Raw genomic sequence first — 72,089 nt, 5'->3', positions numbered from 1 at the left:
GATTTCTCAAATATGTAAAAAGTGATGTCTTTAGAATTGAGTGTAGTTAGTCCACACCAGATTTTATTAATTTTTATGGTGTTTTCATACCTGATTTTGGTTAAAAACTACAACCTATTATACTGTGTCACTTTTAGGGCCTAATTTTTATCCCATTTTGTAAGAGTCATATCTCCCTAATGGGAGATCATTTTTGAGATATGTAAAAAATATCTTCTTTATCTAAATTTCTAGTTCATATCAGTGAAATTTCATTCATTTCTATGGAGTATTTCTATTTCTTTTGCATTTTCAGTCGAAACTTTGTTTGTTTGCAATTTCAGGCATTGCTCAGACTCAAGACCAACTTGTTGCATTCATATTTCCCTAATGAGAGATCATTTTTCAAATCTGTAAAAATGAGTTTTCTACTTAAAATGTATAGTTTATTCATGCCAATTTTCATAAACTTTTATCAAATTTTCATCTCTCATTCAGATAAAAAAATAGAGCATTATTGTTTTCTTTGTTAAATTGTTTATAGGCTTTTCTCATCTTTTTGGCTAACTTGATCAGATTGGATCTCTCCAATGGGAGATCATTTTCTAGATCTATAAATTATAGATTTCTTCTCTAGATGTATAGTTTATTTTTTATAATTTTCAGCAATTTCTATAAAGTTTTCATATCTGATTCTGATAAAAACTCAGAACACTGACATTTTGCCTCATTAAGCATTTCTTAAGTTTTATTTCAACTTGTTTGGATGTGTCCTCTCTAATGAAAACTCATTTTCAAAATCTGTAAAAATGGTTTTCTTCCATTTGAAGTCTAGTTCATCCACATAAAATTTTATAAAATTCTATTGTTATTTGATCCTTCATTCATTTTATTTTCCAAAACTGATTTTACAAATATCATCTTCTTCGTTAAAATGAAGTTAAATTGGGCATTTTATCACTTTTAAATTCAAATTTCAAACACAATTCATGTATTTCATGAATTAAAAATTATTTTATCAATTTAAAATGCCTTAACTTCATTTTAAACAAATTTTGAAGTTTATTTACTTTTTACTTCAATTATTTTCAATGTATTTTTATTAAAACTTCATTTTCAAGGTTAAATTTATTTTGAATTCAAGTTTTAAAATGGATTTATATATTTTAAACCCCAATTTTGAAAATATAAAACTTCAAAAATATATTTTGAAATACTTTTGCAAAGCCCATGAATCATTTGCTTTTTTTTTTTTTCCTTATTTTTGGGGCATAAATAGGCTAATCTTGGATTTTCCTTCAATTTTTCAATAATTGAAGAAAATCCATAAATGACTACATTTCTTTCTAACATGTTTGCTCATTTTTCAGGATTTTCTCTTTATTTTATTTTTTAATTATTGTAATTCATTCAAAAGTTGTAATAATTACATTAATAATCATTTTTATTTTATGCTTAGTTTAGAATGAATGAGCATATAGATTAAATTCTCATAATTAATTGTTGCATTTTATCATTTATTTTTCAATACACTATGAAAAACACAAATGACACATACACCATTTAATAAAGGATATATAAAACTAAGTAAAATTTATATTTTCGGCCCTAGTCGGAATATGAATAATACTTAGAGTTATTATTCTTTATTAAATAAAAATTTAATCTACACTTTGTTTGAATTAAAATAAAAATTAATTCAAAATGTATTTATAGCCCTAGTCATGAATATGTTAAAAATTAATTTTGTTTTAATTCTATAAAGACACAAAATCCTTTTTTTATTATAATTTTAAATAAAGATTAATTTAAAATATATTTGTAGCCCTAGTCATTAATATATGAAAATTAATCTTGTTTTTAATTCTATAAAGCATGAAATTCTCTTTAAAATTCAAATGATTTTTAAAGAAATAGCATATTCATCATTTGAGGTAGAATTGTATTATTATTTTTAATTATTATTCAAGTTATTTTCAATTTTTCAAGTGATTTTTGAAAGGTTTTGAAAAAAATAATTTTCATTTAAAAATTCAAAGTCATTTTTTACTCCTATTATTAAATTCAAAGTTATTTTTCAAATTTCATTTTCAATTTCATCCAATTTCAAATCCAATTTCAAATATCTATTTTCAATTTCCAATTTCCAATTTTTTATTCTTATTTTCAATTCTAACTTTCCATTTTCAAATTTCTAAATTCATCTTTGGATTTCATTTTCAATTCCAAGTTTCAATTTCAATTTCCAAATTTCAAATGTTGATTTATTTCAATTTTAGATATTAATTTTATTTTCCATTTTTGAATTTCAAATTTTGACTTTGAATTTCATTTCAATTTTAAATATTAAATTCAATTCTTTGTTTCTTTTAAAATTCTAAATTTCAAATTCTATTTTCATTTCAAAATTTCCAATTCTAAAATTTCAATTTTCAATTCTGAATTTCATTTCCAATTCTCAAGTTTTATTTCAAATTAAACTTCGAATCTCAATTTTGAATTTCCAATTCTAAATTCTAATTTCATTTCCAAAACTTCAATTTCAATTTCTTTAGTTTAAATTTCAAATTCAGTTACATTTTGAGACTTCAAATTCTTTAATTTCAAATCAAAGTTCAATTTCCAATTTCAAATCTAATTCTGATTTTTAAATTTCAATTTTAAATTCCAAATACAAATTCAAAATTTCAAATATGCTTTCTGAATTCAATTCCGAATTCGATTTTTCAATTTCAAAGCTTAAACTTAAGATTCAATTTCAAAATCTTCTATTTCAAACTTTAAATTCAAATTCATTTTGAATTCCAATTTCTCAATGCAAAATCGATTTTTGAACTTCAAAATCATTTCTTAAATGATATTTTTAAAGCCATTTCAAAATCACTTAGAAAATCTAATTTTCTGGAACATTTTCAAAAACATGCATGTTCCTTTCAAAGTTCAAAATCATAGCACAAGCATGATTCAATGTACATTTAGGACTTAGAATAATTTCTTAGATAAATTTAAGCAAAGCAAAGGCATAAATTCAATCCTTGGTTCGATTACCCTTGGTAAAGGCGTAAGAAATGGTTGAACCTTGTACCCACGAGTAAGCCACATCTCTGTAAACACCCCAAATTTTCCTCATCCATTTTCAAACACATGCCTCGTGCAACGCCAACCCTGTTAGGTCAGTGTAGGAGTCAAACCCCAAGTTTGTGTTAAAAATTATCATTTTACCCACTTTCATTAGGAAAATTACCATTTTACCACTAGGACATCCCAGACCCCAGTCAGTCGGAGTCAACCAAGCTCATTGGTCAATTCAGAACAGTTAAGAATGTCAGTCATTTCTAGCTCACCTAAGTTCATAGTGAGAAAGTCATTTACATTTCTGACCATTCCTGCCAAAATGGGATCATTTCTTCAATAATGAGCTCATTTCTCACTCAAATTCAAGCCAATTGTCTCTGAGTCATTCATTCCCACTCAGTCCTATTCTCCAGAGTTTAGTTTGAGCTCACCAGGAGTTCAAGTGCTCCAGTTTTAGTTCAAAACCATTTCCAAGTGTCCAGGAGCCCATTTTAGCCCATGTTAGCCCGTTTCAGCTCTTTCAGCTGAAATTGAGTTGAGTTCGGTCGATTGAGCTAGTGTTTGAGCTTCGATTTTAGTTCATGTCAGTATTACTGATCAAAAATAGGTGAAAAGGGTAGTAAAAATAGAGTTTTGATCCGACTAGGACTAAAAAAAAGAGCCCTGATCCAACTAGGATTCTGGAAAAAGAGTCCTGATTGGACTGGGATTCTGAAATTTTGGCCAAGAATGGACAAGGATATGACCACATTTGGTTTAAAATAAGAATGGAGTTTTGAAATAGTTCAAAAAGATGAAAATACAGAGTTCTGATCCAACTAGGACTCTGAAATTTTTGAGTTTTTTTATAAATAAAGGAATCCAGAAGCGACACCACCTAAATGGGTCTCATCTAAGAATTGAAATTGATTGAAATTGAGTTTAAAACGAATCCAGATTATTTTCTGAGAAAAACATTTCAAAATATAAGATCCTGGGGGTTGGAAAATGGCAAAATCATCGAATTAAAACCCAGGTTTTAAAATTAATTTCGAAAGAAGAGTTTTAAAAACTTGAATTTGGATTAATATTTTGAAAAACAAGAGTTCTGGATCTTGATAATGAGATGTAATGACATGCAATGCAATGAAATAACATATCAAATGTATGCAATGATATTGCAATGATATATGAAGTGTAAACACTGGATGAGGGTGAAAATTTAGGGTGTTTACAGATGCCCCTCTTTGCTACTAAGCCGGTTGGAAGCTGAGCTTAGTGGCAAAGAAAGACACACCAAATTTAGACTAAAAAAATGCCCCAGTTAGGAGAATCTGACCGAGTATAAAAGAATTGACTTTAACGGTAATGACAGATATGGAATAGAGAAGAAGATTCATTTTGTAAAAATGAAGTTCAGGTTTTTTCCCTTAACCTGGATGGGACGAGAAATACCTCATAGAGGAATGAGGCTCAGGCTTAACCCTTAACCTGAAAGGGGGAAATACCTTGTAGAAAAATGAGGTTCAGGCTTAACCCTTAACCTGAAAGGGGACAATAAACGGAATCCTTGAATGAAGAAACCATGATGAGACCTTCGAATTTTGCACAATAAATCTGAGAGGGATTTGCAAAAGGAAGAAAGGAGGTTCCCTAAAGCTTGAAAAGGGATTGATCTTGGACGTCTCATTACTAAGACTGAACAGCTTTTAAAACATATGACGTTTTGCAGAAAATTCAGGTTTAACCCTTAACCTGAACGGAAAGATAGAAAATGGTAAGTTGGATGGCGAATAAGACAACTTTTTTGATAAAAAATAAGGCAACTCTTTCGACAATGCGAAAGATGAATTCTTTCGACAACGCGAAAGATGACAAAGGCGATCCAAAGGAGTAAGGCGATTCTTTTGACAACGCAAAAGATGAATTCCTTCGACAACGCAAAAGATGACAAAGGCGATCCAAAGGAACAAGGTGATTCTTTCGACAACGCGAAAGATGAATAAGGCGATCCAAAGGAGCAAGGCGATTCTTTTGACAACGCAAAAGATAAACAAGGTGATCCAAAGGAGCAAGACGATTCTTTCAACAATGCGAAAGATGAATTCTTTCGACAACGCGAAAGATGACAAAGGATATCCAAAGGAGCAGGGCGATTCTTTCGACAACGCGAAAGATGAATTCTTTCAGCAACGCGAAAGATGACAAAGGCAATCCAAAGGCGCAAGGCGATTCTTTCGACAACACGAAAGATGAATTCTTTAACAATGCGAAAGATGACAAAGGCGATCCAAAGGAGCAGAGCGATTCTTTCGACAACGCGAAAGATAAATCCTTTCGACAATGCGAAAGATGACAAAGGCGATCCAAAGGAGCAGGGTGATTCTTTCGACCACACGAAAGATGAATTCTTTCAACAACGCGAAAGATAAATAAGGCGATCTAAAGGAGCAAGGCGATTCTTTCGACAACGCGAAAGATGAATCCTTTCGACAACGCAAAAGATAACAAAGGCGATCCAAAGGAACAGGGCAATTCTTTCGACAACGCGAAAGATGAATTCTTTCGGCAACGCGAAAGATGACAAAGGCGATCCAAAGGAGCAAGGCGATTCTTTCGACAACGCGAAAGATGACAAGGCAATCCAAAGAAACAAGGCAATTCTTTCGATAACGCGAAAGATGACAAGGCGATCTAAAGGAGCAAGGCGATTATTTCGACAATGCGAAAGATGAATAAGGCGATCTAAAGGAGCAAGGTGATTCTTTTGACAATGCGAAAGATGAATCCTTTCGACAACGCGAAAGATAACAAAGGAGATCCAAAGAAACAAGGCGATTCTTTCGACAACGCGAAAGATGATTAAGGCTATCCTTTCGAAGATGAGGCTAATCTTTCAACAATGCGAAATACGATAAAGGTTACTCTCTCAAGGAGGCAAAAGGTGATATCAGGATGTGTCAAGATGGACATCGAGCTCTTCGTTTCATATCAAGATAGTAAGAAAATATTGCCAAAATGTTAAAAATTGTTTGTTGATTCAAAATACTTGGAAGTGATGCACATTGGTGCGAAAATAGTCCCTATTTTTTACTTGAAGTATTACTTCTGATTGGGCTTAACTCTGTAGAATCAAGATTCAAATTCAAATTCAAATTGCTTGCCATTGGCTTTCTTCAAGGAAGCTATCAATTTCCTTGATATGAACAAAAAGAAGATATTCTTGATATTGTGAAAGCGGTTGGTGAAAGGACATTGATAAAAGAATTTCATAAAATTAAAGAAGATTCTTGGCAGATTTGGCAGTTTGATATCCTGGGATTCTTTTCTCAGAATGGTTTTTCTGCACACTTTTTTTTCGGCAGAATTGAAGCTCTCTTGGGTTTCTTTGGGGGAATTCATCACATTATCCTTCATTTTGGAGATGTTCTGGCTTTTCTCTCTCTTTTTTTTGGAAAGGTACATCACAAACTCCTTAATCTTGGAGATGTTCTGATCCTTCTTTGCCTCAGAGATTGTATTGACGATATTGGCTCATTAGCTGGTTGTCTCTTGATGGTAGCTGGAATTAGATATCGTTTAGGTTTTGTCGGGAGGCTCATCACAGTCGCCTTTATCTTGACGGTGCTCTGAACTTTCTCTGGAAGGATCTGTCACAAACTCCTTCATCTTGGAGATGATCCAAATCTTCTTTGGCCTCGGGGGTCTAACTCACATAATTCGTTTTCATCTTGACGACAATTGAGAGATCCCTTTTGCAGATATTTAATTACAGCTTAAATGAAAGAGGAGATATGGATCGAGTGGTTTTTTTTTCCTATCCAGGATATTTCGACTGTCTTGTCTTTACAAGAATGATCTTTAAAAATATGCCATTGACTGTGATCAATATCGATCACTTATGGCTTTGCAACAACATTGACTTTTCTTTGCTGGACATATCGAGGATCTATTCTTCATCTCTTTGGTTGGTCAATAGAAAGAATTTAGATTTTGAATCCTTCTTCGCAAAAGCTTTATCCTTTTGGAAGTAATACTAAAGGTAATTTTGAGGTAATTCTTTGTGCAATAAAGGTTTTGAAATCAACAAATATTTAATGACATTAACAAAATGTTCTTGAAATTCCTGTTGAAAGAGATTGCTTGATATCCGAGTTAACACATTAATGGGATTCTGGATGAAAGTCCAACACGAACCTGAACTCTAAAGGTAAATCCAATATGAAATTGAAATTCTGAAGGTAAGTCCTAGCACAATGCTGAATTTTGAAGGTAGGTCCAACTCAAAGGTTGGTTTTAAAAGAACAACCGAGTCGAAACTCAGATCCTGTAAGGAAAAGTGAAAAATTTGAGTCAGAACTCGAGTCTTCAAAGGAAAACTAGAAAGTTTGGTTTTGAAGGAAAGAAAATTTGAGTCGAAACTCAAATCCTCGAAGGAAAACTAGACCCATTCAGATTTGAAGGAAAAGAAGTTCGAGTCGGAACTCGAATTCTGAAGGAAAACTGGATCAATTTAGAAGGAAAAGAAATTCGAGTCGAAACTTGAATCCTGAAGGAAAACTAGAACCGTGCGAACTGGGTTTGGAGAAAGGCTTAACCTGAAGGTTGATTTTGACAAGATTTGCAAAAATGGTTTTGATAAAAGGACTTGACTTGAAGGTCGAATTTGAAAAAGATTGGTGTTTTGAAAAGTGTTTGTTGGTCACTATGGGAGATTTTCAATCTTCGCCCTTGTGACGACTTGGATGACTGTCGGGGTCTCAGGATTTATCTGTTATCCTGAATGGACAACTCAGGTTTATCCCTTAACCTGAAGGGGAAAATGAATTTGATGAAAACGGATGCAAATGAATGTATGCAAATGCAAATGTATGCAAATGAATGCAAAATGGGTGCACATGCGTGCAAAATGAGAGATTTGTTTGATCCTGCCTGCATACAGAATGTTTTGACGACAATTTTCAAAATAATGCCCCAGTGTAATAGGGGAAGAAAATTTTGGATAAAAGGAAGATGATATTCGAAGAGTGCTCTCCAAAGGTAACAAAACAACTGACTTTTTATTGATTCAGGAGAGACTCTGGAAAAGGGTCATTCCTCATGAAAGGACATTTTGTAGAGAAGAAAAATAAAAGGTGACATCAAGATCGTGAGAAAAATTGACAATTTTATTGATGCATTGAAGGGAAAATGATAAATTAAGGAAAGACAAATGGGATTACATCATTCCTTTAAAATGATAAAACAAGATGAGAAATGGGAAAATGTTGGTGTGGTCAGCTTCTTGAGGAAAAAGCTCAGTCAGGATGATTGGTCCTTTGTTTCATCTTCAATGAGGAGATTCTTATCAATGCAAACCTGAACGATGTTCTTGAAGACGAAACAGTGGTCAGTATCGTGTCCTGCAACCAATCTGCAGGTGGCAATATGGGTACAACTTTATTTTTGTCCATGGATCGAGTGCTCTCTAACTCGATTCAGGGGTTGTTCACCAAAGAAGAAATCTTATCTGCCTGCGGGATTCGTCTGGGTGGAAAGCTCCAGGATTTGATGGGTATCAAGTGGATTTCTTTCGCATATTCTGGCAATACGTTAAGAGTGACATTCTTAGTGTCTTTGCTGAGTTTCATCACAATGGACGATTGTCGGTTCATTCTCACCTTGCAATTGTGTCGCTTATTCCTAAGGAGAAAGCCACATCAGATATCTCGTGGTTTCACCCTATATCAGTGTTAGGGAGTTTATATCGCATTATCCCCAAGGTCTTGGCTAATAGGATGCGGTTAGTCACTCTTAGGATTTTTTCGAAGGCTCAGTTCACCTTCATTCCTAACAGAAGGCTTCAACATTTCTTCATTTTGGCCACATAAGTGTTGCACTCTCTCAAGATCAGCGGGGGGAGGGGGGCTTCTTCACTCTTAAGCTTGAAGCCTACGACTCAGTTCATTGGTCGTTCTTCTTAAACATGTTGGCAAACTTGGGCTTCGGTAGGCGTTTATCTAGCTGGGTGCATGAGCTGGTAACCAATGCCCAGTCATAGATTCAGATCAATGGGGTCAAGGAAAAACAGTTCAAACTTGGTCATGGTCTTCGGCAAGGATGTCCTCTGTCTTCGTTACTCTTCAACGTCGTCTTTGAAGGCCATGTGGTTTTGGTTAAGAGGGCAGTGGAGGATGGTCTAATTGAGTCTCTCGGTATACAGGAGTGCCGTAGTCAGATCCTTACCTACGCTAATGACAATTATCTTCGGAAGGGCTTCCATCCAACAAATGTTAAGATTCAAGCTTCTCCTTTTTTTCTTATCGATGTCAGGTCTATCCATGAACTACGATAAGTGTTGTCTATCCATGGTCAATGTCCCTCCGTCAATGCTGGACATGGGTCAACAGATATTTGGGTGCTCGGTATCAGAAAACTCCTTTTCTTATCTAGGTTTGCTGCTTCAAATCAGTCATATAACAACGGCAGCCTGGAGCGCTACTATTCAAAGGGTTCAGAATAAAATATCGGGTTGACAAGCTTCCTACCTTTCTATCGTGGGTAGACTGACTCTCATCAAGCACGTTCTTTTTGCTATGCCAGAATTTTTTATGTCTATGTTCCTCATGCCTATGGGGGTTAGTAAGAAGATAGCTCGGGTAGTGGAGGACTTCCTGTGGTCTGGGCGAGGACCCAACAACAAGCGCCACCTAATAGGGTGGGACACACTTCGACTTTCAATATATAGGGGGGGGTTGGAAATCAATGATCCCCGACTGAGGAGTATGATTCTCATCGTGAAGCAGAGCTGGCTTGCGCACCAACCTGGGTCCCCATGTGCAAGCGTGCTTCTAGCTAAATACGGAGGTGTGGAATCGTTGGTGGGGGCCACAAGCATGCATCAGCGAACAATGTCAAAGCTTCATCGATCATGGATCCAAGCATGGTCTGCGGTTCTATCACATAATGAAAATGTTGACTCGCAGTCTCAGTTCTTTGGATGCAACTTTGCTCCGAACGGATCTTTTCGCTCAAAAGAAAGCTACCTCGCTCTCCTTCCATCGAGGGTGGACCGGTTTCCGACGAGCTTGATCTGGGGCAAGGGTCCGACTCCAAGATCATGTTTTCTGGCTTGGCTAATCTTACACGATCGGGTGCAGACTGACAACTTCCTCAAATTCATTGGATTTCATCTGCCGAGTAAATGTGTGTTGTGCGAGGCAGCCGAAGAATTTGCGTTTCACCTTTTTTGGGAGTGCTTTGTTTTTCAAAACATCTTTAAGGTGACTTGGAATAAGCCGGGGGTCAGCGTGCGCCAGGAATCGTTCGCCAGCGATTTGCTATGGGGTCCTCAGCTAGTTCGTCATTGCAACAAATGGCAGATTATTTGGTGAACTTGGCTTCTCTCGTCATGGTGGGTCGTATGGATGACTCGCAACAACGCTATTTTTTGACATATTCCAGCAGTGTTCAACAAAATGGTGAACCTTATTTTGGCGGACGTGTACGCCATTCTACGCATCAGCATCCCTGATTTACAGCACAATCTGCCTCCATGGACCACTCATGATTTAGGGTGATGCTCGTCGACTAACTGTATTTGTTTTTTGTTTCTCTTTTTTCCTTTTTTCCTTTTTCATTTCTCTTTTTTCCTTTTTTCCTTTTTCATTTCTCTTTTTCTCTTTTTTTTTCTTCTTTTTGGGGCTCCTTGACATGTCTTGGGCCTTTTTGATTGTCTGGTAGGTTCAATGTTGGTTGAACCTGTTTCGTAATGTTGATGGTTATAGTTCAGCTCTCTCTCTCTCTCTCTCTCTCTCTCTCTCTCTCTCTCTCTCTATATATATATATATATATATATATATATATATATATATATATATATGTATATATATATATATGTATATATATATATATGTGTGTGTGTGTGTGTGTGTGTGTGTGTGTGTGTTTACAGCGGGCCAACCAATAACCAGGCCGAATTTAAAATAAAGTATGACTGGCGCTATTCCATGCATCAAATTCGCAGGAAACAGATAAGCTGGACCAGGATTGGCGTGACCCTACTGGTTTCCAGACAATCCCATGTTGGATCATTTTTTTTTTTTAGAATCAATCCTATATTGGATCATAGAAGAAAGAGTGGATCAGAGACGATAAGTGTGCGGAAACAAGATTCTCTCTCTCTCTCTCTCTCTCTATATATATATATATATATATATATATATATATATATATATATATATATATATATATATATATATATATATAAAAGGTGGTTGTGAACCATGAAGGTTTATCATATCGTTTTTATTTTTAAAAGGCAAGCTGGGGTTAGGCAGGCTCCCTACCAGGTGTACAACCATACCATTGAGGTTTGAACCTACAACGTCCCAACACAAGGTGACGTTCACTAGCTGCTCCTACTATATAAGTCGAGCCCCGTTGGTAGGTTTTATCATGTCTCCGATGAAATTCAATTTTTGAGTGGGTGAAATCAATGGCTCACCATTCATGAAAATAAGGATGGTTTAAAAATAATATAAAACATCATATGGGGGTCAATTCTAATACATACAAATAATAAATAAAACATGCTAAACATGATCTAATGGTTAGATTTTGCTTTTAGTGCTTAGATCTATGTAAATTATGTTCATAGCACAATAGAAGTGTATATATGTAGGCCCATTTCTGGTTCTGCCCTGTTTTGCCCTATAGGTTTTATGTATTTTATGATAGATCTGAATCGTTAGATGTGTCCAATATGATCGATTTAGTGAGAATCAACTCTTGAATCATGTTTTTTAATGAAAAAACATGATTTTATGAGAAAAAAAACTGCCCTTTATAGCCATTGATTTTTAATCACCGAAAAAACCTGTATATAGTTCATTTTTCGGCTATCTAAAAGTTGGTTTCCACTAAACAAAATCTATAGATCACATCTACAGTGTTAGACATGATAAAAAAACTTGAAACTACAATTTTGAATGGGGCTAACAAAAAAGGATGCCTATGGAACACATTTTTAAATGAGAACTGAACATATTAGACCCCATTTCTGGTTCTGTTTGTTCTGCCTTATAGGTTTTGTGTATTTTGTGATAGATCTGAGTCGTTAGATGTGTTCGGTATGATCGATTTAGTGAGAATCAACTCTTGGATCATATTTTTTCGACAAAAATACATGATTTTATGAGCCAGAAAAAATTGATACCTTCATAGCCATTGATTTTGGATCACCTGAAAAGTTTGTATCTAGTCATATTTTGGCTATCCAAAAGCTGGTTCCCACTAAATAAAACCTATACATCACATCTAGTTAGACATGAAAAAAAATACTTAAAACTACAATTTTTGAAAGGGCCTAAAGAGACCTCACGAAATAAGGGCCGGAGGAATGCATCTCTCTCTCTCTCTCTCTCGCTTTCTCTCTCTCTCTCTCTAATTTCAGCTAAATGAGCTGAAATGGGCTAAAATGAGCTCCTAGACACTTGGAAGTAGTTTTGGACTAAAACTGGAGCACTTGAACTCCTAGTGAACTTAAGCTAGACTCTGGAGAACATGACTTACTGACTTGGGGACAATTGGCTTGGATTTAAGTGAGAAATGAGCTCATTTCTGAAGAAATAATCCCATTATGGCAGGAATGGTCAGAAATGAAAATGATTTGTTCATCACGATCTCAGGTGATCTAGAAATGACTGATATTCTAACTGTTCTAAACTCGCAAATGAGCTTGGTTGACTCTAACTAACTGGGGACCAGGATGACCTAGGGGCAAAATGGTATTTTTTCTAATAAAAGTGGGTAAAATGGTAATTTTTTGACACAAACTTGGGGTTTGACTCCTACACTGACCTAACAGGGTTGGCACTGCACGAGGGGTGTGTCTGAAAATGGACGAGGAAAATTTGGGGTGTTTACACTCACAACTAGGCCATCTATTTGGGTTGACTCCCCCCTGCCACATACCAAGGGCCATAGTCCAAAGTATAACGGCAGGAGCTCAAGGATGTTAGAAAACATAAGCCTAGAACCGAAGAAAACTGATTTATACCACGTACATCGAGCCTTGGCTTGAGTATATCAGCATAGCATGATTGAACACAGATGATCTAAGCCTTAGAGTTTGGATTAGGGTCCTACAACTATTTCAAAATTTGTGCATCTAGAGTCATCCTTTAGGGAATGTTGTATGTGCATACTTGTTTGTACATGATGTGATTGAATGTACTTTGCTTATTTCCCTTTATTTTCTTCATTTTCTCATATTTTCCATAAATTTTCTAAAAATACTAGACGATTCTCAAAATACCCTATTTTCCATTTATTTTCATACATTCCCTTTTATTTTCTTAAACCCTAGATGATTTTCCCAAAACCTCTATTTTCTTCAAAACTCCAGGCAATTTTCTATCCTTCCGTTCCTCTAGATCTCGAATTTTCAGCTTTGTTTTTATCCTGTCTGCAATTTCTACAAAAATCATGTGATTTTTCTCAAGTCTTGTCCTGATTTCCTCTTTATTTTTCAGTCTATCTTGATGGCATCCAGTCAAATCGATTTAGTTTTCCCTGAGGGCTATATCTCTTATGAAGTGTGGCAAGGTCTCCTCAATCATCAAACTCTGAACACCAAATCTTTTATTCTTCAGTGGTACTATTCTTGGCTCAAGAACTTCTCTCGTATATTCCTGGACCATCTGAGTGACTACGGATTAGAACTGGTATTAGCAGTGGGAGAATAGATCGTCAATGGCAATTTGATTCAAGCTTTAGCAGAGCAGTGGAATATGCAAACCTGTACCTTTTGGTTTCCATGGGGAGAGATGACTCTACTACTGGATGAATTCTCAGACATCATGGGTATACCTGACTCAGCTAGCCAGCCAAATGATCCCATGGAGTAACAATTTCTGATCAACGTCAAGGGACTTGACCCCCTAGATGCTTTAGCCCGTATGACTAGACGTAGATCCTGGCTACTGATAGAGGCATATGAGAGCCAATATGTTGACTTGTTTGAGCTATACCAACAATATGGAGCATTTGAAGAAGTTGATTCCTTATCCCGAGCAATGCGAGAAAGGATTCAACATGTAATGATCTTGTGCACCGTAGGGCTAGCCTTCTTCAAGGATGGACAGAACTACGTTGATATCAAAACAGTACAACTTTTGTGAAGATGGGAAAGTCGGCAGACCAACCGTCTCTCAATTGCCATGGCCGCACTTGCCTTCTTATACCGTGGATTGACTTGTTTCGTGCTTAAAGATTCTATCTTAGTAGAAGGGTGCATCTACGCACTACAATGTTGGTTCCTTCGGCACGTACCAACTCGAGCCAGCTCATTCCGATATAATAGCAAGAAGCCATTACCCACCTCTCGGTATAGATTCTTGATCGAGAACCTTCCTAAAGAGGAAATCGTGTGAGACTACTTCGACTGTCAGGAGTCACTCCCTTGATACACCTATGCATATGGCAAAAGATTCAAGTTACTCGGACCTTTATTCTCTATTTATTACCAACCAGAGCGATGTGTAAGGCAATTCTCACAGAGGCAGAAGCGCGTTGAAGCTCGACTATTGTCAGGCATTGTGCCAGAATTCGATATGGAGTCTACTCAGTGGTCCAAAGCATACTATTTTGCCAAGCATAGTTGAGATTCTTTTGTCACTTTTACTGTTTTTCCTGGTCCTCGAGTGTCTTCTAATTATCATGAGTGGTGGCAAATCATTTGTCTGCCCCATCTCTGTCAAGTCTATTATTAATAAAATCAAATTTCTTCAATAATTAATCTTTTTATTATGGTTTGACGACCTTGCCTAGGTAATGTAAACACCCCAAATTTTTACCCTTATTCAGTGTTTGCATTTTATGTGCCATTGCATATCATTGCATGCATTTGGCATATCACCTCACTGCATTGCATCTCATTTTCGAGATCCAACACTCCTGTTTTCAAAATATTGAATCCATATTCGAGTTTTAAAACTTTTCTTTCAAAATCAATTTCAAATACTTGGGTTTTAAATTGACATTCTACCATTTGCCAACTCCCAGTATTTTATATTTTGAAGTGTTTTTCTCAGAAAACAATCTGGGTTAATTTTAAACTCAATTTCAACTGATTTCAGTCCTCAGATGAGACCCATTTAGGTGGTGTCACTTCTAAATTCCTTTATTTATCAAATTTTTCAAAAATTTCGGAGTCCTAATAGGATCAGGACTCTGTCTTTTCATCTTTTTAAGCATTTTCAAAACTCCATTTTGATTTTAGATCAGTTATAGTTATATCCTTTATCCATTTCTGTCATTTTGGCCAAAATCTCAGAATCTCAGTCCAATCAGGACTCTTTTTCCAGAGTCCCAATCGGACCAGAACTCTACCTTTTATTACCATTTTACCTATTTTTGAGTAAAGCTTTCAAAATCCTTTGTTTTGGCCAAAATTCTAGAGTCCCAATCGAATTAGGACACTTTCTCAGAGTCCTAATCAAATCAGGACTCTATCATGATTTCACCTTTTACTCTTGTTCTTTACTTGTTTTCAAAACCTTCTTATATGATTTTCAAAATCTTCCGTTTTAGCCAAAATTCTAGAGTTCTAACCGGATCAGGACTCTTTTTTCAGAGTTTCAGTTAGATTAGAACTCTACCCTTCATTGCTATTCTGTCTGTTTTTAACCAAATCTTTCAAAATCTTTCAATGAGAAGTCAAAAACTCAGATCTTCAGTTGAACCAGGACTTTGTTCAAAGAGTCCCAGTTAGATCAGGACTCTGACCCTGATTTCAATTTTGAGAGAATCTTTCTAAAATCTCTTCATTATCTTTCCAAGTTTCAAAATTGTTACACTTCTATGACATGATTCCAAAATTCTAAGATTTTATTTCAGAGTCCTGATCGAATTAAGACTCTTTCCCAGAATCCTAATCAAATCAGGACTCTATCCTGAGTTCATCTTCTCACTTTATTCTCACTGGTTTTCAAAAGTCCTTTTAAAATCTTATCATTTGCTTTGCAGAAAACCAAAATTCTCAGTGTTCTAATCAAATTAGGACTCTTCTTCAGAGTCCTAATTGAACCAGGACTCTAATCTGACTTCAATATTTACCTTATTTTCACCTGTTTTCCAAAATTCTCTCATCTGTTTTCTCAGAAAATCCAAAATTCTGAGAGTCACAAGCAAATTAGGACTCTGCTCCTAGAGTCCCAGTTGTATTAGGACTCTGTCTTGATTTCACTGTTTGTTGCTACTTTCACTAGTTTTGCAAAATCTTTTATCTATTTTCAGAAAAGACCCAAAATCTAGAGTTTTAGTCCGATCAGGACTCTGTCTCAGTGTCCTATTCTGAATCTTGTTTTACCTCCATCTTCACCTTCTTAACTTGTTTTTTAAAAGAATTAGGTCATTTTGTGGAGTTCCAGTTGATTCAGGACTCTATTTCAGATTTCTGATTGAGTTAGGACTCTAACCCTGACTGTATTTTCTGACTTATTTTACCAATGCTAATAAAATCCTTCAAAAACTTCTTTATTTGGATTTCAAAATTCTAAAATCTCAGAGTCCTAATTGGTTCAGGACTCTGGTCTTGAGTTTTAGTCCGCTTATAACTCTATTTTCAAAATTTTTGAATTTCAACTGTTGATTTTAACCCCCTTTTCAAAGTTATTCTCAATCTTTATTTCAAATTTTTCAAAACTTTGATGTGGGGCCCACCCAGTTGGCGCCACATCTAGAGGAGTTCTGACCCAGTCAGGACTCCGTACCATTTCAAAACTTTCAATTTCAGGTCTACTTTTGAATATCTTTTAAAAAACCTCTCATTTTCAAGTTTTAAAATTCCTTTTGAAAATTCCAATAGGGCCCACTCAAAGTGGCACCACATTTGAAGAGGTCAGAGTTAGACTAGGGTTAGTCAGTGTCCTACTTAGGTTAGATGTCTAGGTGAGCCAAAGATTGTTTTTAAAACTTTCATTTTTACCTTTGTTTTTAACTTTGATCTTAAAGCTTTAAAAATTAGGGTTTTCAAAAACCCAAATGGGGCCCACACTAGGTGGTGTCATATTTGGACCTTTTAGGGTTTCATTAGGAGTCATGTTAGGTAGTTAGGCCTAGGATAGTCATCTCCCATAGAACCCCCCCCCCCCCCCCCCCTTAAGAAGTCAAATTAGTAAAGAGTTTAGAATTTTTCAAACTCTTTAACTAGAACCCAAAAATTGCTATAAATAGAGCCCATAGGGGGGGTCGACCCCTATTCCTCTCTCTTAGATTTTCTTGGAGCTTCTCTCTCCTTTCCAACACCTCTCCTTCCTCCTTAGCAGCTGCAAACCCCAAGGTAAGACTCTTTAATGGTTTTTCATAATTTTATTATTTGATTTTGTGTTTTACCATGGATTCCACCATGGGCGCCTCTTATTTCATAATTTTTAGCCATGGGTTTCATCCAAGAACCCCAAAATCGACCCAAGAAAATGATCTAACCTTATTTGATGATGTTTTTCAGGATTCTAATCCATTAGAATCATTATAAATATGTTTTTGTATATTCTTAACCAATGAAATATGAGATTTACCCATTAAATGGGGTAAATCCATATTTTCAAAGGGTAAATCAATTTCATCCATAGATTCCTTGTATTTTTTTATTTTCTTATTATATTAGTGTTTATTTCATATCTTTCAGTATTAAATTAAGTTTTGTTAGGCGGTTCATGTATTTTTTATTAGTTTCCATGTTTAAATTAGTTGTTTTTTAGTGTTTTATTAGATTTTTGTGTGTTTTGATTCTAGATTTGTAGAAATCATGTTGTTTCACATTTAAATCTTCAGTAACAAATTCTGATTTTTTTATGTTTAGTCCAAGGATTTGTCAGTAAGTCTTTGTAAAAAAATTAGAAGGTTTTGGGTTCAGGAACCCTATCAAAAAAATAAAAAGTCGAATCGTTATTCCTGTTACTTAAAATCGCTATTGATATTTAGGTATAAGTTGTAGATGCAATATTTTTGTCATCCAGGATCCAATTCATGATCTGTAAACTGCAGTAGCTTTGTATTAGAATCTATTATTTACTGTAATTTTATAATAATTTTATGTCACTTTTTGCTATTTTGTCTCTGTTAGAAAGTAGGACCAACTTCTTAGAACTCGTTATGCTTTATTCAAACCCTAAGTCAACTTCCGTTGATCGTATCTCCCTAACCAAAGATCCGATCGATGATATGTAAAAAAGAAAACTCTTTATCTATTTATATTATATTTATTGATAAAATTTTATAATTTTATGATGTGGTTTGTTATTTTTCCTTGTATTTAGAAATAGAAGTACCTATTTTGATAGATTTTATATTTGTTAAATTCAAGTACAGATTGCCGAAATGATATCTCCCTAACCAAAAATGTTTTTTCCAATCTATAAATTAAAAAATATTTGTTGTTTTGTCTATTAGTTATCAGTAAAAGTTTATGAAATTTCATGGTGAATTAACCCCTGATTCGGGTCTGACACTGAGATAGGTACGTGCCCGCAGGCAAAAATAACATATTTTAGGGTTCTTATGCAATTTTTATATTGGAATAATATCAAAAATAGTTTTTTATGTTTCCAATTTAATTTTAGAGTTATTGACAGTGCAGGTGTTGATTTTTATTAATTTTAGAACTCATTTGATGCTTGAATCGATTATATTGCAAAACAGGGTGCCCGCGGGATCCCAAAAACACTGGCAAAATCATGTTTTTCATGAAAATTTTAATTTTATTCATAAAAGTTCATGGTTTTAGGGTTTTTCTATATTTAGAATCATGCTAGGACATTTCATAGTCGATTTGGATTTGATTTGAGTCTTTTTAAACCCTAAACCCAAAGTTTTACCAAAATATTTTTTGAAAACCCTGATTTCAAGGCTATAGTCTTGTTTTCAGGAGTATTTTTATCATTTTTCTTCAAATTTCTAATTTCAAAGTTATTTATTTTTATTATTTTTTCAATTTTATTTCATATTTCATTATGTTTATCTTAGGGAAATCATGGAAAAAGGCTTATATATAAAAAAATCCAGTAATTTCCAGATATTACTGGATAAATCTAGAAAATCCAGCATATCTTCACTAAAAAGTTTTCTAGTTTTGCAGTGACATTCAAGGTTGTATTCTCCTTTATTTAAATTCAATTAGTGATGTAAATTATAAATAAATTTGGAATAAGAATTTTAATTCCTGCTTAGAATTAGGGTTTGCATTGTATATAGTTTAAAATTTGATATATAACTGTTATGTTTGTCATTCATGTATATATTTCAATTCCACCATGGTCCACATGAATGGAACATGCACTAGCTTCTAGGGAGTTGGTAAACTCGATCGAGTTTGTATTTATGGCCATAGTTAGAATACGAACGGAATCCAAATTTACCATCTTCTTTTAAGCCACAATCAGCCTACACTCTTAGGCTATCTTTAAAATCATTGCATATTTCAAAGTTATATAAACATTTTTCCCTTCTAGAATCAAATGAGATACATTTAATCCATATATGTGGTCATAGTCAGGGATATGAGGCAAATTTATTTCATTGAAGTTCTACAAGGCACATAAAATTTCTTTTTCAAACAATTTTCTCAGAAATCTTCAGAAGATCTTTTATCAAAATCACATCATGCATCATCTAGGTTTAGATTGCATCATGAAGATATTTCACATAGCCACACACCCATTTTTTTTATGTATTTTCCAAATTCCATCTCATAAAATCAATTTTCTCAAATATGCCCTGGTTTTCTTCAAAATCATGCCTAAGCTACATGCAATCAATGTCAGTTAGGTCAGAATCTAGGCTCCTAGGTTCGCATGATATTGAAAGTGAAAGATGACACTGTGAGAACAAAATTTTGATAACTAAGTCAAATCAAGAACATAATTGATCAGACAATGACAAGTCCCATCACGGTCGCCAAACCTGTTATCGTCGCAAAATTTTTCCCTTCCCTGCGGGAGAGAGGGGAAACGATCCTGCGAGTCAAACTTGACCAGAATTTGAAAATTGTTTTGAAATACTCACCTCCATTTTGAAATTGCGGGAAATATTCCGTAGAATGGGACTCGACCTGTCAGTACGAGGTTCGACCGTTCTTGGCGCCTTTACCAGGGGTAATCAAACCAAGGACCAAATGTGTGCTTGACTTAGCTGAATTATCAAAATCACGCTCTATCCTAAATGCACAAAGAATTCAGGCATGTGCTATGAAACTTTGTAAAATGTAGGTTGAAAAACATGATGTATGCTTAGAAAATGCTTTGGAGTTGAAAAATATTTCTAAGGCAAAAGATGGAAATCGATCACTCAGAAAAACTCTGATAAAAGGATTTGAAATCTCAAGAAAGTTTATAAAGGTTTGAGAAAATAATAAAGGAATAAGAATCCTGAGAAAATAGAAAGAATTCTTGAGAAAAGATAAACATTGAAAGAGAACATGTTTGTCAGGAAAACTTCAACTGTGAGAATTTTCTTTGAAAAATGATTGAAGATTTGTAGGAAAACGATTTTGAGGAAGGAAGTCAAACCCTAGAAAATTGAAATTTTGAGAATCCTGGCCTTAAGGAATCGGAAATCGATTTTGACTCTGGAAAATAATGGAAAGTTTCATTTGAAAAATTGGAAATGAAGTTTAAGATGATATATTTTCCGAGAAAAACAGGGAAAACTTAGCTTGGGAAAATCAATCTTTGAAAACATTTTCAGAGCATCTTGAGAGATCAATTTTCTTGGAAAAGGATCTTTTTGACTTTATCAAAAGGAAAAGCCTATGAGTTCATGTTGCAAACTATCCTGAATGAATGAATGTCTTTTCATGAAAATATCTTTTCAGGAAAATATGCAGTTTTAGAATTAAACTAAGGTAAGATTACCACATATTCTGACTATGGCCATAAATATGTTTGTAATTTACTTAATTAATTCTAAAATATTTTATAAAAAAATCAAGAATATGCAATGAATTTTGGAAGATAGCCTAAGAGTGTAGGCTCGGTGTGACTAGTAGGAAGATGTTGAATCTGGGTCTCGTCCATATTCCGACTAGGGCCGTAAATATGAACTCCACCAAGTTCATCAATTCCCTAAGAGTTGGTGCACGTGCCATCTATGTATATCCATAGTGATTTTCTAAATACAATGCATGAATCATATAATCAGGATATTGCATAAATTCAAACTATATGATATGCATCCTAATCTAAGCGAAAAAGTAAATCTCTTATTCCAAAGTTACATTATTACATCACTAAATAAAATTAAAGAAGAAAAATTGCAGATTCCAGCTCCTTTCCTTGAATGTCCCTGCCAAACTTGAAATGGGACAGCTACGCATTTCTACTCACGTATCGCCCTAGGTCAAAAAATATATAACATCTTGCTTATTCAAAAATTCAAAATATGTTATATATATAACATCTTGCTTATTGAAGGATAAAAATTTTGATGAATGAACAAAGGATTTTGAAGGAAATGTGATTGTATTTCCTTCAGGGACGTCTGCTACTGCAGTAGTACGGATTGCAATCATTTGCCCCTGTGAAAGGTTTCTCCTAGACGCATGTTGCCCGTAGGTGGTTTTGTCTCGGTCTGTAGCATCCTCGGTTATCACATTAGAAATTGAATAACAGATGTTGGGTGCATGTCTCACAGAATGTGAGGTTTCCTTCGCGTACCCGGAGTAATCAGAAGAACATAAGTACTAACCGAACAGACTGACGTACAGTAGTTGGTTACTGTTACAACAATGAAGCCGTACATGATACTTCAATACAAGGTTTTGATGATGAACAAGTGAATCAACTGCATTTCAGCTAAGGCAATGAAGAAAGATAACAAGAATTGAAGAATTCGATGAAGAATCTTTGAAGACTAGTGTGCAAATGTAAAATTCATTAAAAGTCTTAGATTCTTGTAAGAGCCTTACTTAGAGTGCATATTTCGGTTGCATTTCACCTAAAAAGTCTTTAGAAAACTTTTTTAAAAGAACCCTTCATGAAAATCTTTTTAGAAAACGTTTTATTTAATTTTTCATGTTTATTAGTCGACCAATAGACTCACCAGTCGAATAATCCTTTCGCGTCAAATTTTCTAAGCAAAATGTCATTTTTGTCAAATTAGTCGATCGGAGGTTTTATCAGTCGACCGAACAGAATGTCTGTTTTCTGAAAAATTTAGTAGCAGTCGACTAATGATTTTATCAGTCGACCGGACAGAACATGTATTTTCAAAAAAAAAAAAAAAACAGTCGACTGAAAGATTTTTCAGTCTACTGATGCTATTATCAGTCAGAACTTGCCACCTGACGTGATCCTACTAGACATGATGAAGTTTGATGTCATTCTAGGCATGGATTGATTGTTTGAGTATCACGCTCAAGTTATGTGCAAAGAAAGCAAGGCAGTTTTGTACCCTCCTGATTGTCCGGTCTTGGAGATCAGCCTTGCTCGACCTATTCGAGACAGTTGCTTGATTTCGTCTTTTAAGGTTTAGAAGTATCTGCAGAATGGGGGTACTGCATTCTTGGTCAGTATCGCCCCAGTTAAACCAGTGTTAACCCCTATTGAAGATCTTGATGTAGTTCGGGAGTTCCTCGATGTGTTTCTTGAGGAACTGCCCGAATTACCTCTGAAGTGTGAGATCAAGTTTTGTATTGAGTTGTTACCTAAAACAACTCTGATCTTGAAGGCACCGTATCATATGGCTCCAGCAGAACTCGAGAAACTGAAGTGTCAGTTGGAAGAGTTGATGGAGCAAGGGTTTATCAGAAACAGTACATCGCCGTGGGGTGCACCTGTTTTGTTCGTGAAGAAGAAAGACGGATCCCTGAGGTTGTGCATTGACTACAGAATGCTCAACCAAGCGACGATTAACAACAAGTATCCGTTGCCGAGAATAGAAGATCTCTTTGATCAGTTGCAAAGAGCAAAGATATTCTTGAAGATCGACCTCAGATCGGGTTATCATCAACTTTGGATCAGAGAGGAAGATGTCTCAAAGACAGCTTTTCGAACTAGATGCGGGTTGTATGAGTTCATTGTGATGCCATTTGGGCTCATGAATGCACCAGCAACATTCATGAATTTAATGAATCATATCTTCCATCCGTTCGTGGATACGTTTGTGATCGTATTCATCAACGACATCTTGATCTACTCAGAGACTCCTGAGCAGCACCGAGAGCATCTGCGTATTGTTTTGGGAGTACTTCGAGAGCACAAATTGTTCGCCAAGTTTTCCAAATGCGAGTTTTGTCTCACATGAGTACAACAATGACTCTCATCATTTCACCGGGCAATACCAAATGACCCCCATCATTCCCTCTTAAAAAGAATAGAACTGAACACCACTGCTTCCATTGCTCTTCACTCCCTCCCCATCCATTCTCCCTTTCTAAAGCATCCACGCAAAATATTTCTATAGTTTTTTCCTATCAAAACCTACCAAAAAACGTCCATTACTTTGTTGAATCATCATTTCCTGACACTAAACACCCACCATCTTTGTTGAAACAGGAAGGAAGCACACTGAAACTTCCTCCTTTTGTGCCTTCGGAACCCCCACTCCTTCACTATTTTTCTGTTTACATACTTGATCTATCACCCACTTCGCCAATGGGATTTTGAATTCTCGACTGATGGGGATTCTAATAAGCTATTGAGGAGGCTCGCTGGAGAAATCCCACTTGCCAAGATTATATCCTCACTTTTCATCCTGATTGATTCTTATCTGCTCTTCTTCTCTCCACTTAAAGTGCGCCAACATCATTTTCCTTCAAGTTTTTGCGTATCATTTCCATCGATCAATGGTTCTCCGACCAAACCTTGGCAGGTGAAAACCTGCACCCATTCAGAACTCTTTCTCCAGGAGCTCTATCTGAAACTCGCTCCCGCAAAATGGGTTGATCCATCAAAACATTTATTTCCTTACTAAACTTCATCTTGGTTTCGACCTCCTTTATTTCACTCAGTAACGTTTTTCGAAATAAGAGATACAATGGCCAGATGATAGATAGACTGTAACCGGCTGTTACGGTGAAACTCAACAAACATACTCATAATATCACCCTTAACACATGTCCAAAAGGTGCGATAGAAGTCCACAGGATAACCATCAAAACCAGAGGCTTTCGATCCGGACAAAGTTGTTACTGCCGCAAAGATTTCCTTTTCAGAAAAGGCCACCTGCAAAGACTTTGATAACGCATGGTCGATGCAACTAATGAAGTTCGTACCCATCGACCCACCGACCGAGGGATTTTCGGCATAAAGCTTGATGAAGAAGTCAGTCACCGCTAGTAGGATCTGATCTCCCGAATGGTAGACACCTTCAATGCATATGGAAGGTATGGCATGCCTTTAATGCCTATGAGAGGCAACAGAATGAAAAAAGCGAGTATTTTCGTCACCCATTTTAAAACAAGTAGCACGAGACCGCTGCCTCCAGCGAATCTCCTCTTTCATGCGCCATGACCGTAATAGAAGAGTTAGCTCTGCGGATCTAGCATTCAGGCTGGCAATACAGGAGTTCGACAGGGAGGCCGAGTCTGAGAGAGACTGGTGGATCGACGACAACTCGCACTCTCAATCCTCCATATGTTGAAATTTACTGATATGCCTCAAAATAAGCCATGATTTAATTGCTCGAGACAGGCGGTGACACTTAACCACACAACGATTAGCCGCCCTAGCTGCGGTGCACGAGCCACACCAAGATAGACGGACTACAGACTCAAAGTCTGGCTCCGTGATCCACCATTGCTCAAATCGGAATTTGATGTGGCAAGAAAATCCATGCTCCCATCGGATGACCAACTGACTATGGTCAGAGACAGATGGAGGGAGAAGACAAACAAAGGGGTCATATAGCGAGGCCAACAGATACGGGGAGACAAGCACATGGTCAAGCAAGCGGTAGCACGGTCGAGATCGACGATTGGACCAAGAGAAAGCTTCCCCACGATGCGGAACAGAATACAATTGGTTCGATTGAATGAAGTTTTGGAACTCAAGCATAAAAGCCGAGTAGGAGATAGGATTACTCGAGTCGGAGGAGGACAACAGACAGTTGAAATCGCCCATGATGAGGTGATGGTCCTCGAAAGACAGAAGGATCCTATTCATGTACTCCCAAAAATCCTCCCGATGGCTCAGGCGGTGCGGACCGTACACCATGGTGACCACTGCTGACATCAGCTTATCCGAAAGAGGAATGACGACAGATATGGAAAATGTGCCTTCATCAAGCTAGTAGACTCCAAGAGACGACCTCCCAAGGACAAGGATACTGCCCGCAAAGAGCAACGATGGCTTGAAGAAAGAAATTGCGTCACACCAAATCTCATAAACTACCGAGCGATGAACCTCTGCCATCTTGGTCTCACAAATAGCGACAAGGTCAGGATTTTCCTATCAGATCCACAAACATGCTTAACATAAAATACAATTCCATGAACTATTATGCATAAATTGATAATTCAATATTTTTATATGTAACACCATCACATCTTATTTACACACATCACAAGGATATTTAGAAAGATGAAATTACATTCACAAAGATGATACATTCAATTTAAGCATATTTTCATGATACAATTTTACATGAAATACATAATCAAATAAAAAATAACTTCATGCAAGCATAAATAGTCATGTCAAACATTGCAATACATTCAATCATTCATATCACAATAATGACAAACATGTACGTGCATCAAACACACTCCAATATCTCGCTAACTACTACCATGACTAGCATGGAATCCGAACTACAAAAATACGAGCATTTTTATTCTCATACATTCAAATCATGCTTATCATGATCTTCAAACTCTAGCAAAACAGTCCGAGATATCCACAACTAAGTGAGTGTGTGAGTAAGAAAGTGTTGCATCTAAGAAAGTAAATAACATGTGATGTGCTTGCATCACTTACTCACCACAGGTATTTACTCGATTTGCATGCATTTGCATTTGCATTTTTCTTGTTTCTTTTCGCATGGAATTTTAAGCCGCATGCGATGCTTAGCATTAAGCATCACACATTTTGCTCTACTATGCACCTGCAATATACATTTATATAAGCAATACAATGCAATTTCTAACATTTAGATTTTTTATCATATAACATGAATAACATTCTAAAACATGTACCCAAATCCAAGGGTTGGGGTGAAATCAAACATCTAATTATCCTGTGGACCCTCGTGATATCCTATATCATATTAGTCATCTTATTGCTAAGATATATTAATACCCACAAACAAAATGACATGAGGAATACATAAAAATAATTTTTGCATTAAAAACATTTTATTGGATTTTCAGCATTTAACACAAGCATGAAGCATAAAGCATGAAGCATGAAGCATGAAGCATGAAGCCAATGCTCACAAAATACACGATTGAGTAAAAAGCAACAATTGAAGCACTTAAAAAGCAAATTGAAGTAAATTAAATTTATGCTTCCACTTAAATGTAACTTTTAAACTAATTTTTTTTATAGGAGACATTTAACCTTTTAATTCAAAATATCGACAAGCACTTTTTGAAAAAATACTGTTTTTTAACAATAAGGTGCATTTTTAATATTAAGAAAGTGAAATTTTCATAACCCCAAAAAATAGGCATTTGATTTATGAAGCCAGTTTTTTCTCAAGTTTTGAAAGCGTAAAAGAATGATATGGCTGGCAATGATGGCTTCATGTTGCGAAGCACAAAAAACCCTAGGTGGGGTTCCATGACCACCTTGCCTTATGTGGCCCGCCTCTAAAAGCTACAGACACACCTGGTTGCCGATTTCATTGCCCCCTGATCATTATCTCCTTCCTCATCTCCCCAACACCCACCACCACCATCCCCTTGTCCTTCTCCACCATCCCCTCTCTCCTATTCTTGTTCACCTACCAACTGACCACCATCATCTCCACCTTCACCTGAACCTCCGATCAAAATTGTAGACCATTGATTGCCTTAGCCGCCAGCCGACATCCCAACTAAAACCCCTCCCAGCTCATACACCACTAGCACCAGCCATCCCTTTCTTCCAATTTTCAGTATGGCATGGTGGGAAGTCATTGTCGGCCAAGATCTGGCAGTGGAACATCCATCCACTGGCCAAACGAATTATTCACCCTCTTGGCTCCTACAACACCACCTCCCACCCTCCATAGCCCTTTTCTTCAGCCCTATCCCCTCACCAGATCACCACCAACATCTAGAGACTGGCGGGAGACCTACTATTGTCCAAGTATGTCTGGTGGAACCTCCAACTGATGATGTCGTAACCCTCACCACCAGCCTCAACTATAGAGATGGCGATAGATGATATTCAAAACCCTAGCCATTATTGCGATCTTTTCCAACCCATTAAGGGTAGGAGTGGGGGCAATGAAATTGGCTTCCCTCCTCTACTTCTCCCTATCAGCCCAGTTGTCGAATCCAAGGTGCCAAAGGAGAGGGAAAACGGGGAGGGGGCCGAGCTCCTCCCCTGTCAAACGAGAAGAAGGAGAAAGTGAGGGGGGCTGCAACGGCGCCCTCCCCTTTGCCGCAAACGGTCAGAGAAGGAGAAGAGACACGAGAAGAAAGGAGATGAAGAATAAGACAACGGAGAGGGAGGAAGAGATCACCTGAGAGGGCCAGATGCAGAGTGGGGGTCGCCAGCGTTGGGTGGCCAGAATACAGCAAGCAGGAGAGAGGGCTCACCCAAGGGAAAGGGGCGGCAGAGGGGAAATGAGCAAGGGAGGAGAACGGGAGGTGGTCGACGAGGTCTCCAGAGGGAGCTGTCGGATGGTGGGTCACTAGAGAACGGGGTGGATAAGGGGAGCAGCGTGGGGGCGGTTGGCAGAAGAGGGGAGAGAGAGAGAGAGTAGGAGGAGGAGATAATTTCATGCCCTAGATGGGCCATTTTACATCAAAAATTAGCAATGGAAACATTCTGTCTCAAAAGTCATCACTAATTAGCGACGGAGTAGCAACAAAAAAATTATGTTGCTCATCCGACATGAAGTTGCGATGGAGATTAAGACGAAATGTTTTCGTCGCTAACTAGCGATGGATTTTGAGACAAAAATTTTTCATCGCTAATTTCGTAATTAATTCTAATTTTAGGGACGACTAGTTTTCTCTAGCTAATCTGTCGTAAATTTGTGACAAATTATTTCCGTCACAAATTTTTGTCGCTAATTATTATTTTTCTTGTAGTGTTGCCCAAAAAACTAAATTATGTAAACCCTAATAAATTAACTGATATTTATTGGCCCTTGAAATGATGATTGGTGGGGTATTATGAGGACCAAATCTAATTCAACCTGATGTCTTATAAGTATCGGATCCAAAAAACTAGGTTCAGATTGGCTTAATTGGATCTTGACCAGACCTGATAACATTCCCTTAAATAAGAGATTGATCTACTCTTGTCAGACCTTATCCTAAAATCTTCGGAACCCTTGTCCCTTTGTAAAAGCAGGTTGTTTTTTACCTGGTCTTAGGCCTGACCCAGCAAGAGAGATCTAGATTAGTAGCAATTGGGTCTACAATTTGACCGGTGGCATGCGTGCACGTACACACATGCACAAACACACCTACTTGGTAAGGATCCAAGTACCTGGACCCGGTTGGGACCTGTTTTGTCTGGTCATTCTAGTAATTCACAAGGATTCAACCCATTGCCAGCCCAATTGGGAAAAGCCACTAAGGGCACAAGTATTAATTTTGATGTTAAAGATTGAACCAATGGTGTACAAATTAAACAAGGCGTAATTCACAGCATAATTGCTTTAGATAGCTAGGAATCAGATCCCAAAAATACTATGAAAAAGTAATTTTATGAAATGTTTCCATGCAAGTCCAAGTTCCTTCTAAAAGCTAAATAGTTAAAAATTTTAAATATCAGAACAATTTAACAACAAAAGTGCAAAAACGCCACACAAACATTTAAATCAAGTTACTTTTTACTTCTAATTTCTCTCTAAGAAAAAAAGTAAGTTGATAGTTAGTACGCTTTTTTTTCTATATTAAAGAAAAAACATGAGATGCACATTAAAAAGGGATACTAGGCAAACAAGTTTTCTGAAAAAATAAATATAAAAGGTTGGGTAACCGGCCCAAGATAGGCCGGGTTGCAGACCAAGCCCGACAAGATTCGGGCTCAACCCAGCCCTAGGGTAAACCAAGATCTCAGTGGAGCCCAGCCTATTTATAGTTGGGCTTAAAGGGGCCAAACAGACACACCTAAGCCTCAGCCTGATAAAACTTGGGCTGGGTACGAACCTGAGAAGGGTAGAACCAAGCTTCAGCGGGCCTGCATCTGGGTCAGGCCTGTTGGGCCTTAACCGGCCCTAGGTCGGGCGGGCCAGATGCCAACTCCTAGTAAGCCCTCATCATCATATAGTGAGGCATGTAACTTTGAACTGGTCACTATCAGCACTATGCTGTGAGCTGTTGTGCCAGACACCTCAGTGTGCATGCACTTCACCTCACACTTAAACTTTGCAATCTCTATACTTGGGACATGCCTTGGGTACACCTCATTCCTAAACAGGTACGTCATAAAAAAAATGCCATTAAGGACTCTAGAATCAAACTGACTAGATCACATACAAATACAATAAGGCTATGTTTCGGAGCTTGGAATCAGATGTGTGCATTGTGGTTTTCTCAGTGTTGGAGAAGTGTAGAGCCTGATATAAATTCTTAATTTTACATATCTAAATTTGCGGTAAGTTGGTGGAGGTTGCGCCCCTACCAGTAAGATGGGGTCGGGGGCGTTAGCACTCCAGGAAATTTTTTTGAAGAGTAGTTCTATAATTTTACCATAAAGATTATCCTAAAGAGTTTTACTCTAAATAGGTCTAGAATCCTCCTATTTAAAGGAGGCAATCCACCTTTTGTAATGTGTGGGTTTTCTTAATCTGAATAAAGAATCTCAGTATGGCTGTCGACATAGGCAACTAGCTCTTGCCGAACCACGTAAAATCCCTGTTCTGTGTGCGATTGTTTTTTTTTCTCCTATTTTTCTAGTATGTTTATTCGATCTATCAATATTGTGATATATCGATAGTTTGTATCTTTCCTTAAAGCTCAGTGCTTTCATGCTCTTTGACGGTTCGGGAGCAGTGGTGTTGCTAAAACACTGCATCGGGAATGAAATTGGCAGCCCAACATCACATTTCAATGTCATTCACAAGGAGGTGATTTTGGCAAAATCCATCCTCGACACCATATTGTGGCAACACATTAAAATGGTGTTTCCATCCCAATGCAAGGCTCTCAAACAAGTATGAATATGTACTGTCATTATGATATATGCAAAAGTAAACATATAGATGCGCATAACTATCCATAGCTGAAATATCAATTTTGATTTTTCATGAGCTAGTGATGATTCTTTGAAGATGTAGAAGCTTTTTTGATTCACCTATAGGTTGTAGCTTTTCCCATCAAGCCCAATTTTGTGATGTAATAGAAACATCTAAAAGGGTGATGATCATGACATTTTTAAGGTTATATTTGGGACCCTTGAATTGAGATGGAAATTGACACTTTTTCCATGTGTTCCCAAAATATGGTGTTACCAAAATATAGTGTTGCCAATATATGGTATTAGGATACCAACGGTGGCTTTGCTTTTGTGGCAGGAGCAGTTAGTGCATGTCACATTGTGTTGGGACGTTGCAAGTTCGAATTTCAATTGTATATAATTGTATAACTGGTAGGGATCTGCCAAACCCCAGCTTTCTCTGTCGAAAAAAAAAGATATGGTATTAGGATGGAATTGCCAAAAGCATTGGCTTGTGAATGGCGTTGCAGTATAATGTGGGGAATAAAATTGCCATAAACATCTTCATGTGAATGTAGTTGAAATGTGTTGTTGGGGTTGCCAACTCCATGCATCCCCAAGGAAGTCTTTTGCCAACACCATTTCTTGCAAAATAATAAGAGGTGTCAGAAAAATTGTAACCCATTGTGCCCAAACAACAGTGTTGGAAAAACCGCAGTGCGCCTCCCATTCAAGGTTCCCAAACAAAGCCTAAATATCAGAACATGTTATGGTCAAAGAGGATCATTGCTTTTAAAGCTAGAAAGATCACCCTCAGTATTTCATGCATCCAGAAGCCTATTAACGAACAGAGAAGGGAATCATGGAGAAACAATGCCTTTTCTAGGTGAAATAACTACTCTCTCTCAAGCAGAACGACAACATTGTTACCAACAATCTTATTATTTCCTTTCTACAGGGCACGATGGATCTTATAGATGAATAAAAAGAAAGCATGCCTTTCCAAAAAGACTGCAATTAACAATGGAAAATGAGGAAAAAAAAGAAAAACAATTATTCTTAGGGTCAAGTTAGACAGTACTTATCGGCACTATAGTTATATCCACCTAATCACCCACCATATTTTTAGGTATATATATTCACATCACAAAAAAGAGATCACATACTTTTTTTTTTAAATGAGGTCATCAAGTTGTTCTATGAATCTTGACTTGGGCAATATCCCTAAAAAACTTCCCTCATTCCTTATGTAAAGAAAAGGGCATAACTATATATTCTCCTTAGAAAGGAAGCCCCCCCCTACAGTTTACACCAAATAAACATTACCTCAAGTTGCCAATAGCAAGCACTATCATCAAGTGGTTGTGGAATCTACATGAACTCCAACTTTCCTTATTTGGTTCCAGCAATGATCTTTATTTGTTGGATGACCTAAGTTCTACATTAGCTTTTACTTTTTAGTGGTATTATACTGTTGTATCTAAGGGTGTCAACGGGTCGGGTTTACCCAGACCCGATCCAGTCCAAACCCTATAGGGTCTGGGTATGGTGACAAATAAGAAGACCCGTTTGAGACCCGGGTCCAAACCCAAAAGTATGATTAATACATGGATCCGGGTATAGTTTGTGAAATTTTATACCAAACCGGGGTTCGACTCGAGTTCCGATTAAGACCTGTCATTTTTTAATGTGAAAATGATAAAAAATATTATTTTACTGGGTACAGTCCAGGTCTGGTTCATGTAGTTCTTATTGAGTCTGGGTATGTTCCTCTTATAGTAGACCTGATTAGACCCAGGTCCGGACCTGATACCATACTTGAAAATCTAGTCCAAGTCTGGTTCTACCTGGGTCCGAACCAAACCCGATCCGTTGATACCCTAGTTATATCTTTCTCTTACAAGGATGGCCTAAATTCTATGGCACGTTTGACTACCTTATACTGATGCACACATTCTATGATTTCAGCGAACTTCCTTCTATTTTTTAATATAATAGCCAATAAATATCATAGATATCATAAAAATTAAAAAAAAAATTGATTCAGGCAATCCTTAAGAAAATCGGTGAAGGGCCAATTGGACACCAATCAGCCGATTTAGTTCAATTCTGACAATATTACTTGGAACTTGGAAGTAGTAAGTTCCTCAAAATGGGCAAATCCAACTTGTTCCCACATATTATGGTGGGTATTAAGTAGGGGTGTCAATGGGTCGGGTTTGACCGAGACCCAACCCATACCTGACCTGAGTTCTGACTAAGATCTGCAAATTTTCAATGTAAAAGGAATTAAAAAATAGTATTTTATCGGATATGGTTCAGGTCTGGTTCATGTAATCCTTATAGGATTCGGGTATGGTTTCTTTTATGGTGGGTACGATTGGACCTGGATCCATTAGCAGTGTCTCAAATCAAGTCTGGGTCTGATTCCACCTGGGTCCAAACCCAACCCAACCCAACCCATTGACACCACTAATCTTAAGTATAGAGTTTAGACATTGTCACCGAGTGGATTATATGGCATGACCAATCAAAACTAGCATAACTATGTTCACAGTGAGCCTTAAAATATAGTGTAAGCTTGGAAGGTATGTTCAGCATCATATGAAACATGACCATTTTAAAAAAAGCAAAAAAGAAAGAAAGGATGAAGTTTTTTTGCTTTCCTGTATTGGAAAATGGAAACTTGAGTTGAAAATTCCCTTGATTTGATAATAAGAAAATAAACCCAAAATAGAAGAGTTGAAAATTCCCTTGAATTGATAGTAAGAAAATAAACCCAAATAGAAGAGTTGAAAATTACCTTGATTTGATAATAAGAAAATAAACCCAGAGAGAGAGAGAGAGAGAGAGAGAGAGAGAGAGAGAGAGAGAGAGAGAGAGAGAGAGAGAGAGAGAGAGAGAGAGACGAACTATAACCATCAACATTACGAAACAGGTTCAACCAACATTGAACCTACCAGATAACCCACCAGGCCCAAGACATGCCAAGGAGCCCCAAAACAAAAGAAAAAAGAAGAAAGAGAAATGAAAAATGAAAAAAAGATAACAGAAAAACACGAAACAACTCCAGTTTGTCGGCGAGCATCACCTTGGATCATGAGTGGTCCTTGTGGGCAGATTGTGTTGAAGATCAGGGATGTTGATGCGAAGAATGGCATACACATCCGCCAAAATAAGGTTCACCATTTTGTTGAACACTGCCAAAATATGCCGAAAGATAGCGTTGTTGCGAGTCATCCATACAACCCACCATGACGAGAGAAGCCAGGTTCGCCAAATAATCCGCCAATAGTTGCAATGACGAACTTGCTTAGGACCACACAGCAAATCGCTGGCGAACGATTCCTGGCGCACGCTGACCCCCGACTTATTCCAAGTCACCTTGAAAATGTTTTGAAAGACAGAGCACTCCCAAAAAAGGTGAAACGCAGATTCTTCGGCCGCCTCGCACAACACACATTTACTTGGCTGATGAAATCCGATGGATTTGAGGAAATTGTCAGTCTGCACCCGATCGTGTAAGATTAGCCAAGCCAGGAAACATGATCTCAGAGTTGGACCCTTGCCCCAGAGCAGGCTCGTCGGAAACCGGTCCACCCCAGACGAAAGGAGAGCGAGGTAGCCTTCTTTTGAGCGGAAAGATCCGTTCGGAGCAAAGATGTGTCCAACGAACTGAGACAACGAGTCAACATTACCATTATGTAACATAACCGCAGGCCAAGCTTGGATCCATGATCGACGAAGCTTTGACATTGTTCACTGACGCACGCTAGTGCCCCCCACCAAGGATTCCACACCTCCGTATTTAACCCGAAGCATGCTTGCACACGGGGACCCAGGTTGGTGGGCAAGCCAACTCTGCTTCACGACGAAAATCATACTCGTCAGCCTTGGATCCTTGATTCCCAACCCCCCTACATAGGGGAAGTCGAAGTGTGTCCCACCCTATGAGGTGGCATTTGTTGTTGGTACCTCGCCCCGACCACAGAAAGTTTGCCACTACCTGAGTTAGCTTCTTACTAACCCCCATAGGCATCAGGAACATAGACATAAAAAATTCTGGCATAGCAGAAAGAACGTGCTTGAAGAGAGTCAGTCTACCCGCAATAGAAAGGTAGGAAGCTTGTCAGCCCGATATTTGTTCTGAACCCTTTGAATAGTAGCGCTCCAGGTTGCCGTTCTTACACGACTAATTTAAAGCGGCAGACCCAGGTAAGAAAAGGAGTTTTCCGATACCGAGCACCCGAATATCCGCTGGCCCATGTCCAGGATTGGCGGAGGAGCATTGACCATGGATAGACAACACTTATCGTAGTTGATGGATAACCCTGACATCGATAGAAAAAAAAGAAGGACAAGCTTGAATCTTAACATTTGTTGGATGAACGCCCTTCCGAAAATAATTATGTCATCAGCGAAGGTCAGGATCTGACTATGACACTTCTGTATACTGAGAGACTCAATTAGACCATCCTCCACTGTCCTCTTAACCAAAATCACAATGCCTTCAGAGACAATGTTAAAGAGTAACAGAGACAGAGGACATCCTTGCCGAAGACCACGACCAAGTTTGAACTGATTTCCCTTGACCCCATTGATCTGAATCTGTGACTGGGCATTGGTAACCAGCTCATGCACCCAGCTAGAGAAACGCCTACCGAAGCCCAGGTTCGCCAACATGTTGAAGAGGAACGACCAATGAACCGAGTCGTAGGCTTTATGAAAGTCAAGCTTAAGAGTGAAGAAGCCCCCCCGCTGATCTTCAGAGAGTGCAACACTTCGGTGGCCAAAATAAAGGAATGTTGAAGCCTTCTGTTAGGAATGAAGGCAAACTGAGCCTCCGAAAAAATCCTAAGAGCAACTGACCGCATCCTATTAGCCAATACCTTGGCAATAATGCGATATAAGCTCCCTAACACTGATATAGGTCGAAACCGCAAGATATCCGATGTGGCTTCCTCCTTAGGAATAAGTGACACAATTACTAGGTGAGCATGAACCGGCAATCTGCCATTGCGATGAAACTCAGCAAAGACACTAAGAATGTCACTCTTAACACATTGCCAGAATATGCGAAAGAAATCCACTGGATACCCATCAAAACCTGGAGCTTTCCACCCAGATGAGTCCTGCACCGCCGAGACGATTTCTTCTTCGGTGAATAACTCTTGAATCGAGTTGGAGAGCGCTCGATCCAAGGACAAAAATAAAGTCATACCCATATTGCCACCTGCAGCTTGGTTGGAGGAATACAGGTTAGAGAAATAGTTGGTGACAACATTGATTACCTGATCGCCCGAAAAGGAGACACCGTTGATATACATAGAATGAATCGCATGTCTTCGATGCTTGTGCGACGCTAAAGAATGAAAGAACCATGTATTCCTGTCACCCGCTTTAAGCCAAGTCACCCTTGACCGCTGCTTCCAACGAATCTCATCCTTTAGACGCCAAGATTGCACTAGAAGAATCAGTTCGGCCGATCTAGCATTGAGGCTTTCAATATCTGATGCATTCATATAGGTCATATCCAAAAGAGACTGATTTATAGAAGACAGCTCATGCTCTCAATCCTCCATATTTTGGAATTTGCTTATTTTATTGGAGATAAGCCAAGATTTGATATCGCGGGATAGGCGAAAAAGCTTAACAATGCATCTAGTAGCCGCCCGGACCGCATAGCAAGGTCTACTCCAAGATTGTTGGACTAATGACTCGAAACCCGCCTCCTTAAGCCACCATTGCTCAAATCTAAAGGATTTGTTGCCGGTGAAGCCTTGTCCCCATCGGATAACAATCTGATTATAGTCCGAGACAGATGGTGGAAGTAGGTAACATGAAATGTCATTAATAGAACTCAGCAGATCTGACGAAACAAGCACCCTGTCTAGCAGAAGAAAGCATGGTCTAGATCATTGATTGGTCCACGAGAAAGCTTCGCCTACATGGGGAACGTGGTACAACCAGTTCATCTGAATAAAGTTTTGGAAAATCCTCATTGAAGCCGAGTAGGGCACTGGAATACTTGAGTCGATAGGAGACAGAAGGCAGTTGAAATCTCCCATGATAATATGACGGTCCCCAAATGAAGCAATGACCCTATTCAAATCCAACCAAAACTCCTCCCGCCGGCTTTGACGGTGGGGACCATACACCATAGTGACCACAACTGGATTTGCGTTTGAAGGAAGTGGAAGAGTAATGGATATAGAAAACATACCTTCATCCACCTGTTGTAAGGCTAGAGAATGCTTCCCAAGGATGAGGATGCCTCCCGCATATTGAATCGCAGGCTTGAAGAAGAAATCTGCACCACGCCAGATTTTGGAGACGACGAAGCTCGGGATATCTGCCATATTTGTTTCATAAAGTGCAATCAGATTAGGCTTTTCTTGACAAATCCAACTCGCCAGGAAAAGACGTTTGGAGGGGCAATTCAGTCCCCGAATATTCCAACACAAGATCTTCATAACTGAAAGTCCGGAAATCCCCGAGGAGTGCGGATCCTCATAGACCGCCTAGGAGAGACCCCAGACTCGCCGGATGGAGAAAGCGAGGGCCGACGACGTCTCCTTATTGGGAGACCACCCCGCTCAAATTGAGATAACCCCTCCACCGAAGAAGATAGGGCGCTGAAGTTCGTGAAACACCTCTCATCCACAACCAAGGTCGGTAAACGATCTGCGATCGCAGCCAGAGACTCACGCATAACAGAATCGATGCTGAGTAACTGGGTTTTGGTAAGCACGAGTTCGAGACGCCGAGCTGCATTGTCCACAGACAAACCCATAATGGATGAAAGATGATCACTCATAGATGACGAACCCGCAAGCGACGGATAGACCGAGTTTGGGGAACCCCCCATGCCTTCGAAGTCACCCTCCTAGATAAAAGAGGTGTTGTTCAATGCAGGCGGAGCCCTGCAATACACGACTAACAAAAGGGCACTAACCCAACTGATAGAGACCAGGCGAAGCAGACAAACGATGCAATTGTTTGAGATAGACGAAGCCAATGTTGAAAGACCATCAACTAGCCTGCAGAAAAAACGTTGTCGGATCGAGACTCCAATACTAGGCAACCTGTGGGCCTGAGCAAGAACTGAGTCCTCCAAAAAGTGAGACCTCTTTCGAAAGAAAGGCCCAATACCAGACTCCCCATAGGACATAGCAAACGAATTTGAAGATGTTGCAACTGCATAGGGGCTGAGAGAACCCTTAGTTGCCCAGGCGACCCCTGACAGTCCCCAATCATCATCAACCTCGAAGAATGGATCCAGCAAAAAGTTCCACAACAACATAACCTGAGACTCAGACCGACAAGATTCCCATGATCGCAAGCATCTATCTGATCGAGGCACAGATGCCTCGTCACACCCACCAATCCACCTGATAGCCCGCCCACCTTCGAGCAACGAGCCAAGAAAAGATGATACTACAAATAATGATGATGACAACAGTGTCTCACCCCGAGGTTGCAAAAAGCCCCTAGCCAACACAAGGGCACATACACCACCAAGGAGCCAAGGTAGCCTGTACCCCAACGCCCCCGAGGGAGAGCAAGATGATGACAACGGACAAAGAGAGTCCCCGCTCGCCCTAGAGGACCTCGCGACGTCGGTAAAGGGGCCCACACCAGCCACCGATCGTCAAACGACGTGATAACCAAGTGGCCAGCACGACCACCAAAACAAGGAGAGACGAGATCTCATTATATGGATCGATGAGAGCCTGCTTGCCAACCCTCTGGCCTTACCATCTCCTCTAAAGTCAAAAAAGGTGAAAGAAAAGTAATAGTACCTTTGTCGATAGGAAAAACATGAATAAATCGTTGGCACCCCAGAGCACGCAACCTGCACCCTCGAGCTTCGACGAAGAGATACAGACTGATAAGTCGCAGGCACCCTAGAGCATGCCGCCTGCACCCCCGAGACAGCCGCCTGCACCCCCGAGCTGCCAGAATCACCAGAAGAGGGGCCCTTAGAGACGACGACATCACAGTGGGGCCCGACAAAGCAGAGCAGGAATCGACCCGACCCATGAGAGCTAGCAATCTACTGAGGCGGTCACGACAAAGATGGTTGAGTCTGAAACACTTCCCTGAGAACGACATCGGCGCGGTTGGCGACGACAGCATCAGCACCCAAAAAGAGCCGATCTTGATTCCCAAAAATGGCGTTGAAGGATCTTCCAATATGCCGATCTGGACCCAAGGCACGAATGAAGTTTTGCGAGGGAGGTGCATCCCTCATGAAGAGGCTTGACCTAGGGAGCAAGGAGAAGATACCACCCACGAGCGCCTGAGAACCGGGTGCCACCGAGACCTGAACAACGAGGCACAATGGAGGCATGCACGACGCCTGTGGAAGTTGAGCGAAAGGCAACCCGCGCACCACCAATCACCCGATTATGCCCGGGGAAGATGAGAACAAGAAAGCTTTTTAGAGAAAGACTGTTGCCAAGTTGCTTTCACCTCCTGCCAGCCCCGATCGACGCTTGAACTGGGAGGCCTATGAAAGAAAAACGGAGCCCGGAGAGAGGCGCCAACAGAGCAAGCCTGAAGGAATTCCACTCTGACGGCTCGAAGGAATTGCCCGACATTATGAGCAAGCAGCGATCCGGCGTCGAGACAGGACGCTAAGGCCTCCGATAGGGAGAGAAACACATGAAAAGATAGGTGAAAAGGGAGGGCAACAGAAGCACCCTGACGACGAAGGGCAAAGGCGAGCCCCCAATCGTTCAAAGCCTCTAGGATAGAAGAAAGAGCAAGTTGGTTGACCCGCAGGGGGTTGGAGGCGCCTAAGCCCCAGAAGAAGAGGGATGGGTTAGGCATGAGTCACAGCCAACGACAGAGAGAGATGCGGGTGGAGATGACACTTGAAGCCTGTGGGAGCAAGATGGAGGTGGAAACACGGTGGGTGGGGTCATGAGTGGAGCTTCACAGATTGAGGAACAGGGTAGGTGGGGTCAGGAGAGGATGGCAAAACCAAAGTGGGGTCCGACCATCAATGGCAGATCAACACCGAGAGTGAAATAGGAGTGCCCATGCTTTGGTTGGTGGGGTCAGTGGTGGAGCCTCGAGGGTAGGGGAGCAAGGTGGGGTCATGCGACTCAGGCCGCTAAAGGCAGAAAACAGGAAAGGCTGGCATCAACTGATGCTTGATAGAGGGAAGGGGGGATAGGGTTGCAGAGAAGGGAGAAACGCACCTGATGTAGGTGGAGAGGATCTGCAATTTCGTTGAGGTTGCAGCGCGAGGGAGGGTCCAAGGTTGAGTAGCACGAGCGGGAGCTCCTGAACCAGTGGAAGGGACGGTGGTGAACCTTGGCAAAAGGGGTGGTGTTACCGATCCTCGATGGCTCCTGCAAAACTGGGGTTGTCAGCTGATTGGGGATTCAGAAAATCAAAGAGAGAGAGAGAGAGAGAGAGAGAGAGAGGAAAAGCAATACGAAAAGGAAGAAGAATAATGCTTTTGTTACTTTAAGAACAGGAAAATCTATGGTGTCATAGACTTGTTTCCTGAACTCCCAATTGAACCTTTTCGCCAGGAAAATCTATGGTGGATTGAACTCAAAATTTGAACAGCATGCAGTAGCATATCTTGGTGCAGGATACTGATGCACAGTTTAACTCAAAAGTGATGAATTCATTTCTGACAGAGCTGACCAGGATTCTTATCCAATACAGTGTGTGCCCAATCATGTGCCACGTCCCCTCAAAAGGCCATTACGTACCATAATGGTGCAAGGCAATGCTGTCAGATCCATCGGTGCCCTCAGAGGCGGAGCTTGGGGGGGGGGGGGAGGGGCGAAACAGTTAAAAAAAATTTTAAAAGCCCAGTCCTAGCCCAGCTCTGACTGCAGCAAATAGTTTGATTTGTCCATATGAAATAGATTTTTATTAATAATTGTAGCCATTTTTTATTTTATCTCAAAAAAAAATTTCCTGGGGGCGCTGCCCCCAAACCCCGACTATCACACAAATTTTTTTTTTTTGCTACACCCCTGTTTGCCCCCCCCCCCACATGAATCCTAGCTACGCCACTGGGTGCCCTGTAGAGAGGAACTAACAGATGGTTGGTAACAATGAGATAGAGAGAGAGTTTTCTCACCTTTCATGTGATTCCCAGGCAAATGCCACATTGATGAAAATGTTAAAGGAAAATCTGTTGAACTACCACAAATCATGTTGAATGTGCGTCGTCCATCTAGAGTTGTGGCAGAGTAACCGACGCCCTTGATGCTATTCTGGCATGCTCGATCACCAATACAATTGGGAGCTATCAACAGGTCGTGTTCGAACTCTCCCAATAACAAGTTGTTGGTTTATGTTTTGTCAAGTGGGGGGAAATAAAATCTCAAATCAGGATCCGTATCATTTCAGAAATTTATTTGTATTAAAAATATATATAAAACATTCGGATAAGGTGGAATACCCGACAAAAATCATAAACCCAATCGTGTTCAGATTAACTCAAATGTTATTCGGATCAGCACTTTTTATATTGCTCATACCTTAAAATTCGGGTTGATTTCGAGTCTGTCCAATATTAGGTTCATCGTCGATCGGATGTGGTGATAGAAAGTTAAAAATCATAACTCAAATATTATTCGGGTCGGTAATTTTTATGCTCATACCGAAAAATTCGGGTTCACGTCAAGTCTAAGTACAATATTAGGTTCATCATGGTATCGTGATAGTAAGTAGGAAATCTTAGTTTTAGATCATGATGTAAATGGAGAGGGTGGTGTATGTTCCCCCCCGATGATTCACTGAATCCCACGTCTATGTTCGGGGCTTTGAATGAGCACCACGTATACAAGCACATGGGGCTCGTATTCTCATGTATGTTGGCATAACTTTGCATCGGAATCTGGTGTTGTTGCAAAGACTTAAGTACCCTTTCTTGCGATTCTTCTCATAAAGTGACGGTTTGAGAAAATGACAAAAATGCCCTTCATTCAAAAAAGAAAAAACAAACAGTTCAAAAAAAGGACAAACATGTCTTCCATCCAGAAAGTCGAGGATGATGTTGACTCTTCAAAGTCTTCTTCTTCTTTCTCCGTTCAAAAAAAGGACAAACATGTCCTCCATCTAGAAAGTCGAGGATGATGTTGACTCTTCAAAGTCTTCTTCTTCTTTCTCCATTCAAAAAGAGGACAAACATGTCCTCCATCCAGAAAGTCGAGGATGATGTTGACTCTTCAAAGTCTTCTTCTTCTTTCTCCGTTCAAAAAAAGGACAAACATGTCCTCCATCCAGAAAGTCGAGGATGACGTTGACTCTTCAAAGTCTTCTTCTTCTTTCTCTGTAAAACACTGTAAAACCCTCTCTCTCTCTCTAGAGAAGAAATCAAGGGAGGCAAAAAGTTCTCCCTGGAGAAGGCCATGAACATCAACCCTCTCACTCTCTCTCCCTTCTCTCTCTACTTTTGTGCACATCCAACAGACGATCCTACATTGCTCCATCAAACACCAACTGACCTGCACACTGACTGTAGCATCGTTCAACTTGAAGAGTTGTAGAGTCTGATTCAGAGTTTTTACCCTTACAGAAGGGGGTCTGAGGGCTCCTCCCAGCGTGGGTAACATCATTCAACTTGATGAGTTGTGGAGCCTGATTTAGAGTTTTTGCCCTTACAGGAGGGGGGTCCGGGGGGTCCCGCCCAGCGTGGATCCCAACAGCAATTTGTAGTGTTATCGGGCTTTCTTACAACGATTTGTAGTATTTTTGGGTCTCCAACAAGCCCCACAACGATTTATAGTTATCCGGGTTTTCAACAACGATTTGTAATGTCTTCCGTAAATCGCTATAGCGATTTATAGTGTTTTTGGATCTCACTATAGCGATTCGTAGTGTCTTCCGCAAATCGCTATAGTGATTTATAGTGTTTTTGGATCTCACTAGCGATTTGTAGTGTCTTCCGCAAATCGCTATAGTGATTTATAGTGTTATTTAGTAAGCAAATTGCTGTAAATCGCTACCCGAATTAGGAGCAACTTGTCAGAGCCATATCTCCCAAATCGGAGGTCATATTTCAAATCTGTAAAAAGTGGTGTCTTTGTTATTGAGTCTAGTTTATTCCTGTAAATTTTAAGCAATTTCTATTGTCATTTCATTCCCTATTTTAACTAAAAACCAGACCCTTATTATTTTGTGTTATTTGAGTTGCACAACACCATTCTCGCTTGACATCCACATCTTGATTCTGGCATGCTCCCTGTTGGATTTTTCATTGATTTCTTCCAACCTTGCTTGGAACAAACATATGTCTTTCTCACCACGACACCCTGTGCATTTTTTGACCACGACACCCGGGACCCGTGCCGGGGGGGAGCCCTCAAACCCCCCTCCTATAAGGGCAAAAACTCTAAATCAGGCTCCACAACAAATCAAGTTGAACGATGCTACCCACGCTGGGAGGAGCCCCCCAAAACCCTCCTCCTATAAGGGCAAAAACTCTAAATCAAGCTCCACAACTCATCAAATTGAATGATGCTACCCACGCTGGGAGGAGCCCCCAAACCCCTCTCTTGTAAGGGTAAAAACTCTGAATCAGGATATACAACTCATTTAGTTGAATGATGCTCCCCACGCTGGGATGAGCCCCTAAACCCTCCTCTTGTAAGGGTAAAAACTTTGAATCAGGCCCCATAACAGTCAATGAGCAGGTCAGTCGGTGCTTGATGGAGCAATGTAGGATCTTCTGCTGGATGTGCACAGAAGCAGAAATAGAAGGGGGAGAGAGAGTGAATCAGGCTTAAGTACCCTCTCCTCCATTGGTGCAAAAACTCTGAATCAGGCTCCACAACGAATCAAGTTGAACGATGCTATCCACGTTGGGAGGAACCCCCAAACCCTCCTCCTATAAGGGCAAAAACTCTAAATCAAGCTCCACAACTCATCAAGTTGAATAATGCTACCCACGTTGGGAGGAGCCCTCAGACCCCCCTTCTATTAGGGTAAAAACTCTGAATCACACTCCATAACTCTTCAAGTTGAATGATGCTACTCACGCTGAGAGGAGCCCTCAAACCCCCCTTTTTGTAAGGGTAAAAACTCTCAATCAGACTCCACAACTCTTCAAGTTGAATGATGCTACCCACGCTGAGAGGAGCCCCCAGACCCCTCTCTTGTAAGGGTAAAAACTCTGAATCAGGATCTACAACTCATTTAGTTGAATGATGCTACCCACGCTGGGATGAGACCCCAAACCTTCCTCCTGTAAGGGTAAAAACTCTGAATCAGGCTCCACAACAGTCAATGTGCAGGTCAGTCGGTGCTTGATGGAGCAATGTAGGATCTTCTGCTGGATGTGCACAGAAGCAGAAATAGAAGGGGGAGAGAGAGTGAATCAGGCTTAAGTACCCTCTCCTCCATTGGTGCAAAAACTCTGAATCAGGCTCCACAACGAATCAAGTTGAACGATGCTATCAACGTTGGGAGGAGCCCCCAAACCCTCCTCCTATAAGGGCAAAAACTCTAAATCAAGCTCCACAACTCATCAAGTTGAATAATGCTACCCACGTTGGGAGGAGCCCTCAGACCCCCCTTCTGTAAGGGTAAAAACTCTAAATCACACTCCATAACTCTTCAAGTTGAATGATGCTACTCACGCTGGGAGGAGCCCTCAAACCTCCCTTTCTGTAAGGGTAAAAACTCTAAATCAGACTCCACAACTCTTCAAGTTGAATAATGCTACCCACGCTGGGAGGAGCCCCCAAACCCCTCTCCTGTAAGGGTAAAAACTCTAAATCAGGATCTACAACTCTTCAAGTTGAATGATGCTACCCACGCTGGGATGAGCCCCCAAACCCTCCTTCTGTAAGGGTAAAAACTCTGAATCAGGCTCCACAACAGTCAATGTGCAGGTCAGTCAGTGCTTGATGGAGCAATGTAGGATCTTCTGCTGGATGTGCACAGAAGCAGAAATAGAAGGGAGAGAGAGAGTGAGAGGGTTGATGTTCATGGCCTTCTCCAGGGGAGATTTCTTTCTCGGATAATCCTACAGTGCAGAGACTGAGTCTTAAATAATCATCTTCGAGGCACTTAAGTCTTTACAACCACTCCTTTTCAAGAATCGTCATTTTTTTTTAACCAATGGAGGAGAGGGTACTTAAGTCTTTGCAATCGCATCAAACTCCAACGTTAATTAATGCTGACAAACATGGGGATACAAGACGCACATGCTTACATACGTGGTGCTCTTTAGGACCCCCGAACATGAGATGTAGCTAACTGCCCTGTTCGGGGGGGGGGGGGGGGACATATAACCTGCTTCGATGTAAATGAGCTCCTTGTTGAGGACCGTACACCGGCATGACATGACTGAACATTGTGTATAAGTTTGTCTCCGTCTTTCTGGCTTGCATTGAGGACAAGTACAGATGATAATGGCAGAACGTTCACTCTTTCCCTTCCGTGGGGTCGACCCACCTAGTTTGTTAGAAAGAAGCATATGTGAATAGTATTCACATCATCATGCAGCGCGGACGACAACCACCCATCTTAGCATTTTTAGAGGTGGCCCGTGGTCTCCATCTCCAGAAATTTTCACATGGGTGGCTGTCAGCGCGACAGCATGGTGTTGTTTCATGCAATGCCACTGCATAAAAAATGCCATCATGTTCACAAGTTCCATTTTTCTTGAGTAGCACTATGAAGCTCGTTTATTTTTCGAGTGTTTGCTACTATAGGGCGAGGCCAATTAAGATCAATCATGTAGAATCAATGTTATTAAAGAAAAACATATATATATATATATATATATATATATATATATATATGGTAACTCAGATATGTAAACCAGCAAAATATGTAAATTAGCATGCATTGAGATTTTCATAGGTTTTTTTTTTCTCTAGAGTTTTATCATGCCAATGCGATCTAGATGTTTAGTTTTATAAAAACAGGCTCTTAGATCATTGTATAAGAAAGATCATTTAAGGCTTGAAAAATCAACGGCTCATAGTTTTCGTAAATATTTGTATACAATATCATATTTTTTGATCTGATTATCATGATCCAGTAGTCGGTTCCAAGCAAATGGACCATGCCGAATGCATTTTGTGAAAGTTAAGTTGGGGTTAGGCGGACCTCTATCAAATTTCAAATTAAACTAAAGGAAACATGACAATAATTTATACATTCTTCTGCAAAAGCGACCAATCTGGAGGGGGTTGTGATCCTTCCACGATTTTTGGATGCCCCTTCACTAAATTCGCTAAGTATTTAACCGTATACAGAGTAATGAGTATAGGATTTTGAATGTCAAAACTACACAAAAAGGATTTTATCTCCTGAGGCATATCACGACCCTGATTTCTTCCTTCCATGACTTTTTGAACTTTAACCACCAAATCCATTCTCCCTGAAACTAGCACCACTTTCAATATCGGTTTGACAAGGGACAAAATGTGCACAATGGAAGAAGGAGAAACAGAAGGAAATGGGCATGATGCTAAATGAAACATGCTATTGGATTATTATTATTTTTTTGAAAATCTAACCTAACAGACGTGTTCAGCGTGATTGATTTAATAGAAATCAACACTTGGATCATGCATTTTGGATGAAAAAATGGCATTTAGAGCTTCAAAAATTTATGAAATTTGTAGGCCATTGATTTTTTAAACTTAATAAAAACATATACATGGCATATAGATCACATTTGTATGATAAGAATTAAAAAAAAAACATTGAAAGTCTATTAGCATGTTTCATTTAGCACCATGCCCATTTTGTAGGTTTTCATTTCCATTTTCATATATATATATATATATATATATATATATATATTGTTAGAGGAGCTGGATCCAATCCATATCAAGATGGATTGGGTCCACATGTTGGGAGAGACCTCTCCTACAAGGAAACCAGCTTACATGTTGAGAAAGACTTCTCTCATAATGAAACCAATCGATAAGAAACTGAAAAGAAGAAAGAAGACAATCTTGGAAACAAAAAAAATAGCAAGTCTCTAGAGAATCAAGAATCCTTGATTATCAAGGAATCTTTAGGTAAAAAGGATTTCAACAAGAAAAGTTTTTTAAACCAACATGTACAAGTTTTTAAACCAACATGTACTCAATGCTTATTTAATGTAACCTCCTCTCCCAAAAAATTGGTGAGAGATAGAGGAGAGAAAACTTACCCATGGACGTAGGTCTAACTAGCCAAACCACATTAAATGTGTCTTGTGCTTGTGTATGCTCTTTCATGGTATCAGAGCTATATGTGGGTGGCTTATCTTCCTCACGCTAAGTAATATTCTACACCATTGTTGACGTTGCAACATTTGTTCTTGTGGTGTTTTGCATTTATCGACCAGTCGCTTCTCTCTATTTGAGGACTTATCGCCAACTCAAGCTTGATTTTATATTTGAATTTTACATCTTTTTGGGACATGCCAGCCTATATAGGAGGTTCTATTGCTTAAATCTTGTCACCAAGAAATTTTTTATTAATCAACATGTCTTTGATGAGAGTTGTTTCTAGTTTAAAGACCAACCTTTGGTCAACACCTATATGCGACCATCTACAGTGTCAAACCCTAGTTTTCATTGCTTCTCCCTGACACATTCATTGCAGTTTCTCCTACCTAGGCACATGCCAAACCACTGCTTGCCTCTACATTGGCCGTACTTGAACCACTGAGTCCTATCCCCTCTTAATCACTTGATTTTTCCTTTTCTACGGGGCCCTCTCAGGGCGAGGACCATGTACAATTACTACCATCACCAGATCCACCTTTCCCACATCTTCCTTCCTTACCACTACGTTTTAGGATGATACCTTAAAACAGAAAACCTGGACATGCACAAAATATTCAATACCTCGTTCCTACCTCATTGAACTTTAGTTTGGCAATGAACCTCGATCCTTTTCTTAGGCCAACAAGGACCCCCGATGGTATATTGATATGAATGATGAGTTTCATTCTTTGCTTCATAATCACACTTAGACTCTTGTTCCTGCTAATATTGATTCTCATATGGTTGATTGTAAATGGATTTTCAAAGTGAAGAGAGGAGCATATAGTTCTCTAGAACGATATAAGGCTCGCTTAGTTTTTAAGGGGTTCACTTAAACTGAAGGTGTTGATTTCTTTAAAACCTTCAACTTTGTTATCAAACTGCCTTTGATTCATACAATTTTATCTATTGCTATTAGCCATGGCTAGGAGATCTGACAACTTGATTTTCATAATGCCTTTTTGCATGACCATCTTGATGAAGAAGTATATATGTCCCAATCTCTAGGCATTCAGGATCATGTGTTTCTCAATCATATTTGTCATCTATAATGATCTATTTATGGCCTTAAACAATTCCCCCAAGCTTGGTTTCATTGCCTTAGCACATTTTTGCTCGAGTTTGGGTTTTAAGCTTCTTGCTCTAATCCGTCCCTCTTTATATACCATCACTCATATGTACTTGTGTACTTACTAGTCTATATAGATGGAATTATTTTGATAGGCAGCTCTGCGTCAGTGCTTTAGAATCTCCTTCTCACTCTCGACCACCGCTTTGTTATTAAGGATCTAAAATCTCTACACTATTTTTTGGGTATTCAGGTTTCCCCAAAAAAGGATAGCTTGTTTTTGACTTAGAGAAAATGTCTCTTGGAGCTCCTACAAAAGAATAATATGCTTGGGGCCAAACTTGTCACCATGCATCTTCATATCAATACACAGATATCAGCCCACTCTGACATAGAATTTGGTGATCCTACTCTTTACTACATTATGGTTGGCACTGTGCAATATGCAACTCTTACGCATCTAAATTTGGCATTCTCCATAAATAAAGTATGTTAGTTTATGCATTGTCCCAAGGAAGAGCATTAGATTTTGGTCAAATGAATCCTTTGGTACATCAAGCACACCTTGGACATGGGTCTTCTGATTTCTCGGTCATCCTGCTCAGCTCCTTCTGCCTATTCTGACATCAATTGGGCTGGTTTCCCTAATGACCGCAAGTCTACTAATGGTTTTGCTATTTTTATCATTGCCAACCTAATCTTCTAGAACTCTCCTAAGCAATAAGCAGTTGCTTATTCTAGTTTGGTGGCAAAATATTGAGCCCTTGTCAATGTGGTTGTGAAACTAGCTTGAGTCAAACAACTTTTGGTTGAACTTCATCACCCTCCTAGATCTGTACCAATATTTTAGTGTGACAACATTCGTGCCACCTATATGACTATCAATCTGGTCCTTCATAATTGCAGTAAGCACATTTAAATAAATGTCCACTTTGTTCAGTATCACCTTACCAAACAGGAGCTTTGTGTTCATTAAATCTCAACGGCCGATCAAATAGCCAACATTCTTATAAAGTCGTTATCATTAGTTTGCTTTGCTAAACTGCGTTTCAAGCTTTATGTGTGTCACCGCACATTCAGCTTGTGGGGGGTTGTTAGAGGAGCTAAATTCAATCTATATCAAGATAAATAGTCCACACATTGGGAGAGACATCTCTCATAAGGAAACCAGCTTACATGTTGGGAAAGACTTATGTCATAAAGAAACTAATCAGGAAGAGATAGAAAAGAAGAAAGAAGAAAATCTTGGAAACAAAGAAACTAGCAAGTCTCCAAAGAATAAAGAATCCTTCATTGTGAAGGAATCCTTAGGTAGAAAGGATTTTAATAAGAAAAGTTTCTTAAACCAACATGTACTCAATGCTTATTTAATGAAACCTCCTCTCTTTGAAAATTGGTGAGAGAGAGAGAGGAGAGAAAACTTACTCATGGATGTAGGTCTGACCAGTTAAACAATGTTAAACATGTCCCATTGGGTGTGTCTTCTTGTAATGGTTTGTGCTCTTTCGTATATATAGGAAAGGAGGGACTGTTCAACCAAAGAAAGGTAAAAAATCTATAACCAATGATGATCAGATGACTCCCCTTCTCCAATGATTGAGCATCTCATTTATCAAACCTCATATATTTGTTCTTTATAACTATTTAGTAAGAAATATGATTTACACCAAGACTATATGACATATAGGCATGTTTTTTGAAACATGAAAATGATGACTCACAATGTATTTAAAACTTTACAATACAAAGTATTGTGGGTTGTTGATTTTTAGCTCTTTAAAAACTGCATCTAAACATAAAAAATTCATAATCCAAAACATGTCGCTCATTGATAAAAATCCATTATGTAAAGTCTGATTGATAAAAACTCGATCATTAGAGAAGGAACACTATCGATTATCATGGATTGTAGATTTTGGACTTTCCTTTAGTTGGAACTTGAATGGTCCCCTGTGACATACACTGCCAAAACTAGTATGTACATAGAAGTCACTGAACTTGGTCATATGCAACTGCATCTTATGGTTCACAAATTAATACCCCCACTAATGACAAAATGCAGAGAGAGAGCTGGATTATTTGATCTTTAAATATTGGAGTTCACAATCTTTTAAAATGCACATTTTATTGCTTTCTAAAATGTCGTTTAATTTTTAAAATTTCAAGCATCTTTTTCTTTAGACAAAGGAAATTTACATGGTCTCTCTTTTTACTATGCCCTGAAGATGAAGGATAGTGTTCATTTTTCTTAGTGAATTGACTCATTAATTCGATAATATGATGGATTAAGAAAGAATTTCTTACTTAATAAAGGCATTATGTTTGCAATAATAAGTTAGCTACCTTTATTCTAGGAGTGCAAAGGGATCAGATGTACCAGGTCATGGTAGATCCCAATCCACCTCCAAATATTAGACAACCAGTCCGAATATTCTAGATCCAATGTAGTGGGGTTGAATGTGGTGCATTTTAAATGAAAAAGCACAAAATTCTTGAATTAGAATCCAAATTAAATCTAACATAAAGTACCAATCCTAATTAAAATCTGGATGTGAAAACCCTGAATCATGTAAGTCCAAATTCAATCCAAGTATAAATTATGATCTTACTTTAAGATTCACATCCGAGAATAATGCATTCGGTTAGGATCGTGGGTTTGACTCTATTCGATCCATTTGCACCCTTACTTCCTTGGGTCTTCAAATAAGGTAGTTGGACTTAGCCCCAAGGGGTTTGGCACAGTGAAGGGCGCCTTGAGCACTAGGTAGATGATTAGGGTTCCATTCCCATGAGTGTTAGCCCCTTGCATTAAGCACTTACTCAGCTAAAGCTTGGTGACTCCCTGACGTCCAGAGGTATGCTTCTAATGAATTTGAACATTGGATAGAAGCAAAGAAAGATGAGTTGGATTTCATAGAAATGAATGGAGTTTGGAAACTGATTACTTTGCCTAAGGATTGCAAGGCAATTGGTAGTAATTGGGTTCTGAAAAAGAAACTCAAGGCTGATGAAACTATTGATAAGTTCAAGGCAAGATTAGTTACAAAAAGTTATTCTCAATGTGAAGGTATAGATTATGAAGAAACTTATTCTCCTGTGATAAAATTAGCCTCTATTCACATTATTTTGGCATTGGTGGCTTATTTTGATCTTGACCTATATCAAATGGATGTGAAAACAACTTTCTTGAATGGTGAATTAAAAGAAACAATATTTATGTAACTGAAAGATTTTAAAATTAAAGGTAAAGAAGATAAATTATACAAGTTGAATAAATCCTCATATGATCTTAAGCAGTCACCTAGGAAGTGGTACTTGACAATACATAAAGCCATAACCAAGTTGGGTTATGAGGCAAATACTCTGGACCATTGTGTATATGACAAGAAAAGTATGAGTAAGTTTACTATATTATCCTTCTATGTTGATAACATACTAATTACAGGAAATTATATATACACGATAACCAAGACTAAGTCTTGGTTATGTTTTCAAATTGAAATGAAGGATATGGGTGAAGCCTCATATATCCTTGGAATTAAAATACAAAATAGAAAAATCGATGTTGCTATATCTAAGTCAAGAAAATTATTTTGATCATATTCTAAAAAAAATTAGAATGCAAAGTCCCAAGGCAAAATATACTCTTATAGTTAAAAGCTTAAAACTAAGCAAAAATGATTTTCTAAAAGATGAACAAGAAATGTTAAATGTATTTTATGCTCAAGCAATTGGAAGCTTGATGTATGCTATGCTTTGCACCAGACTCAATCAAAGTTTTGTCGTGAGTCTAATAAGCAGTTATCAAAGCAATCTTGGGCTCCCTCATTGGGAAGTAGTGAAAAGAATCTTTTGATATCCAAAGAGAACTAAGAAACTCAAGTTATGCTATCAAGTGGATCAACTAAAGCTTGTGGGTTATTGAGATGCAAATTTTGCTGGTGATAGAAATAAAACAAAATCTACCTCTGGTTATGTATTTATGTTAGGAGGTGGGGCAGTTGCATGGCCATACAATAAGAAAAGGTGTGTGACACAATATATTCAGGAAGCTAAATATATAGCGTGTAATATGGTTACCACATTTGGTGTCTGGATAAATCATTTCCTAAATCATTTAGGTTTGGATATCCCAAGAGATCTAGTTCAATTATATTGTGATAACAAATCTGATATACAATTGATTCATACAGGGGGAGATAGCTCTAAGAGTAAGCATATTGATGTCAAATATCTACTTATGAAAAATGAAATAACAGTTGATTATGTTCTTTCATGTGACATGGTAGCAGTAACAAATCCACTAACCAAAATAGTTATTGAAAATGTATTCTCTAGACATGTAAGTCAAATGGGACTTAGATATGTCTGAGGGATAAGTGAATAAGTCCACAAAGATTATGTGAATAAAATGTCACTCAAGAAGGTGTGCCAATGCATAGTCTTGATTAAGATTAAGGCTTGGTAATACAAGATATCCCTTACGACCAAGTGGGAGACGTAGGGATGTGGTCATAAGAGAGACATCATGTTGGGAGGCCACCCCAACGGTTACTCTCTTAACTATCTCTCTAAGGACTATAACTATTTAAAACTATAACAAATAATTATTCAAACATAAAAGCACATAAATATTAAGATTAATTAATACAGAGTTTTAACATCAAGAATCATAACTCTTGAGGTTGAAGGGATTTCACCAAGAGGCATGTCTAATCCAACCGCTTTCAGGTTTATAAAATGACTCAATGAAGTCAGACAAAGAGACATGATTCATTCATAGCGAATACAGAGACTTCATTTTTTGGGTTTACAGAAAATACCTAAAAGCACATGAGTTGTGAAGAGGACTGCACTTGGTGATTCATTGCGTAACAGTTCACCCTTCGACCTCGAATTTGCTCTTTCGCAAGCATGCTTAAAGTCTTACAGTAAAATCTTCATGTAAAACATATTTCTTATTAAATACATTATAAACAACAAATATATAATGAATGAGTCATCCTATTTTCATTGGTTATAGATGTCGCACCTCTCTCTCTCTCTCTCTCTCTATATATATATATATATATATATATATATATATATATATGTGTGTGTGTGTGTGTGTGTGTGTGTGTGTATGTGTGTGTATGTGTGTATGTGTGTGTGTGTGTGTGTCTTTTTAACCTCGTTTAATAAAATTAAAATTAAACAAAACCCATATATAGTATTTGCAAACTTTTCTAGTAACTTATCTTTTGTGCCCTTTCTTCAGGCTTTTTTTAATGTGTCCACAAGCATTTTAATCATATATTTATTATTTAACGATTTCTTGCCATTCCACATATTGCCAACTATGATGAGCTGAATGGGATGACAAAGTTCTGCCCTAAAACCTTCTATCTTGTTTATCCTGTACTGGAAAACCAAAATAGTAGAACGGGAGAAGCAACATAAAGAACAAAGCTTATGGGGTTGGTTTGGTAGCTATGAGAAATACTTTTAATTTGTTTTGTTATTTAAAATTTTCATTAGTAACAAACATGACCAGATATAGAAACCATTTCACGGGTGACTTCTCTTGCTGCAAGATTGAAGCTGGACTCCCTAAGGTCGAGGCGTAAGCCCTACGTTGACATTATAGCTACCGCAAGTATGACAGGCTGAGCTAGAACGACTAGGTCTCTAGGGAAGTTTCTTCGAGTAAAAAAATATTTAATCTGAGTATACTTCTTCTTAAATAAGGTGACCTCAAGGGTTTAAACCAATGTTGTCAATATCATTGTGTATCCGCCAGTCAGATTGTATCAGCAAAAAATCGATACAAAACAAGCTTAGTCAAGCTATTTTTCAAAAAGATTGATTTTTTAATATTATTTTAATATTTACAAAACACATGTCTGCTGGTTAAAATTTAGCTTATTCAGCTCGGTTCGGCTAACAATCTGAATTGGTTGATTCTCTCAATCTTTTTGAAAATCGATTCAGGGATAGATACTATTCTTGACAATATTGGATTTACAGGCTAGAGGCCTGCAGATGCAAGGTTGATGATGGAGGAGTTCCCTTGGCCTATATATATATATATATATATATATATAGAGAGAGAGAGAGAGAGAGAGAGAGAAATGAGCTGGTTCTGCCCATTTTCTCATTTTGCTACTTCACATTTAATACCAGGGGCGTAGCTAGGATTCATGTGAGGGGGAGGGGCAAACAGGGGTGGGGGCAAACAGGGGTGTAACAAAAAAAAATGGTGTGATAGTCCCAGGTTCGGGGGGCCCCAAAAACTTTTTTTTGAGATAAAATAAAAAATGGCTACAATTATTAATAAAAATCTATTTCATATGAACAAATCAAACTATTTGCTGCAGTTAGGGCTGGGCTAGGACGGGGCTACAAAAATGGATAAAAATCCATTTCGTATGGAATCAGGGTTGGGCTAGGACTGGGCTTTTAAAAAAAATTAACTGGGTCGGGAGGCAGGACTGGGCTACATCCCAATTCTGCCCCCCCCTGCTCCGCCTATGTCTAATACCATAGATGTGATCTATAGGTTTTGTTTAGTGGGAATCAGCTTTTGGAACATCAAAATCTTACCTATATACAGTTTTTTTTGGTGATCCAAAATTAATGGCTATGAAAGCCTCTATATTTTTTCATCCAAAAAATACGATCCAAGAGTTGATTTCTCCTAAATCGAGCATGCTAAACACATCTAACGGTTCAACAACAACAACTACGCCTTCATCCCAAAACAATTGGGGTCGGCGATATGAACCAAAAAAGAAAATCATTATGGGTCTTACACATGAATCCTTCTCCTCCAATCATTTCTATCCAATGCCATGTCCTCGGTGAGGTTCAAAGCATTCATATCCTTTCCTATCATCTCCATCCAAGTCTTCCTAGGCGTACTCCAACCTCTTTTAACTAATATATTTTCCCATTTCTCCATCCTTCTAAATGGAGCATCATTAGGCCTTCGTCGAATATGTCCAAACCACCGTAAACGATTCTCTCCCGTCTTATTTTCAATGGGTGCAACACCTACCTTCTTATGTATCTTCTCATTCTGAATCTTATCTTTTATTGTATTTCCACGCATCCATCTAAGCATACGCATCTCAGCTACACTCATTTTTTGAATATGATGTCTCTTGGCAGCCCAACATTTTGTACCATATAGTAAAGTGGGCCTAATAGGCGACCTATAAAACTTTCTCTTCAACTGCAATGGCATTTTACGATCGCACAACACTCCGGTTGCACTTTTCCATTTCATCCACCCAACCTTTATCCTATGATTTACATCTCCATCAATTTCTCCATACTTTTGAATGATAGATCCCAAATATTTGAAACAATCATCCACCGGTATTTCTTGCTCACCAAGTTTTACTACACTCCCATCACTACTTCGTTGCTTACTAAACCGACATTTCATATATTTTGTCTTACTCTTACTCAACTTAAAACCTCATGGGGGTTCAAATATATCATAAAACACTTCAAACTATGGGGCCTAATGGGGGTAGAACGAGAAAAGTGAGCCTAATATAATATGTTTAGTTCTCATATATATATATATATATATATATATATATATATATATATATATATATATATATATAGATAGATAGATAGATAGATATATATATATATATAGAATCTCCTGGATTTTGGCATTGCAAAGTAGGCAATTCAAGAATCCACTAAAATCTTTTTGGTGTCATCATACTTACAAATGCAACTTTAGACAAAATAGAGCATAAATGGAATGGATTGATAAAAGAGCAAAGTGTGGTTGGAGTTCATACACGATTGTATCTTCCAATTATGGTTTGGATCTGCCTCTCTGCCTTGCCATTTGAAGCATCAAGCTCTTTTAAGGAAATGCCAGAAAGATTATGGTCAGACGATATCCCACTAAAGAGGGCTCCCCTCAAATGGGTGGCATGTGAATGTCACCAAGCTGACGAGAGTTTACAAGTTCGAAACCCACGGGTGTGCATCCCTCGATGCAAGGCTAAATCTGATTGTACTCCTTGGTAGGTAAGAGAGTCATGTGTCCAACCAATTCACTCATGAATAAAACAAGTTACAAAAGATCTTCCTACTCAAGAAGCCACTAATCCGGGGGTTTATGTTTCCAATACATAGCACAACATTTTCTCTAGGCACCCTAACTAGCTCAAGAATCAAGGCCAAGTGAGGGTCTGATTTCATCACATCAATACAAGGACACAACCAAAGAAAGTTATCAAGTGACTGCTTGTAATGCAGCAGACCAGACTTCTTTTCTAATCTAGATTAGTGAAATCTTCTCATTTTCATGCCAAACCCGATTATCAATCACCCAAAATTTCCAAAATAACCATGTGAAAATTTTGGTCCCAACAATTTTTCAAAACATGGTGTTCAAATTTTATTGAAAACCAACATTTAAGTTCTTGAATAACATTTGTAGTGGGAGACCTCCCCTTACCAAATCTATCAACCACATCCTTCCAAATATTAGAAGCAACCTTGCAATGAAATAATAAATGGTCATGTGTTTCTTCATTTAACATGCAAAGGCAACATCTATTAGGAAAAGTGCATCCCTCACCATTTCCTATCAAGAAATAAAAAAAAGGTATGATTTTTATAGCAATGAGCTCACGAGTGATACAGTCTCGCTAGGACCGAGCCCCACTTGAAGAAAGTTTGTAAAAATTGGAAATTGAATTGAAAATCAGGTTTAAAATGAATTTAGATCATTTTTTTAAGGAAAATGTTTTAAAATAAAAGAATATAAGGCTCTGAGGGTTGGCCAAATGGAAAATGCCAGTTTAAAACCCAGATTTTTGAAATTAATTTCAAAAGAGAGGTTTAAAATCGAGTCTGGATTTGAGATTTTAAAAATGAGAGTGCTAGATCTTGAAAATGATATGCAATGACATGAAATGCGATAAAATGATGTGAAATGACAATAAATTATATGAAATGATATACAAAATGCAAACCCTGGATGATGGATTTGAAGTCCCAAACCCTTGGCAGAGACAAAAAATTAGAAATTCTTGTCCGAGGATAAAAATTGATAATTGAACATCAGATCTGATAATAGATCATTCCAAATGTGAATTGGGTCTCGGATATATCTAAAATTTTAGAAAAGAAATTGTTCCGAGCCTATATTGGCAATTGTACCAGCTTGAGAAAATGATAAAAATGATGTTTAATAAAAATGATATGAGAAATAGCTTTGCCCCTGCAGGATATGAAGTGACACTGAAGAATGAGGTTTGAATTGGTTTCAACTGGTTTAAACAAGCTCCTAGGGTTTCTAAACTCAGAGGTACTAAAAAGACACTGACTCAACTAAACTCCTAGACTAAATGATTGAGAAATAACACAATTCTCAGAGAAATGATCACTGAAATGAAGTGGGTCATGAAAATATAATGAGTTTGAGCTAGAATAAAGGTCAGTAATACTGAGATAAACTAAGTTTAGAGCTCAAACACTAGCTGGACTGATTGGACTTAGCTCAATTTCAGCTGAAATGGTCTAAAATGGACTAAAATAGATTCCAAGACTGTGGAAAATGGATTTGAACTGAAACCGGACTACTTGAACTTCTGGTGAGCTCAAGTTAGACTCAAAGAAACATGATTAACTGGAATTGACGGACTCAAGAATAATTGGCTAGGATTTGAGCTAGAAATGAGCTCATTTTTCGAGAAATGATCTAATTTTAGCTGAAATGATCAGAAATGAATAAGGTTTACTCATCGTAAGCTTAGGGGAGATAGAAATGCCAGACATTCTAATTGTTCTGAATTTAAAATGAGTTTGGTTGGGTCTGAGTGATAGAGATCTAAGGTTATCTAGGGGTAAAATGGTAAATTTTACTAACAAAATGGGTGAAATGATACCTAAACTGGGATTGATCTACGGCTAGACTCCTACACTGACCTACAAGGGTTGTCATCTGTTGAAAGGGGGTGTTTAAAAATGAACAAAAAAAATTTGGGGTGTTTACAGATGCCCCTCTTTGCTACTAAGCCGGTTGAAAGCTGAGCTTAGTGGCAAAGAAAAATGCGTCAAATTTGGGCTATGAAAATGCCCCAGTTAGACAAATCTGACTAGGTATGGAAGAATTGATTCTTGTGATAGAGAATAAAGAAGAAGATTCTGAAAGTGCACTAGGATTGAGGCAACTAGCACTAGAGGGGGGGTGAATAGTGCTTTTAAAAATTTCTGCGAAATATTGAATGATTTTGCAAATCTCAAAGCAAACACACAAAGAACACAAGATTTTATCCTGGTTCGGTCAAACCCGACCTACATCCAGTCCCCAAGCAAAACCCGCTTGAGATTTTCCACTATCAACCTTGTAAACTACAAGATCACACAGACCATAACTGGTCCCACTTTTAGTAACAATCCTACTGAAAGCAAACAACTCCTTTACACCAAGGAGTCCTTCTTTTTACACAAAAGAAATAACAACTTACAATACAACCTATGAGTCTTCCTTTTGAATGCAAATGAGATGCAATTGGCTTTTGAGGTTGTTGAAACACTCTACTCACGAATTCACTATCTCTCAAAGTGATTTGAGTGAAAAACTGAAGTGAAAATATCACGTGAGTGAGAAAACAAATACTTGAATGAATAGGAGTGAAAAGCAAGAAGTAAATGATTCAAATCGATTGAATTCTTGTTGTTTTTTAGTGTAAAATGCACTCATATTTATAGTTAAAAGATTCCATACGTTGAGTATGAAAGGGTGTCAAAACGGTCCATTTCGAACGATCAAAACGTTTGAAAAATGAAAAGACACGCCTTTTTGAAGTTTCAGGAAAACGGCAAAATTAGTCGACTGAAACATCAGTTAGTCGACTAATAGTTAGTTATTAGTAGATTGACAGTTATCGTCGGTCGACTGATCTGTTAATCGAGCCATTTGAAAATCTGAACTTTTGAAACTTAGTCGACTGGAGAAAAGTTAGTCGACTGATAATATCATCAGTAGACTAAAAAACCTTTTAGTCAACTGCTGCTAAAATCTTCTGAAAAACAAACATTTTGTTCGGTCGACTGATAAAAAGCATTAGTCAACTGCTGCTAAATTTTCAAAAAACACATGTTCTGTTCAGTCGACTGATAAAACCATTAGTCGACTGATAAAACCATTAGTCGACTGCTGCTAATTTTCCAAAAAACAGACATTCTGTCCAGTCGACTGATAAAACTTTCGGTCGACTAATTTGACAAAAATGACTTTTTAGAAAATATGGCGAGAAAGGATTAGTCGACTGATAAGTCTATTGGTCGACTAATAAACATGAAAATTTAAGAAAAGAGTTTTCTAAAAAGATTTTCAAAAGAGTTTCTTTTAGAAAAGTTTTTCTAAAGACTTTTAAGGTGAAATGCAACCTAAATATGCACTCTAAGTAAGGCTCTTACAAGAATCTAAGACTTTTAATGAATTAAACATTTGCACACTAGTCTTCAAGGATTCTTCACCGAATTCTTCAATTTCTTCATAGCCTTAGCTGAAATGCAGTTGATTCTACTTGCTCATCATCAAAACCTTGTACTTGAAGTATCATGTATGGCTTCATTGTCGTAACAATCTCCCCCTTTTTGATGATGACAAACTTAATCAAAGATGAAGCATTTAGATGCATAGATGGAGATTTTACTCCCCCTATCAATATGCTGCAAAACATTAAAAGTTACCACATTTTAAGCACATATATCACATATTGATTGGTTTGCATTTCCATTCATCATTTCTTCATGTATTTAGAAATACATTCATTCAAAGCTTTCTTTTTCTCTTAATTTTGCATTTCTCATGCAAGATCTCCTGTAATGTAATTGCTATTATCTTTTTCTCAAGATCTTCTGCAATTTCAATGTAATGCTATCTTTATCTTTTTCTCCCCCTTTGTCAGAATCAAAAAGAGTAAGGGCAAAAATAGCATAAGCAAAATAGATATACAAGTTTAAAAATATTACAACCCATAAAGTAAGTTTTTCAAAGATCAAAGATCAGAAAAGAGAGTTTAGCAAATCCTTAATGGCAGTTACATCCTTCTGAATTGAAGCAAGTTGTTGAGTCACATCTTCACGAAAGGTGTGTTGATGGAGCTCCAAAGCTTCCAGTCTCTGCATAACTTCATCATGGTCTTGATTTGTCGAAAATTTCTTTCTTTTTGCATGAGATGAAGGTGTCGCAGAAGGTGAAGGTTCAGAAATAGATGGTTCAGTTTGATCAACATTTAAGGGAGGCAGTTATTTAATTTTCATTCTTTTAAAAATTGTTTGATCAAAGAACTCTTTTTGCTCAATGTATTTTTCATTTGTTAAAGGAACTTTGAAATGTCTAAAAATATGGGTTAAAAGACAACCATAAGGAAGAAATGGTTTTTGTTTCCACATGTTTGTAAAATACACATTGGCCCAGTTGACAGAAATATTTCCAAATAAAACATAAAGAGCCGTAGATAGATCTGTGGAATAATAATCAAAAGAACCAGTTTTGGGTAGAACATTGTGGGTAAGGATTCGTCCAGCAATGCGTGCACGAGTTTGAAGATAAGTATTTTTTAAAGGAGGGCAGTGAGGTGCTTCTGAAAGAAGAATTTGTTCAAAAACTCTTTCATCATTCAATTCAATAGTGTTGAAAAGAGTGTCTGAAGGTAGAATTTCAAGAATTTCTCCAAGTAATTTCAAATCAAACTCGATTTCAACATCATGAACAAGAGAAGACAAAACTCCAGTTTCATGATTCATTTGTAAATTCGTGTAAAACAAGTGAATAAGAAAAGGATAGTGAAGGGTGTCTGCACAAGCATCAAAAAGATGTGAAATACCAGGAAATAATTCTCTTATTTTGTAACGAGAAAACAAGTGAAATAGAACATTTCGGCCTGGTAAAATAGGTATTGCAGAAATTGATCCAAAAGTGTCATAGAGAAGAGGATGGCAAAGTAATCTTAGTGAAAAAACATGTCTTGAAGTAGGTGTAGGAGGAGGAGAACCTAAACCTTTTGCAGATGCAGACTTCGTGCGAGGCATGGTTACCAAAATGTCGGCTTCCAAATGACGTCCAGTAAGGGGAAAAAGCTTTCCGGCGATCAAAAATGAAGGACAATGTGGTGGCTAACGATGAGGAGAAGTCGGCCAAAAGGGGATTCCGACAAAGCACTGCCACGGCAAGAGAGTTCCGGCGTTTCAAGATCACGGCCAGAAGATTCCGGCGTCTCCTTGTTACGGTAAGAAAATCCCGGCGATGATGGAGTCGAACGGCACTCCGAGGGTTTTTCGGAAGAGAGAGAGGCAAGAGAGAAAGAGGGGTTTAAGGGTTTCGTTTTTAAGAAAAACGAAAAGGTACAAAGTGAAACGATGCCTCTTTTGTTTTTTTAAAAAAAAAAAACGGGTTTTAAAACATATCCAAGGGGTGTCGGGTCCCTTCACTTAAATTTTTTTTTAAAAAAAAATTAGTTGACTAAAACTTTATCGGTCGACTAAAAAGTGTGACTTATTCTAAAAATATCATCAGTCGACTAGAAATATATCGGTCGACTAATATGGTGCGATACATTCCAAAATATAAAACACCAGTCGACTAGAATTTTATCGGTCGACTAATATAGTGCGATTTTGAGTTTTTGTTCAAAAATCAGCATTTTTATAAATCCAAAAACGAGCAAATACCTAGTTCTCTCCTAATTCTCATAAAATCTTCATTTTTAAGAGGTTTAGTGAAGATATCAGCATGTTGTTCTTTAGTGGAAATAAAATTTAACGAAATATCTCCTTTTAACACATGATCTCTTAAAAAATGATGTTTGACTTCAATATGCTTAGTTCTTGAGTGCTGAATAGGATTTTTTGAAAGATTTATAGCACTAGTGTTATCATAATAAATAGTTGTTGTGGAGTAATTCAAACCAAAATCTTTTAAGGTCTGTTTCATCCAAAGTACTTGTGAACATGCTAAACTAGCCGCTATATATTCAGCTTCAGTTGTTGAGAGTGATACTGAATTTTGCTTTTTACTAAACCAAGAGACTAAGGAAATTCCCAAGAAATGACAAGTTCCACTAGTACTCTTGCGATCAGATTTACTTCCTACAAAATCTGCATCGCTATATGAAACTAAATCAAAGGAAGATGATTTTGGGTAAAACAAACCGAAATCTGAAGTATCTTTCAAATAACGAAGAATTTGTTTTACTGCAGTTAAATGAGATTCCTTTGGATAAGCTTGAAATCTTGCACACATACAAACACTAAACATAATATCAGGTCGACTAGCAGTTAAGTATACTAGAGATCCGATCATACCTCTGTAGAGCTTAGTATCTACACTTTTACCATTTTCATCTTTATCAAGAGAAGTAGTTGTACTCATAGGATTCCTTCTTGATTTCGATGAGTCCATCCCAAATCTCTTGAGAAGTTCTTTTGTATACTTAGCCTGATTGATGAAGATTCCTTCTTCAGTTTGCTTTATTTGAAGTCCAAGGAAGTAGTTTAATTCGCCCATCAAGCTCATTTCAAACTCTTCCTGCATAGCTTTAGCAAATTCTCTACAGAGAGAATCATTAGTAGAACCAAATATTATGTCATCAACATAAATTTGTACAATAAGAATATCTGAATTAAGATTTTTAATAAATAAAGTGGAGTCTACCCGACCAATGGAAAAACCAGATTGTTCTAGAAAATTTCGTAGTCTTTCATACCACGCTCTTGGTGCTTGTTTGAGTCCATACAAAGCTCTTTAATTTGTAGACCTTTTCTGGATATTTCTCATTTTCAAAGCCTGGAGGTTGCTCTACATAAACTTCTTCATTGATGTGTCCATTTAAGAATGCACTCTTAACATCAATTTGGTATAACTTGAAGTTCATGTAACTAGCAAAAGCAAGCATCATACGAATTGACTCTAATCGAGCCACTGGTGCATAGGTTTCATCAAAATCTATGCCTTCTTCTTGATTATAGCCTTGTGCTACTAGCCTTGCTTTGTTACGAATGACTTCACCATTTTCATCTAGCTTATTTCGGAAGACCCATCTTGTTCCAATTACTGGATGATCCTTTGGTCTATCAACTAGATCCCAAACATCATTCCTAGTAAATTGGTTAAGTTCTTCAAACATGGCTAAAAGCCAAAATTCATCATCACATGCCTCATTGATATTCTTTGGTTCTAATTTAGATATGAAAGCAACATTTGCAATATATTTTTCTAACTGCCTTCTAGTTTGGACACCACTCTTTATTTCACTAATAACTTGTTCATGTGGATGATTAGGAACTTCTTTCCAAACCGGTTGAAGAGGAATATTTTCTTGAGAAGTACTCTCTATCAAGGGTTCTTCTTGAAGTATTGCTTCTTCTTCTTCGCTTAGAGGAATAACCTGCTCACAATTCTCATCAAATGCAATATATAAAGATTCTTCAATACAAAATGTTCTTTTATTGAAAATACGATATGCTTTACTTCTATAAGAATATCCAAGAAATATTGATTCATTTGATTTTGAATCAAACTTATCAAGATTATCTTTGGTATTTAACAAGAAACATTTACTACCAAAAATTTTGAAATATGAGATCTTTGGTATACGATCATAATACAATTCAAAACATGTTTTATGTAAACTTGGTCGAATAAGAACACGATTTAAGACATAACATGCTGTATTAATTGCTTCAGCCCAAAAATATTTTGGTAAATTTTTATCTTGAAGCATGGTTCTAGCACATTCTTGCAAGGTTCTATTCTTTCTTTCAACAACTCCATTTTGTGGAGCCGCTCTAGGAAAAGCAAAGTTGTGAGATATACCATGTAAATCACAAAACTTTAGAAAAGATTCATTTTCAAATTCACCACCATGATCACTACAAATTTTAATAATAGATGTAGATTTTTCATTTGTAATTCTTCTACAAAGTTTAAAAAATTCTGAAAAAGCATCATTTTTGCTTTTTAGAAAAATCACCCATGTAAACCGAGAATAATCATCTACTATAACAAAAGCATACTTGCTACCATTCAAACTTTGAATTCTAGATGGTTCAAATAGATCTAAATGTAAAAGTTCAAGAGGACGTTTTGTTGAAACTATATCTTTAGCTTTAAAAGAACTCTTGATTTGTTTACCCCTTTGACAAGCATCACATAAGTGATCCTTTTTATATGGTATTCTAGGTAGGCCTCTTACAAGATCATTCTTGGATAATTTTGAAATAATTTTAAAGTTAACATGTCCAAGTCTCTTGTGCCATAACCATTGAATTTCATTTGAAACAATAAGACATTTTTCATTAAAAGAGGGTAATTCATCTAGATATAGTTCATACACATTGTTTCTTCTTTTACCTTTAAAAATGATCTTTTTAGATTGAAAATCAGAAATTAAGCATAAATCATTTTCAAAAGAAACATGAAAACCTTTATCACATAATTGACTAATAGATATTAAATTATGCATTAAACCATCTACTAAAAGAACATTTTCTATCAAGGAAAATTTTGGATTACCAATATTACCAATACCTATCACTTTTCCCTTGTTATTGTCACCAAAGGTGACGGTTCCTCCATCCTTACTTTGGAGGGTGAAAAATAACTCTGGCCTTCCAGTCATATGTTTGGAACAACCGCTGTCCAATATCCATTTGCTCCTTATGTTGTGTACCTACAACAAAATCAGAAAACAGAGCATTTGACCCCTTTCTATTTTTGGGTCCATGAGAGTTAGTCTTATGAACCCATATCTATTTGGATTTTGGTTTCCTTTGATAATAAATATTCTTTCTATAAACATTTCTAGAATAATCATTTCTAGATGCATTTCTATTAGAACTAGAAAGTTTAGTTTTATGAACAAAAGGTTGAGAATAATGTCTTTGATTTTTCACCACATAGTTTGGTTTATTTTGAGTATCAAAGAAGCTATATCCCAATCCGGTTTTATTAACCGAGCATCTTTGAGAACCAAGAAGTTTTTCTAGATTCTCTTGACCATTGGTGAATTTGGTCACTATAGAAAGAAGATCTTTTGACTTTTCTTTAAGACTAAATATTTCATTTTGTAAGAGATTGGTTCTAACTCCAATTTCTTTTATCTCAAGTGCTTGGCAAGAATTTTTCTTCTTGAGATCTTCTATTTCTTGAAGTAACACTTTATTTTGAGAGTCAAGAGTTAAATTTTCAGTTTTTAACTCTTTTTTTTTAGAACTAAGACTCTTAAATTTAGCATATAAATCATTAAATGCTTCAAATAACTCATCATAGTCAAATTGACTTACCGAATCTTCCTGTGCTACAAAACACATGTTGGCGACTTCTTCATTTGATTCATCATCGGAAGAGGAGTCACTATCATCCCAACAGGCTTGAAATGCCTTTTTCTTCTTGAATTGGTCCTTGGGTTTGAATTTGAGAAGAGGACAATCTTTCTTGATATGTCCTGCCTTTTTTGCAGTTAAAGCACTTTACTTCATTGGGAATGGAAGAATCTGCTTTCTTTGTCTTTCTTTAAAATCTTCCCTTTTTGATGAATCTTCTGAATTGCCTTGTGATGAGGGCAATATCTTCATCTTCATCTTCTTCAGAATCTTCTGAGTCAGAAGTAGCCTTAAAAGCAAGAGATTTCTTTTTAGGCTCTTCTTCTTGTCTGTCTTGAAGTTGGACCTCATATGCCATTAGGTTACCAACTAAGTCTTCAAGAGTGAGAGTATTGAGATCATTTGCTTCTTCAATAGCAGTGGTTTTTCTCTCCCATTCAGGAGTTAAACACCTTAGAATTTTTCTGACTAAATCCACTTGTGAATATTCTTTTCCAAGGGATTTCAAAGTGTTAGTTATATCGGTCATTCTAGTTACCATGTCCGATATAGATTCATTTTGCTTCATTTTGAAAAATTCAAATTTATGAACTAAAGAAGCAATTTTAGATTCCTTTACCTTTGACGTACCTTCGTGTGTTACGAGAAGAGTATGCCAGATTTCATTAGCTGTAGAGCATTGAGAGATGCGATTGAACTCTACCTTGTCAACGCCACAATATAAGGCATTCATTGCCTTGGCATTAAGTGAAGCAGTCTTCTTTTCATCATCGGTCCATCGACTGAAATCAGTTGATGGAGTTTGGTACTTTTCTGAAACAACTCTCCAGATATCGAGATCCATGGATTGCAGGAATATTGTCATTCTTACTTTCCAGTATCCATAGTTTGTTCTGTCGAAGAGAGGAGGACGAACAAAGGAACTTCCTTCTTTGTGCTGAGATGTTGTAGTTGCCATGCTAGATGATGGTCAAATCAAAGTAATAGCAAACCTGTGCTCTGATACCAAATGAAAGTGCACTAGGATCGAGGCAACGAGCACTAGAGGGGGGGTGAATAGTGCTTTTAAAAATTTCTGCGGAATATTGAATGATTTTGCAAATCTCAAAGCAAACACACAAAGAACACAAGATTTTATCCTGGTTCGGTCAAACCCGACCTACATCCAGTCCCCAAGCAAAACCCGCTTGAGATTTTCCACTATCAACCTTGTAAACTACAAGATCACACAGACCATAACTGGTCCCACTTTTAGTAACAATCCTACTGAAAGCAAACAACACCTTTACACCAAGGAGTCCTTCTTTTTACACAAAAGAAATAACAACTTACAATACAACCTATGAGTCTTCCTTTTAAATGCAAATGAGATGCAATTGGCTTTTGAGGTTGTTGAAACACTTTACTCACGAATTCACTATCTCTCAAAGTGATTTGAGTGAAAAGCTGAAGTGAAAATATCACGTGAGTGAGAAAACAAATACTTGAATGAATAGGAGTGAAAAGCAAGAAGTAAATGATTCAAATCGATTGAATTCTTGTTGTTTTTTAGTGTAAAATGCACTCATATTTATAGTTAAAAGATTTCATACGTTGAGAGTATGAAAGGGTGTCAAAACGGTCCATTTCGAACGATCAAAACGTTTGAAAAATGAAAAGACACGCCTTTTTGAAGTTTCAGGAAAACGGCAAAATTAGTCGACTGAAACATCAGTTAGTCGACTAATAGTTAGTTATTAGTAGATTGACAGTTATCGTCGGTCGACTGATCTGTTAATCGAGCCATTTGAAAATCTGAACTTTTGAAACTTAGTCGACTGGAGAAAAGTTAGTCGACTGATAATATCATCAGTAGACTAAAAAACCTTTTAGTCAACTGCTGCTAAAATCTTCTGAAAAACAAACATTCTGTTCGGTCGACTGATAAAAAGCATTAGTCGACTGCTGCTAAATTTTCAGAAAACACATGTTCTGTTCAGTCGACTGATAAAACCATTAGTCGACTGCTGCTAATTTTCCAGAAAACAGACATTCTGTCCAGTCGACTGATAAAACCTTCGGTCGACTAATTTGACAAAAATGACTTTTTAGAAAATATGGCGCGAAAGGATTAGTCGACTGATAAGTCTATTGGCCGACTAATAAACATGAAAATTTAAGAAAAGAGTTTTCTAAAAAGATTTTCAAAAGAGTTTCTTTTAGAAAAGTTTTTCTAAAGACTTTTAAGGTGAAATGCAACCTAAATATGCACTCTAAGTAAGGCTCTTACAAGAATCTAAGACTTTTAATGAATTAAACATTTGCACACTAGTCTTCAAGGATTCTTCACCGAATTCTTCAATTTCTTCATAGCCTTAGCTGAAATGCAGTTGATTCTACTTGCTCATCATCAAAACCTTGTACTTGAAGTATCATGTATGGCTTCATTGTCGTAACAGATTCACCTCATCGGAATAAGTCTCAGGCTTGACACTTATCTGAATGGGAAGAGGATACCTCGCGAAAGAGGCTCTCGTGTAACCCTTAACCTGAATGAGCATGAATAATACCTCATAAAATGAGGCTCAGATGTAACCCTTAACCTGAATAGGCATGGATAATATGGGATCCTCAAATGAAGAAACCATGATGAAACCATTGAATTTTGCACAATAAATCTGGGAGGGGTTTGCAAAAAGAAGAAAATGGGGTTCCTTAAAGCTTTGAAAGGGGATTGATCTTGGGTGCCTCATTATTGAGACTGAATATCTTTTGAAATGACCTTTTGCTGGAAAATATAAATGTTAGCTCGACCTCAAACTGAAAACAAAAAAATAAATTGTCTATGGTGAAACAGTGGAAAACACAAGGAAGCATGCGAATATGAGAGCCCAGACACTTAGATTAAAAAGAAGGAAAGGATATTAAAAACTCGTGTTATCAAGTCCTAATGAGGGATAACAACATCAGGATATATCAAAATGGACATCGAGTTCTTTTCTTCTTGTCAGGATAACTTAAAAAGATTGCCAATAAGATAATAATTGTAGTTGATTAAAAAATGATTGAAATATGCACATTCGTGCGAAAAACATATTCCCTCTTCTACCTAGAGTATTACCTTCAACTGGGCTAACTCTGTAGAATCCAGAATCAAAGTCAAATTATTGATGTCGGGTTTCTTCAAGGAAGCTATCCATCTCCTTGATATGAAAAGAAAGGAATTTGCGCTCAGTTTCATAAAAGTGTTTTATGAAAAGATATTGGTAAAAGAATTTCACATGAATAAAGAAGATTCTTGGCAGATTGGCAGTTTGATATCTGAAGCTTATCTGTGATGATATTTTTACACTTTTTTGAGACATAGGGATTGAGCTTTTCATGGGGTTTGGCGAGAATTTCATTACATCAGCCTTCAACTCGGCTATGTTCTGATTTTCCCTAGAAGGACACGTCACATACTCCTTTAACTTGGAGGTGATCTGAGTCTTCTTTGATCTCAGGAATTATACTGATAATATTATCTCTTTTATTGAGGTCTCTTTGATGATCTTTTGCACACTTTTGAGACATGAAAAGTGAGCTCTCTTGGGATTTGGGGAGAGTTTCATCACATCAACCTTCAACTTGGTGATGTTCTGATTTTTTCTAAAAGGACACGACACATGCTCCTTCAACTTGGAGATGATCTGAGTCTTCTTTAGTCCCAAGAGTTATATTGATAATATGGTCTCTTTGGTTGAAAATCTCTTGATGATAGCATTGATCAAATATCTTTTAAGGATTATCGGGAGATTCATCGCATAAGACTTCAACTTGGCAATGATTTAAAATTTCCCTCGAAGGACATGTCACACGCGCCCTGAGGGTCTAATTCATCCATTAGTCTTCAACTTGATGATGATTGAGACATCCCTTTTTGCAGATAGTTAATTGCAGCTTGATTGATTAGAGAGATATTGAGATTGAGTAGATAATTTTTATTGTTGAGGATATTTATGTTGCCTTATTATCAGAAGAATAGTATTTAAAAATGTGCCATGGCTATGATCAATACCACTTCACTTATGGCTTTTCAACATCATTGAATTTTCCTTTACTGGTCATATCAAGGATTTTTCTTCATCCTTTTGGTTGACCAATAGAAAATGTTTGAATTTTATTCTTTCTCTGCAAGAGCTTTGCTCTTTTGAAAAGAATACTGAAGGTAATTTGAGGTAAATTTTTTGTGCAATAAAAGTTTGAGATCAACAACTATTTTTAATGACACATTGACAAAATATTCTTGAAATCCTTCGTGAAAGAAATTACTTGATATCCGATTGACATATCCGTGACTGGATTTTCCGCTCCTTTCCCCAAAGGAGAAACTCAGGCTTGACCCTTGAACGGGTAATAAAAAATACTCCTCACTTCCCTGAATAGGAGGTATTTGCAAAATGAGCTTTCGCCAAAGCTCCATAACCTTAGGTTTCTCTTATGGAAAGGTGGCCGATTAGATAAGGTCGATGAATTGCCATAGAGGAGCGAGTCCATCATACTCTCCCTGAAAAAGGGTCCTCGATGATGAGATGGCCTAACAAAAGACATTGGGGGGCCACAAGGAGAGCGAGCTTCCATCGAAACTCTCTCTGACAAAAGGGGTCCTTGTGTAACAATAAAGATTTCTTTGCAAACTGTTCGCAAAGACATGAGTCCCTTCAAACTCTCCCTGAAATAGGGGTTCAACGAACGCACAATAAAAACATACGAAAGAAACAAGCTCCCTCAAACTCTCCTTGTAAGAAAGGGTCCCTTGCAAGAAAGATGATTGATATTTGGTAATAAGCCAATTGAGAATGAGTCTGACATGAAGGTCGAATCTTTGACGTCCATGATTGGCGAATGCAACCCAAAGATTTAGAAAATGATAGACTTTTGATAATATTGGTAACCCTAAGGTTTGCTTGATGAAAATTGGTGACCCGAAGGTCTAACTGATAAAAATGGGTATTAAGCATGAAGTTGAATTTGGAAGTTCGACCAACTTGAAAGCTAGATTTTGAAAGAAAGTTCAAGTCAAAACTTAAATCTTTGAGAGAAACTGAAAAATTCGAGTCAGAACTCAAATCTTCAAAGGAAAACTAGACTAATTCGGTTTTAAAAGAAAAAAAATTTGAGTCAAAACTCAAATCTTCAAAGGAAACTAGACCAATTCAGATTTAAAAGAAAGAAGATTTGAGTCAAAACTCAAATCTTCAAAGGAAACTAGACAATTTCAGATTTGAAAGAAAGAAAATTTGAGTCAGAACTCGAATCTTTAAAGGAAAAACTAGACCAATTATTATATTTAAAAGAAGGTTTGAGTCAAAATTCAAATCTTCAAAGAAAAATTAGACTGATTTAGATTTGAAAGAAAAAAAAATTGAATCAAAATTCGAATCTTCAAAGGAAAACTAGATCAATTCTTGGATTTTGGAAGAAAGAAAATTTGAGTTGAAACTCGAATCTTTAAAGGAAAGCTAGACCAATTCGAAAATTGGATTTTGGAAGACCAATGCTAAATTGGATTTGGAAGGAGCGACTGCTCTGAAAATATTTAAGGATTATGACAGGAAATTTTTCAATTTTGTTTTTACTATGAGATGTCATAAAAGACTGCTGAGGACTCACTATTTATCCCTTATCATGAATGGGAATTGATAAGATGCAAAAGGATGTAAGTCGATACGAATGGGCACCGATCAATGCAAATGAATTCAGATCAAGACAAATTGGTGTCAATCGATGCAAATGGATGCAGATCTGGCAAATAAAGGGTTGATCGATGCATATGAATGCAGATCAGGCAAATAAAAGGCTGATCAATGCAAATGAATACAGATCAAGCAAATAAAAGTTCGATCAACGCAAATGAATGTGAATCAGGCAAATAAAGGCCGATCAACACAAATGAATATGGATCAGGCAAATTGAAAGACAATACTTGATAATGCTTGATGATAGTGCTTGATGATTGTGATGAAAGATTTTTAATCTTTACCCTCACGATGACTTGGACAACTGTCGGGGTCTCAAGATTATCCCTTATCCTGAATGGGTAAATGAATTTGATGCAAATTAATGCAAATGAATGCAAATGGATGGTGAGAGACTTGTTTGATCTTGCCTGCATATAGAACGTTTTAAGGTAAAGACAAGTCTTAAAAAAAAATGCCTCAGTGTAACTAGGGAGTAAGATGTTGGACAAAATGATAAATAATTGATATTTGAATAACGCTCTCTGAAGAAGACATGGGAAAGATTGACAATGCACTTCTTGATTGATTCAGGAGGCACTCTGAAAGAGGTCGCTCCTCGCAAAAAGACATTTTGCAAAATGACAAAGAGCAATAATATATAAAGAAGATGGCACCATCTATGAGGAAAATTGATGAATTTATTGATGCATTGGAAGAGGAATAACAAATCGAGAAAAGAATTGGGACTACATCGTCCTTCAAAATGACAGAAGCAAAATGAAAGAGATGAGGGAGCATTGGCGTCATTATCCTCTTGAGTGGTCGAGAAAGGGTGTTGACAAGGTAGTTTATTGACACTTTCTTGTCTTCTACAAGAAGCTTTCTGTCAATGCAATCTTGCATGATATTTTTGAAGACGGGGCAACGTTCTATGTCATGCCCCAATGCTCGGTGGTACTTGCAGAATTGATCCTTCCATTTCCCCAGAGTGACAAAAGGATCAACGACCTTTGAAAGTCTGACCATATCTTTGGCGAGCATGTACTCGAGAATACTCTCGAGTGTTTGATTTAATGGGGTAAATTTACGGTCAAGGCTCCAACCATCGCATTGTATCTTTTGCTAAGTGTTTGATTTATGCTGAGGCTTGGTCAGGACAGTCGACTGGTCATCTCTTTCATCCTCAACGAAGAGATTCTTGTCGATGTAATCTTGGATGATGTTCTTGAAAAAGAAGCAGTGCTTGGTATCAGGCCCCATTGCTAGATGAAACTTGCAGAATTGATCTTTGAATCTTTCTATGATCATGGGAGGATCAACGACTCTTGGGAGCGTGGCCAATTCTTTAGTCAATATGTATTCGAGAACTTTTTTGCGCGGCTGA

Source organism: Nuphar pumila, chromosome 5 (genome assembly GCF_984573655.1).
Source record: "Nuphar pumila chromosome 5, dmNupPumi1.hap1.1, whole genome shotgun sequence".
Taxonomy (NCBI): domain Eukaryota; kingdom Viridiplantae; phylum Streptophyta; class Magnoliopsida; order Nymphaeales; family Nymphaeaceae; genus Nuphar; species Nuphar pumila.
The sequence above is the reverse complement of the archived record's forward strand: the minus strand, read 5'-3'. Positions refer to the sequence as shown.